The sequence below is a fragment of the Pseudophryne corroboree genome, chromosome 6 (genome assembly GCF_028390025.1).
Source record: "Pseudophryne corroboree isolate aPseCor3 chromosome 6, aPseCor3.hap2, whole genome shotgun sequence".
Classification (NCBI taxonomy): Eukaryota; Metazoa; Chordata; class Amphibia; order Anura; family Myobatrachidae; genus Pseudophryne; species Pseudophryne corroboree.
This window is the reverse complement of record NC_086449.1, coordinates 97,473,089-97,534,036: the sequence shown is the minus strand read 5'-3', so window position 1 is coordinate 97,534,036 and position 60,948 is coordinate 97,473,089. Positions and strand designations below refer to the sequence as shown.

At 40.2% G+C, this 60,948-nt stretch overlaps 19 non-coding genes across 19 annotated transcripts; all 19 read right to left on the bottom strand.

The window, feature by feature from the left end:
- Positions 1-6,983: 6,983 nt before the first annotated feature.
- On the bottom strand, positions 6,984-7,056 carry TRNAC-ACA (transfer RNA cysteine (anticodon ACA)). The gene has a single exon. It is a non-coding gene; the product is annotated as a tRNA-Cys (tRNA).
- A 2,263-nt stretch (positions 7,057-9,319) lies between these two features.
- TRNAR-ACG (transfer RNA arginine (anticodon ACG)) lies at positions 9,320-9,392 on the bottom strand. The gene has a single exon. It is a non-coding gene; the product is annotated as a tRNA-Arg (tRNA).
- A 2,263-nt stretch (positions 9,393-11,655) lies between these two features.
- TRNAR-ACG (transfer RNA arginine (anticodon ACG)) lies at positions 11,656-11,728 on the bottom strand. Its single transcript has one exon. It is a non-coding gene; the product is annotated as a tRNA-Arg (tRNA).
- Positions 11,729-12,239: 511 nt separating this feature from the next.
- TRNAC-ACA (transfer RNA cysteine (anticodon ACA)) lies at positions 12,240-12,312 on the bottom strand. Its single transcript has one exon. It is a non-coding gene; the product is annotated as a tRNA-Cys (tRNA).
- Positions 12,313-15,158: 2,846 nt separating this feature from the next.
- Positions 15,159-15,231, bottom strand: TRNAR-ACG (transfer RNA arginine (anticodon ACG)). Its single transcript has one exon. It is a non-coding gene; the product is annotated as a tRNA-Arg (tRNA).
- A 511-nt stretch (positions 15,232-15,742) lies between these two features.
- Positions 15,743-15,815, bottom strand: TRNAC-ACA (transfer RNA cysteine (anticodon ACA)). Its single transcript has one exon. It is a non-coding gene; the product is annotated as a tRNA-Cys (tRNA).
- A 1,678-nt stretch (positions 15,816-17,493) lies between these two features.
- On the bottom strand, positions 17,494-17,566 carry TRNAC-ACA (transfer RNA cysteine (anticodon ACA)). Its single transcript has one exon. It is a non-coding gene; the product is annotated as a tRNA-Cys (tRNA).
- Positions 17,567-18,661: 1,095 nt separating this feature from the next.
- On the bottom strand, positions 18,662-18,734 carry TRNAR-ACG (transfer RNA arginine (anticodon ACG)). The gene has a single exon. It is a non-coding gene; the product is annotated as a tRNA-Arg (tRNA).
- Positions 18,735-19,245: 511 nt separating this feature from the next.
- On the bottom strand, positions 19,246-19,318 carry TRNAR-ACG (transfer RNA arginine (anticodon ACG)). The gene has a single exon. It is a non-coding gene; the product is annotated as a tRNA-Arg (tRNA).
- A 10,746-nt stretch (positions 19,319-30,064) lies between these two features.
- Positions 30,065-30,137, bottom strand: TRNAR-ACG (transfer RNA arginine (anticodon ACG)). Its single transcript has one exon. It is a non-coding gene; the product is annotated as a tRNA-Arg (tRNA).
- Positions 30,138-34,290: 4,153 nt separating this feature from the next.
- On the bottom strand, positions 34,291-34,363 carry TRNAR-ACG (transfer RNA arginine (anticodon ACG)). Its single transcript has one exon. It is a non-coding gene; the product is annotated as a tRNA-Arg (tRNA).
- Positions 34,364-41,345: 6,982 nt separating this feature from the next.
- On the bottom strand, positions 41,346-41,418 carry TRNAR-ACG (transfer RNA arginine (anticodon ACG)). Its single transcript has one exon. It is a non-coding gene; the product is annotated as a tRNA-Arg (tRNA).
- Positions 41,419-41,929: 511 nt separating this feature from the next.
- On the bottom strand, positions 41,930-42,002 carry TRNAC-ACA (transfer RNA cysteine (anticodon ACA)). Its single transcript has one exon. It is a non-coding gene; the product is annotated as a tRNA-Cys (tRNA).
- Positions 42,003-42,513: 511 nt separating this feature from the next.
- TRNAR-ACG (transfer RNA arginine (anticodon ACG)) lies at positions 42,514-42,586 on the bottom strand. The gene has a single exon. It is a non-coding gene; the product is annotated as a tRNA-Arg (tRNA).
- Positions 42,587-46,109: 3,523 nt separating this feature from the next.
- Positions 46,110-46,182, bottom strand: TRNAH-AUG (transfer RNA histidin (anticodon AUG)). Its single transcript has one exon. It is a non-coding gene; the product is annotated as a tRNA-His (tRNA).
- A 6,024-nt stretch (positions 46,183-52,206) lies between these two features.
- Positions 52,207-52,279, bottom strand: TRNAR-ACG (transfer RNA arginine (anticodon ACG)). Its single transcript has one exon. It is a non-coding gene; the product is annotated as a tRNA-Arg (tRNA).
- A 511-nt stretch (positions 52,280-52,790) lies between these two features.
- On the bottom strand, positions 52,791-52,863 carry TRNAR-ACG (transfer RNA arginine (anticodon ACG)). Its single transcript has one exon. It is a non-coding gene; the product is annotated as a tRNA-Arg (tRNA).
- Positions 52,864-56,467: 3,604 nt separating this feature from the next.
- TRNAR-ACG (transfer RNA arginine (anticodon ACG)) lies at positions 56,468-56,540 on the bottom strand. Its single transcript has one exon. It is a non-coding gene; the product is annotated as a tRNA-Arg (tRNA).
- Positions 56,541-60,811: 4,271 nt separating this feature from the next.
- On the bottom strand, positions 60,812-60,884 carry TRNAR-ACG (transfer RNA arginine (anticodon ACG)). Its single transcript has one exon. It is a non-coding gene; the product is annotated as a tRNA-Arg (tRNA).
- Positions 60,885-60,948: the final 64 nt, after the last annotated feature.

Below are 60,948 nucleotides of genomic sequence, written 5' to 3'. Positions count from 1 at the left end.
AAGTTTCCTTTATACCCTTCCTGGGGTATATAATTTCTGGATCGGATCTCCAGATGGACCCGACAAAGTTGGAGGCCATTGCCAATTGGTCCATTCCAAATTCTCTCAAGTCTATTCAGCGATTCCTGGGATTCGCCAATTACTATAGGAAGTTTATTCGAGGATTCTCAACTCTCATCGCTCCTATTACCAACTTAACTCGGAAAGGGGCAGATCATTCCAACTGGTCAGAAGAAGCTTTAGCGGCATTCCAAAAGATCAAGCTGGCCTTTATGTCTGCTCCAGTTCTGTCTCAACCAGATGTAAACAAGCCGTTCGAGTTGGAGGTGGATGCCTCTACGGTAGGAGTTGGAGCTGTTCTCTCCCAGAAGGGAACTGATGGGAAGATTCACCCTTGTGGATTTTATTCTCGTAAATTCCTCTCTGCAGAAGCTAACTATTCCATTGGAGATCGAGAACTACTGGCGATCAAGCTGGCCCTTGAGGAATGGAGGTATCTCTTGGAAGGGGCCAAATATCCGTTCAATATCTATACGGATCATAAGAATCTGCTTTATTTAAAGGCAGCCCAGTGCCTTAATCCACGCCAGTCCCGGTGGGCTATGTTTTTCTCTCGTTTTAACTTTAAGCTTCATTTCCGCCCAGGTTCTCAGAATATAAAAGCTGACGCCTTATCCCGATCTATGGAGTCCGAAGAGGAAACGTCTGACTCAGTTCCGCATTCCATCCTGAGTCCAGTGGTGTTTGCCGCATCTCAAGTTTCTCCTGCTCCTCCTCCTGGTAAGACTTTTGTTTCCCCAGAACTCCGTCCCAAGTTGTTGTCTTGGGCTCATCAGTCCAAGTTCACTGGACATCCTGGTATCCTGAAAACCTTCAAATTCCTCTCTGAGACGTACTGGTGGCCGAAGATGAAAGCTGACATCAAGGATTTCGTGGCATCCTGTCCTAAGTGTGCGCAGCACAAGACACCTCGTCAGTCTCCAGCAGGTCAGTTACAACCATTATCTGTTCCCAGTCGCCCCTGGTCACATCTGTCCATGGATTTTATCTCCGACCTGCCCCCTTCTCAAGGATATAATACCATCTGGGTTGTGGTGGATAGATTTACCAAAATGGCCCATTTCGTTCCTCTCCAGGGTCTCCCTTCTGCCCCAAAACTCGCCCAAATCTTCCTACGGGAGATTTTCCGTCTACATGGACTACCCTCGGAAATAATATCCGACCGAGGTGTTCAGTTTGTAGCGAGGTTTTGGAGAGCTCTCTGTTCTGCCATGCAAGGTAAACTGAAGTTCTCGTCAGCTTACCACCCTCAGACGAATGGGCAGACAGAGAGGGTAAACCAGGAATTGGAAAAATTTTTAAGACTTTATGTTTCATCTTCTCAAGATGACTGGTTGGATCTGCTCCCGTGGGCCGAATTTGCCCACAACTTCCGTTACCACACCGCTACTGAGACAACTCCGTTCTTTGCTGTATATGGACAACATCCTCGTGTTCCAGATTTCCAAGAACTCCCTCACATTGATGTTCCTGCTGCCACTGCTGTCCTGAGTCAGTTTTCTTCAATCTGGAGGAAGATTCATGCTTCTCTCAAGAAGGCCTCCAGCCGGTATAAATTCTTTGCTGACCGCAAAAGACGTGCAGTCCCTAGCCTGAAACCTGGTGACAAGGTTTGGCTTTCTACTCGGAACCTCCGTCTTAGAGTCCCGTCAATGAAATTCGCACCACGTTTCATCGGTCCCTTTTCTATTGACAGAGTCATCAGTCATGTGGCCTACAAGCTTAAGTTACCACCTTCGCTACGAATACCTAATGCCTTTCATGTCTCTCTCCTCAGACCATTAGTCCTGAATCGCTTCCAAAGAGCTCTTCCAGTCGGCCCCAAAATTCGAACTCAGCGGGGCGTGGAGTTTGAGATAGAAAAGATTCTGGATTCCCGTTGCCGGTACGGTCGTCTACAATATCTTATCGACTGGTCCGGTTATGGTCCGGAGGAGAGAAGTTGGGTGAATTCATCAGATGTCCATGCTCCAAGGTTGGTCCGTGTCTTCCACAGCACTCATCCTTCCAAGCCACGTGGGTGTTCAGTGCCCACCCATAAAGGAGGGGGTACTGTCAGGAATCGACTCACCACAGTGACATCTGTCCGTCGGTGCGGACTCCGTCCGGGGGTCCTACGTTCTGCTGTCATCCGCACCTCTGCTGCCAGACGTCATCCTGGTCCTAGGAACGCTCCTGTGACAGCGGGTGTGTGAGCACGCCGCGTTCCCGCCGGGCCGCGGCATGGGCGCCGCCATGACAGTCTCCATCGGTCAGAGTACGGCGGCCAATCCGGTGCTTGGCCGCACCTGCTTTTCCCACTCCAACCAATGCCTGCACACCAGGGGGTATATCAGGAGCTGCAGGGTGAGCCTGTGGTTATCCTGAACTTTGTGTCTGGATCTGGTACCTGTTCCTCCGTGTTCCTGGTTACCTGCCTATACCTCCGTGTTCCTGGTTACCTACCTGTGACTTTGTGCTCCAGGTTATCCTCTACAGCTCCGTGGAACTACAAGCCTCAGCAACACCTGCTTCTGTTTACAGGCTTCACACTAATCACCAACTCAGTGTGCTTCAGCCTAGCAGTAGAGACTCGCTCCAGGTGCATTCCATCTCCTCACCTGTGATGCAGCTTGCTTGCTGCTTGTGCCTCATCACCTGCACTGTGAACATTGCCAGTCTCCTGCCTCTGCTACCAGGTTTGCTGTATGTTACCATCTCTGCTGGTTCCATGTTTTAAACTGCTCTGGTTCCCATACCAGTTTATCATCTATCAAGTTATCATTCACCAGTTATCATTCATCAGTTATCATTCATCCATTGTCATATCTCTGTTGCCATAGACTTTCAGCTTCCACGCTGTACCATTGACATTGAATTCCTTATTGTTTATTTCTGCTGCCTTTTTGTGAACTTTGTGTTTAATAAACATCATTGCGCCCATGCGCAGAAACTTAATCCAGCCTCCTCACTTTCTCCCTCCTACCTCCACTGACCCACTAGCGCCCCCTCCGGGGACACAGACAAAACCAAGTCTGACATTATCATATGATCACTGTTTATGTAATTTTTCATTCATTTGTGGTTCGTTTAGCTTAGGGTGACGCTTCTGGTAGGCGGAGTGGCATGATGACGTCATCTGTGGGCGTCTGAACCCCGGATCCATGCCGGAGCTCACCGCACATGGGGAAGGGATATAAAGTATGTGAATCTTTGCATTGTTTGTAACCTGAGGACGAAGTTAATAAACTTCGAAACGTTGTTGCTATAGACCTGCTGTTTCATGTATCATTTACCGGAGTGCCGCCTATCGGACTGTATATATATATATATATATATATATATATATATCTATGTATATATATATATATATGTATATCCTCCCGGTATTCGGCACTCGTCACTCCAAATAGCAACATGCTGAGTGCCCTCCTAAATGTATCATAGAAGATGCAAGGGATCGGCGGCACTCACAGCAATCAGTCCGAGACAAAGAAGGACAACGACCTGTCTCAAAGTTTCAATTTCATTAATTTTTTTTTGTCAAATTTCGTAATGAACTTCTGACAAAAGCTTCTTAATGAAATTGCAATGTTGAGACAGGTTGTTGTCCTTCTTTGTATCTGACTGATTGCTGTGAGTGCCTCCGATCCCATGCTTTATATAAATATATATAAATATATATATATAAAAACTGTGGTCCCTCACGCACAGAGCGAGAGACATCAGGTGTACTGATAGACATGGAATAAATAGCAGCCATCTTTTGGCAGAGTCACCAGAGAGTCCAGTATGTGAGGAAAGGGGCTGCCGCTGCGCAGACTTACTACGTCAACACAGCCATCCTTGAAGTGGAGGGAACCAAACAGCCAGGAGGCTACAGTGTAGAAGCTGGCCCTGTGTGAATGAAGACAACGCCAACTTAGTAAAGCTGCCACCGGACGGAGTAAAGAGGGACTGAGGGGAGACATCAGCCAGCCCCATAGGTAGTGCTTGAATGAAGAGGGGCTGTGGCTGTGAATTAAAGTCTGCAGCCTGTAAAAAGGATTGGATGGAGGTGAGGAGAGATCATGAGGTGGAGTTGCAGGCATCACTGACAGGAGAGATGGCCCTGGAGAGCGGAGCGGGTGGAGCTGAGGCAGGCTTAGGTCTGCTGGGTCCTGGCATTGGTTGCTTACCAAGTTGCTGCAATACTCAGTGGGTGCATGCTGAGGTGATACCACTGGCATATATATAATAGGTGCTGGTCCAGGGGGGCACGTACCACACACCCTGCACCCATTATTTTGTAATACTTACCCTCAGGAGTCCTGCAGCACAGCAGCATCCCATCGCTAATTTCCCGGAGTTTTGCACATGTGCAGTAGGAAAATCACTGAGAATATGGTCACCACGCCATTCTCCCAGAGATATGCACATGCTGTCTAGACTCCGGGACAGTGGTACAGTCCCGTAAGGGCCCTAGTGCCCAGAGTCACATCACTGCTGCCGGCAAAGGAGGAGGGGGGCCCTGCCAGATATGGCCCCCTCCTCTTTTAGGGAGGGGGCCCTCTCTAGATATGCCCCTGGGTGATACAGTGCATCTGGAAAGGTTGGTGCCACAGTAACATAAAGCATACAGAGCATCAATGATACTGTTCCTCATCCCTGAATAGTCTACATTTCCAAACTCCACACTTTCATCAAGCCAGCTCAGATATGCAAGTTAAACATCTTCAGGAGCATGCAAATTGGAGATGGTTGCAGTAACAAACCAAGACCAGCAATTGTCAGCACAATTACATACATTAACTGCACACCCTGCACCCATTATTTTTAATACTTACCTCCGGAGTCCTGCTGCGCAGCTGCGGAACTGCAGGAATCACTAGGAAATGGTACCATTTTCCCGGTGTTTTGAGCATGTGCAGTAGAAAAATCACTGGGAAATGGCCAACGCACCATTTCTCTGGAGACCTGCACATGCGCACTAGACTCTGGACAGTGGAAGAGTCTAGGGGAGGGGCTGGACTGCACACCCTATTACTAAAGATATTAAAAGATGCTATCATGCTGAGGCATCTAATACTATGCTGCAGATGCACACTCCTAGCACCTAGACCACTGTTAGAAAGAATAATTTAGATAAACCATCACAAATAACATGGAGTATAAGTGGATAAAGTTCTTACATGGAGAAGTTCTTAGCATACATTTATGCAAACATGTGGGCCCATGTACCAGGTCACCAGGTGACTTTATAACATGGGTCCCTAACATCTCTAATATTATCACATTATAAAGTACATTTTTCCACTATATTTATGTATATATTGTACACAGGAAGGCAAGGCTCCTTTTCTCTGTTATTGTCAACACTCCCATTTACCCTCAGGCATATTAATTAGCAAGGTTCTTCTATTCTCAGATCACACATAGATAATGTGATAGTATAACAGATCTTAGGGAACCATATTAAGAAGTCACTTTGTTGAAGTACATGGGCCCACACATTTGCACAAATGTGTGCTAAGAATTTAACTTATACTCCATGTTAATTGTGAGGGATTATCTAAATAATTCATACTATCAGTGTTCTTAGTGCAAGGAGTGAGCAAATGCATTTCTTTTCCACCTAGGGTCCCCCAATGGGAGCTTGCTGTACTCGCCTTGCAGTGGGTGCTATGGCTAGCTGTGCATACCACAGGTAATATTCTCCATCAATGGGTGCCAGGGAGTGTCCTTCCTGTTTTTGAACCTGTTTCAAGCTTTGATGGTTATTGAAGTGAATAAAGAATCACATTTTGAAAGTTGACTGTACACTTGCTGCAGAGCGAATTTCCAATAAATATCTCAAGTACAATTTTCTTTGTGACTGCAAAATGATATTTCCAGCTTGAGATGAACTTACTCATAGTCTAGAATTTGTTTTAAGCTTTGATGGTATTTGAAGTATATACACAATCAAATATTGAGAGTTGACTGTACACTTGCTGCAGGGCTAAGTTCCCATAAACATCTCACAAACAATTTTCTATGATCTTTTCAGCCTGTGATGAACTTGCTCAGAGTCCATTCATTTGAGTTTCCTGTATTCAGGAATTTATGTCAGCTTTCCAGATTTCAAGAAAATAATTAAAAAAGAAATGATCAAGAAATGATTCAAAGTATGGAAAGATAGCTTCACAATAAGCAGTAAAGACAAATTGTGCAAGCACATTCAAAGAATCTGCTTAGATTCTTCAATTGTCCTTACCTTCAATATTGTAAAGAAATGGATGTGTGAGAAATAAAATGAAAATGCCAAGACCCAGATTCGAACCGGGGTTGCTGCGGCCACAACGCAGAGTATTAACCACTATACGATAACGGCAACTTAAACGAGCCAGGTAGGAATTGAACCTACAATCTTCTGACCTGTAGTCAGACACGTTATCCATTGCACCACTGGCCCAGCCATCTTATGCTACTTGGAGTGTTCATCATGTTTTTGAACCTGTTTCAAGCTTTGATGGTTATTGAAGTATATACAGAATCAAATTTTGAGAGTTGACTGTACACTTGCTGCAGGGCTTATTTCCCATAAACATCTCACAAACAATTTTCTTTGTGACTGCAAAATGATCTTTTCAGCCTGTGATGAACTTGCTCAAAGTCCATTCATTTGAGTTTCCTGTATTCAGGAATTTATGTCAGCTTTACAGATTTCAAGAAAATGATTCACAAAGAAATGATCAAGAAATGATTCAAAGTATGGAAAGATAGCTTCACAATAAGCAGTAAAGACAAATTGTGCAAGCACATTCAAAGAATCTGCTTAGTTTCTTCAATTGTCCTTACCTTCAATATTGTAAAGAAATGGATGTGTGAGAAATAAAATGAAAATGTCATGACCAGGCTTCGAACTGGGGTTGCTGCGGCCACAACACAGAGTACTAACCACTATACGATCACGGCAACTTAAACGAGCCAGGTAGGAGTCGAACCTACAATCTTCTGATCTGTAGTCAGACACGTTATCCATTGCACCACTGGCCCAGCTGTCTTATGCCATTTGGCGTGTTCATCATGTTTTTGAACCTGTTTCAAGCTTTGATGGTTATTGAAGTATATACAGAATCAAATTTTGAGAGTTGACTGTACACTTGCTGCAGGGCTTATTTCCCATAAACATCTCACAAACAGTTTTCTTTGTGACTGCAAAATGATCTTTTCAGCCTGTGATGAACTTGCTCAGAGTCCATTCATTTGAGTTTCCTGTATTCAGGAATTTATGTCAGCCTTCCAGATTTCAAGGAAATGATGCACAAAGAAATGATCAAGAAATGATTCAAAGTATGGAAAGATAGCTTCAAAATAAGCAGTCAAGACAAATTTTGCAAGCACATTCAAAGAATCTGCTTAGTTTCTTCAATTGTCCTTACCTTCAATATTGTAAAGAAATGGATGTGTGAGAAATAAAATGAAAATGTTGTGACCAGGGTTCGAACTGGGGTTGCTGCGGCCACAACGCAGAGTACTAACCACTGTACGATCACGGCAACTTAAGCGATCCAGGTAGTAGTTGAACCTACAATCTTCTGATACGTAGTGAGATGCATTATCCATTGCAACACTGGCCCAGCTGTCTTATGTCACTTGGAGTGTTCATCATGTTTTTGAACCAGTTTCAAGCTTTGATGGTTATTGAAGTATATACAGAATCAAATTTTGAGAGTTGACTGTACACTTGCTGCAGGGCTTATTTCCCATAAACATCTCACAAACAATTTTCTTTGTAACTGCAAAATTATCTTTTAAGCCTGTGATGAACTTGCTCAGAGTCCGTTCATTTGTGTTTCCTGTATTCAGGAATTTATGTCAGCTTTCCAGATTTCAAGAAAATGATTCACAAAGAAATGATCAAGAAATGATTCAAAGTATGAAAAGAATGCTTCACAATAAGCAGTAAAGACAAATTGTGCAAGCACATTCAAAGAATCTGCTTAGTTTCTTCAATTGTCCTTACTTTCAATACTGTAAAGAAATGGATGTGTGAGAAATAACATGAAAATGCCTTGACCCGGATTTGAACTGGGGTAGCTGCTGCCACAACGCAGAGTACTAACCACTATACGATCACGGCAACTTAAACAAGCCAGGTAGAAGTCAAACCTACAGTCTTCTGATCCGTAGTCAGACGCGTTATCTATTGCACCACTGGCCCAGCTGTCTTATGTCATTTGGAGTGTTCATCATGTTTTTGAACCTGTTTCAAGCTTTGATGGTTATTGAAGTATATACAGAATCAAATTTTGAGAGTTGACTGTACACTTGCTGCAGGGCTTATTTCCCATAAACATCTCACAAACAATTTTCTTTGTGACTGCAAAATGATCTTTTCAGCTTGTGATGAACTTGCTCAGAGTTCATTCATTTGAGTTTCCTGTATTCAGGAATTTATGTCAGCTTTACAGATTTCAAGAAAATGATTCACAAAGAAATGATCAAGAAATTATTCAAAGTATGGAAAGATAGCTTCACAGTAAGCAGTAAAGACAAATTGTGCAAGCACATTCAAAGAATCTGCTTAGTTTCTTCAATTGTTCTTACCTTCAATATTGTAAAGAAATGGATGTGTGAGAAATAAAATGAAAATTCCATGATCTGGATACAAACCAGGGTTGCTGCGGCCACAATGCAGAGTACTAACCACTATATGACACCGGCAACTTAAACGAGACAGGTGGGAGTCGAACCTACAATCTTCTGATCTGTAGTCATACATGTTATCCATTGCGCCACTGGCCCAGCTGTGTTATACCATTTGGAGTGTTCATCATGTTTTTGAACCTGTTTCAAGCTATGATGGTTATTGAAGTATATACAGAATCAAATTTTGAGAGTTGACTGTACACTTGCTGCAGGGCTTATTTCCCATAAACATCTCACAAACAATTTTCTTTGTGACTGCAAAATGATCTTTTCAGCCTGTGATGAACTTGCTCAAAGTCCATTCATTTGAGTTTCCTGTATTCAGGAATTTATGTCAGCTTTCCAGAGTTCAAGAAAATGATTCACAAAGAAATGATCAATAAATGATTCAAAGTATGGAAAGATAGCTTCACAATAAGCAGTAAAGACAAATTGTGCAAGCACATTCAAAGAATCTGCTTAGTTTCTTCAATTGTCCTTACCTTCAATATTGTAAAGAAATGGATGTGTGAGAAATAAAATGAAAATGCCGTGACCCAGATTCGAACCGGGGTTGCTGCAGCCACAACGCTGAGTACTAACCACTAAACGATCACGGCAACTTAAACGAGCCAGGTAGGAGTCAAACCTACAATCTTCTGATCCGTAGTCAGACGCGTTATCCATTGCACCACTGGCCCAGGTGTCTTATGCCATTTGGAGTGTTCATCATGTTTTTGAACCTGTTTCAAGCTATGATGGTTATTGAAGTATATACAGAATCAAATTTTGAGAGTTGACTGTACATTTGCTGCAGGGCTTATTTCCCATAAACATCTCACTAACAATTTTCTTTGTGACTGCAAAATGATCTTTTCAGCCTGTGATGAACTTGCTCAAAGTCCATTCATTTGAGTTTCCTGTATTCAGGAATTTATGTCAGCTTTCCAGATTTCAAGAAAATGATTCACAAAGAAATGATCAAGAAATGATTCAAAGTATGGAAAGATAGCTTCACAATAAGCAGTAAAGACAAATTGTGCAAGCACATTCAAAGAATCTGCTTAGTTTCTTCAATTTTCCTTACCTTCAATATTGTAAAGAAATGGATGTGTGAGAAATAAAATGAAAATGCCATGACCCAGATTCGAACCGGGGCTGCTGCGGCCACAACGCAACGTACTAACCACTATAGATTCACGGCAACTTAAACAAGCCAGGTAGTAGTCGAACCTACAATCTTCTGATCCGTAGTCAGACGTGTTATCCATTGCGCCACTGGCCCTGCCGCCTTATGCCACTTGGAGTGTTCATCATGTTTTTGAACCTGTTTCAAGCTTTGATGGTTATTGAAGTATATACAGAATCAAATTTTGAGAGTTGACTGTACACTTGCTGCAGGGCTTATTTCCCATAAACATCTCACAAACAATTTTCTTTGTGACTGCAAAATGATCTTTTCAGCCTGTGATGAACTTGCTCAAAGTCCATTCATTTGAGTTTCCTGTATTCAGGAATTTATGTCAGCTTTCCAGATTTCAAGAAAATGATTCACAAAGAAATGATCAAGAAATGATTCAAAGTGTGGAAAGATAGCTTCACAATAAGCAGTAAAGACAAATTGTGCAAGCACGTTCAAAGAATCTGCTTAGTTTCTTCAATTGTCCTTACCTTCAAAATTGTAAAGAAATAGATGTGTGAGAAATAACATGAAAATGCCATGACCCAGATTCAAACCAGGGTTGCTGCGGCCACAACGCAGAGTACTAACCACTATAGATTCATGGCAACTTAAAGAAGCCAGGTAGGAGTCCAACCTACAATCTTCTGATCCGTAGTCAGACGCGTTATCCATTGCGCCACTGGCCCAGCCGCCTTATGCCACTTGGAGTGTTCATCATGTTTTTGAACCTGTTTCAAGCTTTGATGGTTATTGAAGTATATACAGAATCAAATTTTGAGAGTTGACTGTACACTTGCTGCAGGGCTTATTTCCCATAAACATCTCACAAACAATTTTCTTTGTGACTGCAAAATGATCTTTTCAGCCTGTGATGAACTTGCTCAAAGTCCATTCATTTGAGTTTCCTGTATTCAGGAATTTATGTCAGCTTTCCAGATTTCAAGAAAATGATTCACAAAGAAATGATCAAGAAATGATTCAAAGTATGGAAAGATAGCTTCACAATAAGCAGTAAAGACAAATTGTGCAAGCACATTCAAAGAATCTGCTTAGTTTCTTCAATTTTCCTTACCTTCAATATTGTAAAGAAACGGATGTGTGAGAAATAAAATGAGAATTCCGTGATCTGGATACAAACCAGGGTTGCTGCGGCCTCAATGCAGAGTACTAACCACTGTACGACCATGACAACTTAAACGAGACAGGTGGGAGTCGAACCTACAATCTTCTGATCTGTAGTTATACATGTTATCCATTGCGCCACTGGCCCAGCTGTTTTATACCATTTGGAGTGTTCATCATGTTTTTGAACCTGTTTCAAGCTATGATGGTTATTGAAGTATATGCAGAATAAAATTTTGAGAGTTGACTGTACACTTGCTGCAGGGCTTATTTCCCATAAACATCTCACAAACAATTTTCTTTGTGACTGCAAAATGATCTTTTCAGCCTGTGATGAACTTGCTCAAAGTCCATTCATTTGAGTTTCCTGTATTCAGGAATTTTTTTCAGCTTTCCAGATTTCAAGAAAATGATTCACAAAGAAATGATCAAGAAATGATTCAAAGTATGGAAAGATAGCTTCACAATAAGCAGTAAAGACAAATTGTGCAAGCACATTCAAAGAATCTGCTTAGTTTCTTCAATTGTCCTTACCTTCAATATTGTAAAGAAATGGATGTGTGAGAAATAAAATGAAAATGCCGTGACCCAGATTCGAACTTGGGTTGCTGCGGCCACAACGCAGAGTACTAACCACTATAGATTCACGGCAACTTAAACAAGCCAGGTAGGAGTCGAACCTACAATCTTCTGATCCGTAGTCAGATGCGTTATCCATTGCGCCACTGGCCCAGCCACCTTATGCCACTTGGAGTGTTCATCATGTTTTTGAACCTGTTTCAAGCTTTGATGGTTATTGAAGTATATACAGAATCAAATTTTGAGAGTTGACTGTACACTTGCTGCAGGGCTTATTTCCCATAAACATCTCACAAACAATTTTCTTTGGGACTGCAAAATGATCTTTTCAGCCTGTGATGAACTTGCTCAGAGTCCATTCATTTGAGTTTCCTGTATTCAGGAATTTATGTCAGCTTTTCAGATTTCAAGGAAATGATGCACAAAGAAATGATCAAGAAATGATTCAAAGTATGGAAAGATAGCTTCAAAATAAGCAGAAAAGACAAATTTTGCAAGCACATTCAAAGAATCTGCTTAGTTTCTTCAATTGTCCTTACCTTCAATATTGTAAAGAAATGGATGTGTGAGAAATAAAAAAAAAATGTCACGACCAGGCTTCGAACTGGGGTTGCTGTGGCCACAACACAGAGTACTAACCACTATACGATCACGGCAACTTAAACGAGCCAGGTAGGAGTCGAACCTACAATCTTCTGATCTGTAGCCAGACGCATTATCCATTGCGCCACTGGCCCAGCCGCCTTATGCCACTTGGAATGTTCATCATGTTTTTGAACCTGTTTCAAGCTTTGATGGTTATTGAAGTATATACATAATCAAATTTTGAGAGTTGACTGTACACTTGCTGCAGGGCTTATTTCCCATAAACATCTCACAAACAATTTTCTTTGTGACTGCAAAATGATCTTTTCAGCCTGTGATGAACTTGCTGAGAGTCCATTCATTTGAGTTTCCTGTATTCAGGAATTTATGTCAGCTTTCTAGATTTCATGAAAATGATTCACAAAGAAATGACCAAGAAATGATTTAAAGTATGGAAAGATAGCTTTACAAAAAGCAGTAAAGACAAATTGTGCAAGCACATTCAAAGAATCTGCTTAGTTTCTTCAATTGTCCTTACCTTCAATATTGTAAAGAAATGGATGTGTGAGAAATAAAATGAAAATGCCGTGACCCAGATTCGAACCAAGGTTGCTGCGGCCACAATACAGAGTACTAACCACTATACGATCACGGCAACTTAAATGAGCCAGCTAGGAGTCGAACCTACAATCTTCCGCTCCTTAGTCAGACGCGTTATCCATTGCACCACTAGCCCAGCTGTCTTATGCCACTTGGAGTGTTCATCATGTTTTTGAACCTGTTTCAAGCTTTGATGGTTATTGAAGTATATACAGAATCAAATTTTGAGAGTTGACTGTACACTTGCTGCAGGGCTTATTTCCCATAACATCTCACAAACAATTTTCTTTGTGACTGCAAAATGATCTTTTCAGCCTGTGATGAACTTGCTGAGAGTCCATTCATTTGAGTTTCCTGTATTCAGGAATTTATGTCAGCTTTCCAGATTTCAAGAAAATGATTCACAAAGAAATGATCAAGAAATGATTAGAAGTATGGAAAGATAGCTTTACAATAAGCAGTAAAGACAAATTGTGCAAGCACATTCAAAGAATCTGCTTAGTTTCTTCAATTGTCCTTACCTTCAATATTGTAAAGAAATGGATGTGTGAGAAATAAAATGAAAATGTCGTGACCGGGCTTTGAACTGGGGTTGCTGCGGCCACAACGCAGAGTACTAACCACTATACGATCACGGCAACTTAAACGAGCCAGGTAGGAGTCGAACCTACTATCTTCTGATCTGTAGTCAGACGCATTATCCATTGCACCACTAGCCCAGCTGTCTTATGCCATTTGGAGTGTTCATCATGTTTTTGAACCTGTTTCAAGCTTTGATGGTTATTGAAGTATATACAGAATCAAATTTTGAGAGTTGACTGTACACTTGCTGCAGGGCTTATTTCCCATAAACATCTCACAAACAATTTTCTTTGTGACTGCAAAATGATCTTTTCAGCCTGTGATGAACTTGCTCAGAGTCCATTCATTTGAGTTTCCTGTATTCAGGAATTTATGTCAGCTTTCCAGATTTCAAGAAAATGATTCACAAAGAAATGATCAAGAAATGATTCAAAGTATGGAAAGATAGCTTCACAATAAGCAGTAAAGACAAATTGTGCAAGCACATTCAAAGAATCTGCTTAGTTTCTTCAATTGTCCTTACCTTCAAAATTGTAAAGAAATGGATGTGTGAGAAATAACATGAAAATGCCATGACCCAGATTCAAACCAGGGTTGCTGCGGCCACAACGCAGAGTACTAACCACTATAGATTCATGGCAACTTAAAGAAGCCAGGTAGGAGTCCAACCTACAATCTTCTGATCCGTAGTCAGACGCGTTATCCATTGCGCCACTGGCCCAGCCGCCTTATGCCACTTGGAGTGTTCATCATGTTTTTGAACCTGTTTCAAGCTTTGATGGTTATTGAAGTATATACAGAATCAAATTTTGAGAGTTGACTGTACACTTGCTGCAGGGCTTATTTCCCATAAACATCTCACAAACAATTTTCTTTGTGACTGCAAAATGATCTTTTCAGCCTGTGATGAACTTGCTCAAAGTCCATTCATTTGAGTTTCCTGTATTCAGGAATTTATGTCAGCTTTCCAGATTTCAAGAAAATGATTCACAAAGAAATGATCAAGAAATGATTCAAAGTATGGAAAGATAGCTTCACAATAAGCAGTAAAGACAAATTGTGCAAGCACATTCAAAGAATCTGCTTAGTTTCTTCAATTTTCCTTACCTTCAATATTGTAAAGAAACGGATGTGTGAGAAATAAAATGAGAATTCCGTGATCTGGATACAAACCAGGGTTGCTGCGGCCTCAATGCAGAGTACTAACCACTGTACGACCATGACAACTTAAACGAGACAGGTGGGAGTCGAACCTACAATCTTCTGATCTGTAGTTATACATGTTATCCATTGCGCCACTGGCCCAGCTGTTTTATACCATTTGGAGTGTTCATCATGTTTTTGAACCTGTTTCAAGCTATGATGGTTATTGAAGTATATGCAGAATAAAATTTTGAGAGTTGACTGTACACTTGCTGCAGGGCTTATTTCCCATAAACATCTCACAAACAATTTTCTTTGTGACTGCAAAATGATCTTTTCAGCCTGTGATGAACTTGCTCAAAGTCCATTCATTTGAGTTTCCTGTATTCAGGAATTTTTTTCAGCTTTCCAGATTTCAAGAAAATGATTCACAAAGAAATGATCAAGAAATGATTCAAAGTATGGAAAGATAGCTTCACAATAAGCAGTAAAGACAAATTGTGCAAGCACATTCAAAGAATCTGCTTAGTTTCTTCAATTGTCCTTACCTTCAATATTGTAAAGAAATGGATGTGTGAGAAATAAAATGAAAATGCCGTGACCCAGATTCGAACTTGGGTTGCTGCGGCCACAACGCAGAGTACTAACCACTATAGATTCACGGCAACTTAAACAAGCCAGGTAGGAGTCGAACCTACAATCTTCTGATCCGTAGTCAGATGCGTTATCCATTGCGCCACTGGCCCAGCCACCTTATGCCACTTGGAGTGTTCATCATGTTTTTGAACCTGTTTCAAGCTTTGATGGTTATTGAAGTATATACAGAATCAAATTTTGAGAGTTGACTGTACACTTGCTGCAGGGCTTATTTCCCATAAACATCTCACAAACAATTTTCTTTGGGACTGCAAAATGATCTTTTCAGCCTGTGATGAACTTGCTCAGAGTCCATTCATTTGAGTTTCCTGTATTCAGGAATTTATGTCAGCTTTTCAGATTTCAAGGAAATGATGCACAAAGAAATGATCAAGAAATGATTCAAAGTATGGAAAGATAGCTTCAAAATAAGCAGAAAAGACAAATTTTGCAAGCACATTCAAAGAATCTGCTTAGTTTCTTCAATTGTCCTTACCTTCAATATTGTAAAGAAATGGATGTGTGAGAAATAAAAAAAAAATGTCACGACCAGGCTTCGAACTGGGGTTGCTGTGGCCACAACACAGAGTACTAACCACTATACGATCACGGCAACTTAAACGAGCCAGGTAGGAGTCGAACCTACAATCTTCTGATCTGTAGCCAGACGCATTATCCATTGCGCCACTGGCCCAGCCGCCTTATGCCACTTGGAATGTTCATCATGTTTTTGAACCTGTTTCAAGCTTTGATGGTTATTGAAGTATATACATAATCAAATTTTGAGAGTTGACTGTACACTTGCTGCAGGGCTTATTTCCCATAAACATCTCACAAACAATTTTCTTTGTGACTGCAAAATGATCTTTTCAGCCTGTGATGAACTTGCTGAGAGTCCATTCATTTGAGTTTCCTGTATTCAGGAATTTATGTCAGCTTTCTAGATTTCATGAAAATGATTCACAAAGAAATGACCAAGAAATGATTTAAAGTATGGAAAGATAGCTTTACAAAAAGCAGTAAAGACAAATTGTGCAAGCACATTCAAAGAATCTGCTTAGTTTCTTCAATTGTCCTTACCTTCAATATTGTAAAGAAATGGATGTGTGAGAAATAAAATGAAAATGCCGTGACCCAGATTCGAACCAAGGTTGCTGCGGCCACAATACAGAGTACTAACCACTATACGATCACGGCAACTTAAATGAGCCAGCTAGGAGTCGAACCTACAATCTTCCGCTCCTTAGTCAGACGCGTTATCCATTGCACCACTAGCCCAGCTGTCTTATGCCACTTGGAGTGTTCATCATGTTTTTGAACCTGTTTCAAGCTTTGATGGTTATTGAAGTATATACAGAATCAAATTTTGAGAGTTGACTGTACACTTGCTGCAGGGCTTATTTCCCATAACATCTCACAAACAATTTTCTTTGTGACTGCAAAATGATCTTTTCAGCCTGTGATGAACTTGCTGAGAGTCCATTCATTTGAGTTTCCTGTATTCAGGAATTTATGTCAGCTTTCCAGATTTCAAGAAAATGATTCACAAAGAAATGATCAAGAAATGATTAGAAGTATGGAAAGATAGCTTTACAATAAGCAGTAAAGACAAATTGTGCAAGCACATTCAAAGAATCTGCTTAGTTTCTTCAATTGTCCTTACCTTCAATATTGTAAAGAAATGGATGTGTGAGAAATAAAATGAAAATGTCGTGACCGGGCTTTGAACTGGGGTTGCTGCGGCCACAACGCAGAGTACTAACCACTATACGATCACGGCAACTTAAACGAGCCAGGTAGGAGTCGAACCTACTATCTTCTGATCTGTAGTCAGACGCATTATCCATTGCACCACTAGCCCAGCTGTCTTATGCCATTTGGAGTGTTCATCATGTTTTTGAACCTGTTTCAAGCTTTGATGGTTATTGAAGTATATACAGAATCAAATTTTGAGAGTTGACTGTACACTTGCTGCAGGGCTTATTTCCCATAAACATCTCACAAACAATTTTCTTTGTGACTGCAAAATGATCTTTTCAGCCTGTGATGAACTTGCTCAGAGTCCATTCATTTGAGTTTCCTGTATTCAGGAATTTATGTCAGCTTTCCAGATTTCAAGGAAATGATGCACAAAGAAATGATCAAGAAATGATTCAAAGTATGGAAAGATAGCTTCAAAATAAGCAGAAAAGACAAATTTTGCAAGCACAGTCAAAGAATCTGCTTAGTTTCTTCAATTGTCCTTACCTTCAATATTGTAAAGAAATGGATGTGTGAGAAATAAAATAAAAATGTCGCGACCAGGCTTCGAACTGGGGTTGCTGTGGCCACAACGCAGAGTACTAACCACTATACGATCACGGCAACTTAAACGAGCCAGGTAGGAGTCGAACCTACAATCTTCTGATCTGTAGCCAGACGCATTATCCATTGCGCCACTGGCCCAGCCGCCTTATGCCACTTGGAATGTTCATCATGTTTTTGAACCTGTTTCAAGCTTTGATGGTTATTGAAGTATATACAGAATCAAATTTTGAGAGTTGACTGTACACTTGCTGCAGGGCTTATTTCCCATAAACATCTCACAAACAATTTTCTTTGTGACTGCAAAATGATCTTTTCAGCCTGTGATGAACTTGCTGAGAGTCCATTCATTTGAGTTTCCTGTATTCAGGAATTTATGTCAGCTTTCTAGATTTCATGAAAATGATTCACAAAGAAATGACCAAGAAATGATTTAAAGTATGGAAAGATAGCTTTACAAAAAGCAGTAAAGACAAATTGTGCAAGCACATTCAAAGAATCTGCTTAGTTTCTTCAATTGTCCTTACCTTCAATATTGTAAAGAAATGGATGTGTGAGAAATAAAATGAAAATGTCGTGACCAGGCTTTGAACTGAGGTTGCTGCGGCCACAACGCAGAGTACTAACCACTATACGATCACGGCAACTTAAACAAGCCAGGTAGGAGTCGAACCTACAATCTTCTGATCTGTAGTCAGACGCATTATCCATTGCACCACTAGCCCAGCTGTCTTATGCCATTTGGAGTGTTCATCATGTTTTTGAACCTGTTTCAAGCTTTGATGGTTATTGAAGTATATACAGAATCAAATTTTGAGAGTTGACTGTACACTTGCTGCAGGGCTTATTTCCCATAAACATCTCACAAACAATTTTCTTTGTGACTGCAAAATGATCTTTTCAGCCTGTGATGAACTTGCTCAGAGTCCATTCATTTGAGTTTCCTGTATTCAGGAATTTATGTCAGCTTTCCAGATTTCAAGGAATTGATGCACAAAGAAATGATCAAGAAATGATTCAAAGTATGGAAAGATAGCTTCAAAAAAAGCAGTAAAGACAAATTTTGCAAGCACATTCAAGGAATCTGCTTAGTTTCTTCAATTTTCCTTACCTTCAATATTGTAAAGAAATGGATGTGTGAGAAATAACATGAAAATGCCATGACCCAGATTCGAACCAGGGTTGCTGCGGCCACAACGCAGAGTACTAACCACTATAGATTCACGGCAACTTAAAGAAGCCAGGTAGGAGTCGAACCTACAATCTTCTGATCCGTAGTCAGACGCGTTATCCATTGCGCCACTGGCCCAGCCGCCTTATGCCACTTAGAGTGTTCATCATGTTTTTGAACCTGTTTCAAGCTTTGATGGTTATTGAAGTATATACAGAATCAAATTTTGAGAGTTGACTGTACACTTGCTGCAGGGCTTATTTCCCATAAACATCTCACAAACAATTTTCTTTGTGACTGCAAAATGATCTTTTCAGCCTGTGATGAACTTGCTCAAAGTCCATTCATTTGAGTTTCCTGTATTCAGGAATTTATGTCAGCTTTCCAGATTTCAAGAAAATGATTCACAAAGAAATGATCAAGAAATGATTCAAAGTATGGAAAGATAGCTTCACAATAAGCAGTAAAGACAAATTGTGCAAGCACATTCAAAGAATCTGCTTAGTTTCTTCAATTTTCCTTACCTTCAATATTGTAAAGAAATGGATGTGTGAGAAATAAAATGAAAATGCCATGACCCAGATTCGAACCGGGGTTGCTGCGGCCACAACGCAGAGTACTAACCACTATAGATTCACAGCAACTTAAACAAGTCAGGTAGGAGTCGAACCTACAATCTTCTGATCCGTAGTCAGACGCGTTATCCATTGCGCCACTGGCCCAGCCGCCTTATGCCACTTGGAGTGTTCATCATGTTTTTGAACCTGTTTCAAGCTTTGATGGTTATTGAAGTATATACAGAATCAAATTTTGAGAGTTGACTGTACACTTGCTGCAGGGCTTATTTCCCATAAACATCTCACAAACAATTTTCTTTGTGACTGCAAAATGATCTTTTCAGCCTGTGATGAACTTGCTCAAAGTCCATTCATTTGAGTTTCCTGTATTCAGGAATTTATGTCAGCTTTACAGATTTCAAGAAAATGATTCACAAAGAAATGATCAAGAAATGATTCAAAGTATGGAAAGAATGCTTCACAATAAGCAGTAAAGACAAATTGTGCAAGCACATTCAAAGAATCTGCTTAGTTTCTTCAATTGTCCTTACTTTCAATACTGTAAAGAAATGGATGTGTGAGAAATAACATGAAAATGCCTTGACCCAGATTTGAACTGGGGTAGCTGCGGCCGCAACGCAGAGTACTAACCACTATACGATCACGGCAACTTAAACAAGCCAGGTAGGAGTCAAACCTACAGTCTTCTGATCCGTAGTCAGACGCGTTATCTATTGCACCACTGGCCCAGCTGTCTTATGCCATTTGGAGTGTTCATCATGTTTTTGAACCTGTTTCAAGCTTTGATGGTTATTGAAGTATATACAGAATCAAATTTTGAGAGTTGACTGTACACTTGCTGCAGGGCTTATTTCCCATAACATCTCACAAACAATTTTCTTTGTGACTGCAAAATGATCTTTTCAGCCTGTGATGAACTTGCTGAGAGTCCATTCATTTGAGTTTCCTGTATTCAGGAATTTATGTCAGCTTTACAGATTTCAAGAAAATTATTCACAAAGAAATGATCAAGAAATGATTCAAAGTATGGAAAGAATGCTTCACAATAAGCAGTAAAGACAAATTGTGCAAGCACATTCAAAGAATCTGCTTAGTTTCTTCAATTGTCCTTACCTTCAATATTGTAAAGAAATGGATGTGTGAGAAATAAAATGAAAATACCATGATCCAGATACAAACCAGGGTTGCTGCGGCCACAATGCAGAGTACTAACCACTATACGACCACAGCAACTTAAACGAGACAGGTGGGAGTCGAACCTACAATCTTCTGATCTGTAGTCATACATGTTATCCATTGCGCCACTGGCCCAGCTGTTTTATACCATTTGGAGTGTTCATCATGTTTTTGAACCTGTTTCAAGCTATGATGGTTATTGAAGTATATACAGAATCAAATTTTGAGAGTTGACTGTACACTTGCTGCAGGGCTTATTTCCCATAAACATCTCACAAACAATTTTCTTTGTGACTGCAAAATGATCTTTTCAGCCTGTGATGAACTTGCTCAGAGTCCATTCATTTGAGTTTCCTGTATTCAGGAATTTATGTCAGCTTTCCAGATTTCAAGGAAATGATGCACAAAGAAATGATCAAGAAATGATTCAAAGTATGGAAAGATAGCTTCAAAATAAGCAGTAAAGACAAATTTTGCAAGCACATTCAAAGAATCTGCTTAGTTTCTTCAATTGTCCTTACCTTCAATATTGTAAAGAAATGGATGTGTGAGAAATAAAATTAAAATGTTGTGAGCAGGCTTCGAACTGGGGTTGCTGCGGCCACAACGCAGAGTACTAACCACTATACGATCACGGCAACTTAAACGAGCCAGGTAGGAGTCGAACCTACAATCTTCTGATCTGTAGTCAGACGCATTATCCATTGCACCACTAGCCCAGCTGTCTTATGCCATTTGGAGTGTTCATCATGTTTTTGAACCTGTTTCAAGCTTTGATGGTTATTGAAGTATATAGAGAATCAAATTTTGAGAGTTGACTGTACACTTGCTGCAGGGCTTATTTCCCATAAACATCTCACAAACAATTTTCTTTGTGACTGCAAAATGATCTTTTCAGCCTGTGATGAACTTGCTCAAAGTCCATTCATTTGAGTTTCCTGTATTCAGGAATTTATGTCAGCTTTCCAGATTTCAAGAAAATGATTCACAAAGAAATGATCAAGAAATTATTCAAAGTGTGGAAAGATAGCTTCACAATAAGCAGTAAAGACAAATTGTGCAAGCACGTTCAAAGAATCTGCTTAGTTTCTTCAATTGTCCTTACCTTCAATATTGTAAAGAAATGGATGTGTGAGAAATAACATGAAAATGCCGTGACCCAGATTCGAACCGGGGTTGCTGCGGCCACAACGCAGAGTACTAACCACTATAGATTCACGGCAACTTAAAAAAGCCAGGTAGGAGTCGAACCTACAATCTTCTGATCTGTAGTTAGACGCATTATCCATTGCGCCACTGGCCCTGCCGCCTTATGCCACTTGGAGTGTTCATCATGTTTTTGAACCTGTTTCAAGCTTTGATGGTTATTGAAGTATATACTAGAGATGAGCGCCTGAAATTTTTCAGGTTTTGTGTTTTGGTTTTGGGTTCGGTTCCGCGGCCGTGTTTTGGGTTCGAACGCGTTTTGGCAAAACCTCACCAAATTTTTTTTGTCGGATTCGGGTGTGTTTTGGATTCGGGTGTTTTTTTCAAAAAACACTAAAAAACAGCTTAAATCATAGAATTTGGGGGTCATTTTGATCCCAAAGTATTATTAACCTCAAAAACCATAATTTACACTCATTTTCAGTCTATTCTGAATACCTCACACCTCACAATATTATTTTTAGTCCTAAAATTTGCACCGAGGTCGCTGTGTGAGTAAGATAAGCGACCCTAGTGGCCGACACAAACACCGGGCCCATCTAGGAGTGGCACTGCAGTGTCACGCAGGATGTCCCTTCCAAAAAACCCTCCCCAAACAGCACATGACGCAAAGAAAAAAAGAGGCGCAATGAGGTAGCTGTGTGAGTAAGATTAGCGACCCTAGTGGCCGACACAAACGCCGGGCCCATCTAGGAGTGGCACTGCAGTGTCACGCAGGATGTCCCTTCCAAAAAACCCTCCCCAATCAGCACATGATGCAAAGAAAAAGAAAAGAAAAAAGAGGTGCAAGATGGAATTGTCCTTGGGCCCTCCCACCCACCCTTATGTTGTATAAACAAAACAGGACATGCACACTTTAACCAACCCATCATTTCAGTGACAGGGTCTGCCACACGACTGTGACTGATATGACGGGTTGGTTTGGACCCCCCCCAAAAAAGAAGCAATTAATCTCTCCTTGCACAAACTGGCTCTACAGAGGCAAGATGTCCACCTCATCTTCACCCTCCGATATATCACCGTGTACATCCCCCTCCTCACAGATTATCAATTCGTCCCCACTGGAATCCACCATCTCAGCTCCCTGTGTACTTTGTGGAGGCAATTGCTGCTGGTCAATGTCTCCGCGGAGGAATTGATTATAATTCATTTTAATGAACATCATCTTCTCCACATTTTCTGGATGTAACCTCGTACGCCGATTGCTGACAAGGTGAGCGGCGGCACTAAACACTCTTTCGGAGTACACACTTGTGGGAGGGCAACTTAGGTAGAATAAAGCCAGTTTGTGCAAGGGCCTCCAAATTGCCTCTTTTTCCTGCCAGTATAAGTACGGACTGTGTGACGTGCCTACTTGGATGCGGTCACTCATATAATCCTCCACCATTCTATCAATGTTGAGAGAATCATATGCAGTGACAGTAGACGACATGTCCGTAATCGTTGTCAGGTCCTTCAGTCCGGACCAGATGTCAGCATCAGCAGTCGCTCCAGACTGCCCTGCATCACCGCCAGCGGGTGGGCTCGGAATTCTGAGCCTTTTCCTCGCACCCCCAGTTGCGGGAGAATGTGAAGGAGGAGATGTTGACAGGTCGCGTTCCGCTTGACTTGACAATTTTGTCACCAGCAGGTCTTTCAACCCCAGCAGACCTGTGTCTGCCGGAAAGAGAGATCCAAGGTAGGCTTTAAATCTAGGATCGAGCACGGTGGCCAAAATGTAGTGCTCTGATTTCAACAGATTGACCACCCGTGAATCCTTGTTAAGCGAATTAAGGGCTGCATCCACAAGTCCCACATGCCTAGCGGAATCGCTCCCTTTTAGCTCCTTCTTCAATGCCTCCAGCTTCTTCTGCAAAAGCCTGATGAGGGGAATGACCTGACGCAGGCTGGCAGTGTCTGAACTGACTTCACGTGTGGCAAGTTCAAAGGGCATCAGAACCTTGCACAACGTTGAAATCATTCTCCACTGCACTTGAGACAGGTGCATTCCACCTCCTATATCGTGCTCAATTGTATAGGCTTGAATGGCCTTTTGCTGCTCCTCCAACCTCTGAAGCATATAGAGGGTTGAATTCCACCTCGTTACCACTTCTTGCTTCAGATGATGGCAGGGCAGGTTCAGTAGTTTTTGGTGGTGCTCCAGTCTTCTGTACGTGGTGCCTGTACGCCGAAAGTGTCCCGCAATTTTTCTGGCCACCGACAGCATCTCTTGCACGCCCCTGTCGTTTTTAAAAAAATTCTGCACCACCAAATTCAAGGTATGTGCAAAACATGGGACGTGCTGGAATTTGCCCATATTTAATGCACACACAATATTGCTGGCGTTGTCCGATGCCACAAATCCACAGGAGAGTCCAATTGGGGTAAGCCATTCCGCGATGATCTTCCTCAGTTGCCGTAAGAGGTTTTCAGCTGTGTGCGTATTCTGGAAAGCGGTGATACAAAGCGTAGCCTGCCTAGGAAAGAGTTGGCGTTTGCGAGATGCTGCTACTGGTGCCGCCGCTGCTGTTCTTGCGGCGGGAGTCCATACATCTACCCAGTGGGCTGTCACAGTCATATAGTCCTGACCCTGCCCTGCTCCACTTGTCCACATGTCCGTGGTTAAGTGGACATTGGGTACAACTGCATTTTTTAGGACACTGGTGAGTCTTTTTCTGACGTCCGTGTACATTCTCGGTATCGCCTGCCTAGAGAAGTGGAACCTAGATGGTATTTGGTAACGGGGGCACACTGCCTCAATAAATTGTCTAGTTCCCTGTGAACTAACGGCGGATACCGGACGCACGTCTAACACCAACATAGTTGTCAAGGACTCAGTTATCCGCTTTGCAGTAGGATGACTGCTGTGATATTTCATCTTCCTCGCAAAGGACTGTTGAACAGTCAATTGCTTACTGGAAGTAGTACAAGTGGGCTTACGACTTCCCCTCTGGGATGACCATTGACTCCCAGCGGCAACAACAGCAGCGCCAGCAGCAGTAGGCGTTACACGCAAGGATGCATCGGAGGAATCCCAGGCAGGAGAGGACTCGTCAGAATTGCCAGTGACATGGCCTGCAGGACTATTGGCATTCCTGGGGAAGGAGGAAATTGACACTGAGGGAGTTGGTGGGGTGGTTTGCGTGAGCTTGGTTACAAGAGGAAGGGATTTACTGGTCAGTGGACTGCTTCCGCTGTCACCCAAAGTTTTTGAACTTGTCACTGACTTATTATGAATGCGCTGCAGGTGACGTATAAGGGAGGATGTTCCGAGGTGGTTAACGTCCTTACCCCTACTTATTACAGCTTGACAAAGGGAACACACGGCTTGACACCTGTTGTCCGCATTTCAGGTGAAATACCTCCACACCGAAGAGCTGATTTTTTTGGTATTTTCACCTGGCATGTCAACGGCCATATTCCTCCCACGGACAACAGGTGTCTTCCCGGGTGCCTGACTTAAACAAACCATCTCACCATCAGAATCCTCCTGGTCAATTTCCTCCCCAGCGCCAGCAACACCCATATCCTCCTCATCCTGGTGTACTTCAACACTGACATCTTCAATCTGACTATCAGGAACTGGACTGCGGGTGCTCCTTCCAGCACTTGCAGGGGGCGTGCAAATGGTGGAAGGCGCATGCTCTTCACGTCCAGTGTTGGGAAGGTCAGGCATCGCAACCGACACAATTGGACTCTCCTTGTGGATTTGGGATTTCGAAGAATGCACAGTTCTTTGCTGTGCTGCTTTTGCCAGCTTGAGTCTTTTCATTTTTCTAGCGAGAGGCTGAGTGCTTCCATCCTCATGTGAAGCTGAACCACTAGCCATGAACATAGGCCAGGGCCTCAGCCGTTCCTTGCCACTCCGTGTGGTAAATGGCATATTGGCAAGTTTACGCTTCTCCTCCGACAATTTTATTTTAGGTTTTGGAGTCCTTTTTTTACTGATATTTGGTGTTTTGGATTTGACATGCTCTGTACTATGACATTGGGCATCGGCCTTGGCAGACGACGTTGCTGGCATTTCATCGTCTCGGCCATGACTAGTGGCAGCAGCTTCAGCACGAGGTGGAAGTGGATCTTGATCTTTCCCTAATTTTGGAACCTCAACATTTTTGTTCTCCATATTTTAATAGGCACAACTAAAAGGCACCTCAGGTAAACAATGGAGATGGATGGATTGGATACTAGTATACAATTATGGACGGGCTGCCGAGTGCCGACACAGAGGTAGCCACAGCCGTGAACTACCGCACTGTACTGTGTCTGCTGCTAATATATAGACTGGTTGATAAAGAGATAGTATACTCGTAACTAGTATGTATGTATAAAGAAAGAAAAAAAAACCACGGTTAGGTGGTATATACAATTATGGACGGGCTGCCGAGTGCCGACACAGAGGTAGCCACAGCCGTGAACTACCGCACTGTACTGTGTCTGCTGCTAATATATAGACTGGTTGATAAATAAATAGTATACTCGTAACTAGTATGTATGTATAAAGAAAGAAAAAAAAACCACGGTTAGGTGGTATATACAATTATGGACGGGCTGCCGAGTGCCGACACAGAGGTAGCCACAGCCGTGAACTACCGCACTGTACTGTGTCTGCTGCTAATATATAGACTGGTTGATAAAGAGATAGTATACTCGTAACTAGTATGTATGTATAAAGAAAGAAAAAAAAAACACGGTTAGGTGGTATATACAATTATGGACGGGCTGCCGAGTGCCGACACAGAGGTAGCCACAGCCGTGAACTACCGCACTGTACTGTGTCTGCTGCTAATATATAGACTGGTTGATAAAGAGATAGTATACTCGTAACTAGTATGTATGTATAAAGAAAGAAAAAAAAACCACGGTTAGGTGGTATATACAATTATGGACGGGCTGCCGAGTGCCGACACAGAGGTAGCCACAGCCGTGAACTACCGCACTGTACTGTGTCTGCTGCTAATATATAGACTGGTTGATAAAGAGATAGTATACTCGTAACTAGTATGTATGTATAAAGAAAGAAAAAAAAACCACGGTTAGGTGGTATATACAATTATGGACGGGCTGCCGAGTGCCGACACAGAGGTAGCCACAGCCGTGAACTACCGCACTGTACTGTGTCTGCTGCTAATATATAGACTGGTTGATAAAGAGATAGTATACTCGTAACTAGTATGTATGTATAAAGAAAGAAAAAAAAACCACGGTTAGGTGGTATATACAATTATGGACGGGCTGCCGAGTGCCGACACAGAGGTAGCCACAGCCGTGAACTACCGCACTGTACTGTGTCTGCTGCTAATATATAGACTGGTTGATAAAGAGATAGTATACTCGTAACTAGTATGTATGTATAAAGAAAGAAAAAAAAAACACGGTTAGGTGGTATATACAATTATGGACGGGCTGCCGAGTGCCGACACAGAGGTAGCCACAGCCGTGAACTACCGCACTGTACTGTGTCTGCTGCTAATATATAGACTGGTTGATAAAGAGATAGTATACTCGTAACTAGTATGTATGTATAAAGAAAGAAAAAAAAACCACGGTTAGGTGGTATATACAATTATGGACGGGCTGCCGAGTGCCGACACAGAGGTAGCCACAGCCGTGAACTACCGCACTGTACTGTGTCTGCTGCTAATATAGACTGGTTGATAAAGAGATAGTATACTACTAATATTATATATACTGGTGGTCAGGTCACTGGTCACTAGTCACACTGGCAGTGGCACTCCTGCAGCAAAAGTGTGCACTGTTTAATTTTAATATAATATTATGTACTCCTGGCTCCTGCTATAACCTATAACTGGCACTGCAGTAGTGCTCCCCAGTCTCCCCCACAATTATAAGCTGTGTGAGCTGAGCAGTCAGACAGATATATAATATATATAGATGATGCAGCACACTGGCCTGAGCCTGAGCAGTGCACACAGATATGGTATGTGACTGACTGAGTCACTGTGTGTATCGCTTTTTTCAGGCAGAGAACGGATATATTAAATAAACTGCACTGTGTGTCTGGTGGTCACTCACTATATAATATATTATGTACTCCTGGCTCCTGCTATAACCTATAACTGGCACTGCAGTAGTGCTCCCCAGTCTCCCCCACAATTATAAGCTGTGTGAGCTGAGCAGTCAGACAGATATATATAATATTATATATAGATAATAGATGATGCAGCACACTGGCCTGAGCCTGAGCAGTGCACACAGATATGGTATGTGACTGAGTCACTGTGTGCTGTGTATCGCTTTTTTCAGGCAGAGAACGGATTATAAAGTAAACTGCACTGTCCTCACTAGTAAACTCTCTCCACTCAGTCTCTACACTTCTACAGTAACAGTACTCCTCCTAGTCAGCTCCAGTAAATCTCTCTCAGTCTCTTATAATCTAAATGGAGAGGACGCCAGCCACGTCCTCTCCCTATCAATCTCAATGCACGTGTGAAAATGGCGGCGACGCGCGGCTCCTTATATAGAATCCGAGTCTCGCGATAGAATCCGAGCCTCGCGAGAATCCGACAGCGTCATGATGACGTTCGGGCGCGCTCGGGTTAACCGAGCAAGGCGGGAAGATCCGAGTCGCTCGGACCCGTGAAAAAAAACATGAAGTTCTGGCGGGTTCGGATTCAGAGAAACCGAACCCGCTCATCTCTAGTATATACAGAATCAAATTTTGAGAGTTGACTGTACACTTGCTGCAGGGCTTATTTCCCATAAACATCTCACAAACAATTTTCTTTGTAACTGCAAAATGATCTTTTCAGCCTGTGATGAACTTGCTCAAAGTCCATTCATTTGAGTTTCCTGTATTCAGGAATTTATGTCAGCTTTACAGATTTCAAGAAAATGATTCACAAAGAAATGATCAAGAAATGATTCAAAGTATGGAAAGAATGCTTCACAATAATCAGTAAAGACAAATTGTGCAAGCACATTCAAAGAATCTGCTTAGTTTCTTCAATTGTCCTTACTTTCAATACTGTAAAGAAATGGATGTGTGAGAAATAACATGAAAATGCCTTGACCCGGATTTGAACTGGGGTAGCTGCAGCCACAACGCAGAGTACTAACCACTATACGATCACGCAACTTAAACAAGCCAGGTAGGAGTCGAACCTACAGTCTTCTGATCCGTAGTCAGACGCGTTATCTATTGCACCACTGGCCCAGCTGTCTTATGCCATTTGGAGTGTTCATCATGTTTTTGAACCTGTTTCAAGCTTTGATGGTTATTGAAGTATATACAGAATCAAATTTTGAGAGTTGACACCTTTAAAAAGACTTTATGTTGAAACGCGTTGGTGGATCAAGGCAGAGACTGATACAGCGTGGAACCTTGAAGGGCAGAACAGCTGGACCGTGGAGGAGTTACACCCGGGATTAACCCTTTCATGTGCAACACATGCCTTGTATAGGCCCACTCTGGTACGCAGTTACTCTGTATGGTGGTGGATAACTTGTTGATTGTTATCTTATGAATTTTAAAAGTTTTAGAATAAATGGAAAAAATTGTTTTACGCTATGAGAGGCGTCTTTTCTAATCTCATTTGAGGTATCTTGGACGTCTATGTGAGAAGATATCAGAACGCGAATTATTGTCATCATTATTCCTTGCAAGAATCTGATGGACATTACGCTTTGGTGATATATATCCCAATTGGGGAGCGCTATTCATATTTTTTTGTTTCATATATGCATATAGGTTTGTGGTAACCTGTTGAGTAGCTGCACCCCTTGCATTTCAGCGCAGTTGATATATTTCTCTGTTTGGAACATTCAAAGAATCTGCTTAGTTTCTTCAATTGTCCTTAACTTCAATATTGTAAAGAAATGGATGTGTGAGAAATAAAATGAGAATTCCGTGATCTGGATACAAACCAGGGTTGCTGCGGCCACAATGCAGAGTACTAACCACTATACGACCATGGCAACTTAAACGAGACAGGTGTGAGTCGAACCTACAATCTTCTGATCTGTAGTTATACATGTAATCCATTGCGCCACTGGCCCAGCTGTTTTATACCATTTGGAGTGTTCATCATAGTTTTGAACCTGTTTCAAGCTATGATGGTTATTGAAGTATATACAGAATAAAATTTTGACAGTTGACTGTACACTTGCTGCAGGGCTTATTTCCCATAAACATCTCACAAACAATTTTCTTTGTGACTGCAAAATGATCTTTTCAGCCTGTGATGAATTGCTCAAAGTCCATTCATTTGAGTTTCCTGTATTCAGGAATTTTTGTCAGCTTTCCAGATTTCAAGAAAATGATTCACAAAGAAATGATCAAGAAATGATTCAAAGTATAAAAAGATAGCTTCACAATAAGAAGTAAAGACAAATTGTGCAAGCACATTCAAAGAATCTGCTTAGTTTCTTCAATTGTCCTTACCTTCAATATTGTAAAGAAATGGATGTGTGAGAAATAAAATGAAAATGCCGTGACCCAGATTCGAACTTGGGTTGCTGCGGCCACAACGCAGAGTACTAACCACTATAGATTCACGGCAACTTAAACAAGCCAGGTAGGAGTCGAACCTACAATCTTCTGATCCGTAGTCAGACGCGTTATCCATTGCGCCACTGGCCCAGCCGCCTTATGCCACTTGGAGTGTTCATCATGTTTTTGAACCTGTTTCAAGCTTTGATGGTTATTGAAGTATATACAGAATCAAATTTTGAGAGTTGACTGTACACTTGCTGCAGGGCTTATTTCCCATAAACATCTCACAAACAATTTTCTTTGGGACTGCAAAATGATCTTTTCAGCCTGTGATGAACTTGCTCAGAGTCCATTCATTTGAGTTTCCTGTATTCAGGAATTTATGTCAGCTTTTCAGATTTCAAGGAAATGATGCACAAAGAAATGATCAAGAAATGATTCAAAGTATGGAAAGATAGCTTCAAAATAAGCAGTAAAGACAAATTTTGCAAGCACATTCAAAGAATCTGCTTAGTTTCTTCAATTGTCCTTACCTTCAATATTGTAAAGAAATGGATGTGTGAGAAATAAAATCAAAATGTCGTGACCAGGCTTCGAACTGGGGTTGCTGTGGCCACAACACAGAGTACTAACCACTATACGATCACGGCAACTTAAACGAGCCAGGTAGGAGTCGAACATACAATCTTCCGCTCCGTAGTCAGACGCGTTATCCATTGCACCAATGGCCCAGCTGTCTTATGCCACTTGGAGTGTTCATCATGTTTTTGAACCTGTTTCAAGCTTTGATGGTTATTGAAGTATATACAGAATCAAATTTTGAGAGTTGACTGTACACTTGCTGCAGGGCTTATTTCCCATAAACATCTCACAAACAATTTTCTTTGTGACTGCAAAATGATCTTTTCAGCCTGTGATGAACTTGCTGAGAGTCCATTCATTTGAGTTTCCTGTATTCAGGAATTTATGTCAGCTTTCCAGATTTCAAGAGAATGATTCACAAAGAAATGATCAAGAAATGATTAGAAGTATGGAAAGATAGCTTTACAATAAGCAGTAAAGACAAATTGTGCAAGCACATTCAAAGAATCTGCTTAGTTTCTTCAATTGTCCTTACCTTCAATATTGTAAAGAAATGGATGTGTGAGAAATAACATGAAAATGACTTGATCTAGATTCAAACTGGGGTTGCTGCAGCCACAACGCGGAGTACTAACCACTATATGATCACGGTTTGCTGCTGCCACAACGCAGAGCACTAACAACTATACGATCACGGCAACTTAAATGAGCCAGCTAGGAGTCAAACCTACGATCTTCCGCTCCGTAGTCAGACGCGTTATCCATTGCGCCACTGGCACAGCTGTCTTATGCCACTTGGAGTGTTCATCATGTTTTTGAACGTGTTTCAAGCTTTGATGGTTATTGAAGTATATGCAAAATCAAATTTTGAGAGTTGACTGTTCACTTGCTGCAGGGCTTATTTCCCATAAACATCTCACAAACAATTTTCTTTGTGACTGCAAAATGATCTTTTCAGCCAATAATGAACTTGCTCAGAGTCCATTCATTTGCGTTTCCTGTATTCAGGAATTTATGTCAGCTTTCCAGATTTCATGAAAATGATTCACAAAGAAATGATCAAGAAATGATTCAAAGTATGGAAAGATAGCTTTACAAAAAGCAGTAAAGACAAATTGTGCAAGCACATTCAAAGAATCTGCTTAGTTTCTTCAATTGTCCTTACCTTCAATATTGCAAAGAAATGGATGTGTGAGAAATAACATGAAAATGACTTGACCTGGATTCAAACTGGGGTTACTGCTGCCACAACGCAGAGTACTAACCACTATACGATCACGGGTTGCTGCTGCCACAACGCAGAGTACTAACCACTATACGATCACGGCAACTTAAACAAGCCAGGTAGGAGTCGAACCTACAATCTTCCGATCCGTAGTCAGACTCGTTATCCATTGCGCCACTGGCCCAGCTGTCTCATGCCATTTGGAGTGTTCATCATGTATTTTAACCTGTTTCAAGCTTTGATGGTTATTGAAGTATATACAGAATCAAATTTTGAGAGTTGACTGTACACTTGCTGCAGGGCTTATTTCCCATAAACATCTCACAAACAATTTTCTTTGTGACTGCAAAATGATCTTTTCAGCCTGTCATGAACTTGCTCAGAGTCCATTCATTTGAGTTTCCTGTATTCAGGAATTTATGTCAGCTTTCCAGATTTCAAGAAAATGATTCACAAAGAAATGATCATGAAATGATTCAAAGTATGGAAAGATAGCTTTACAATAAGCAGTAAAGACAAATTGTGCAAGCACATTCAAAGAATCTGCTCAGTTTCTTCAATTGTCCTTACCTTGATTATTGTAAAGAAATGGATGTGTGAGAAAAAAAATGAAAATGCCATGACCCAGATTCGAACCAAGGTTGCTGCGGCCACAATACAGAATACTAACCACTATACGATCATGGCAACTTAAATGAGCCAGGTAGGAGTCGAACCTACAATCTTCCTCTCCGTAGTCAGACGCATTATCCATTGCGCCACTGGCCCAGCTGTCTTATGCCACTTGGAGTGTTCATCATGTTTTTGAACGTGTTTCAAGCTTTGATGGTTATTGAAGTATATGCAAAATCAAATTTTGAGAGTTGACTGTACACTTGCTGCAGGGCTTATTTCCCATAAACATCTCACAAACAATTTTCTTTGTGACTGCAAAATTATCTTTTCAGCCAATAATGAACTTGCTCAGAGTCCATTCATTTGCGTTTCCTGTATTCAGGAATTTATGTCAGCTTTCCAGATTTCATGAAAATGATTCACAAAGAAATGATCAAGAAATGATTCAAAGTATGGAAAGATAGCTTTACAAAAAGCAGTAAAGACAAATTGTGCAAGCACATTCAAAGAATCTGCTTAGTTTCTTCAATTGTCCTTACCTTCAATATTGTAAAGAAATGGATGTGTGAGAAATAACATGAAAATGACTTGACCTGGATTCAAACTGGGGTTGCTGCTGCCACAACGCAGAGTACTAACCACTATACAATCACGGCAACTTAAAGAAGCCAGGTAGGAGTCGAATCTACAATCTTCTGATCCGTAGTCAGACGCGTTATCCATTGCGCCACTGGCCCAGCTGCCTTATGTCACTTGGAGTGTTCATCATGTTTTTGAACCTGTTTCAAGCTTTGATGGTTATTGAAGTATACGCAAAATCAAATTTTGAGAGTTGACTATACACTTGCTGCAGGGCTTATTTCCCATAAACATCTCACAAACAATTTTCTTTGTGACTGCAAAATGATCTTTTCAGCCAATAATGAACTTGCTCAGAGTCCATTCATTTGCGTTTCCTGTATTCAGGAATTTATGTCAGCTTTCCAGATTTCATGAAAATGATTCACAAAGAAATGATCAAGAAATGATTTAAAGTATTGAAAGATAGCTTTACAAAAAGCAGTAAAGACAAATTGTGCAAGCACATTCAAAGAATCTGCTTAGTTTCTTCAATTTTCCTTACCTTCAATATTGTAATGAAATGGATGTGTGAGAAATAAAATGAAAATGCCATGACCCAGATTCGAACCGGGGCTGCTGCGGCCGCAACGCAGAGTACTAACCACTATAGATTCACGGCAACTTAAACAAGCCAGGTAGTAGTCGAACCTACAATATTCTGATCCGTAGTCAGACGCGTTATCCATTGCGCCACTGGCCCAGCCGCCTTATGCCACTTGGAGTGTTCATCATGTTTTTGAACCTGTTTCAAGCTTTGATGGTTATTGAAGTATATACAGAATCATATTTTGAGAGTTGACTGTACACTTGCTGCAGGGCTTATTTCCCATAAACATCTCACAAACAATTTTCTTTGTGACTGCAAAATGATCTTTTCAGCCTGTGATGAACTTGCTCAGAGTCCATTCATTTGCGTTTCCTGTATTCAGGAATTTATGTCAGCTTTCCAGATTTCATGAAAATGATTCACAAAGAAATGATCAAGAAATGATACGAAGTATGGAAAGATAGCTTTACAAAAAGCAGTAAAGACAAATTGTGCAAGCACATTCAAAGAATCTGCTTAGTTTCTTCAATTGTCCTTACCTTCAATATTGTAAAGAAATGGATGTGTGAGAAATAACATGAAAATGACTTGACCTGGATTCAAACTGGGGTTGCTGCTGCCACAACGCAGAGTACTAACCACTATACGATCACGGGTTGCTGCTGCCACAACGCAGAGTACTAACCACTATACGATCACGGCAACTTAAACAAGCCAGGTAGGAGTCGAACCTACAATCTTCTGATCCGTAGTCAGACGCGTTATCCATTGCGCCACTGGCCCAGCTGTCTGAAGCCATTTGGAGTGTTCATCATGTTTTTTAACCTGTTTCAAGCTTTGATGGTTATTGAAGTATATACAGAATCAAATTTTGAGAGTTGACTGTACACTTGCTGCAGGGCTTATTTCCCATAAACATCTCCCAAACAATTTTCTTTGTGACTGCAAAATGATCTTTTCAGCCTGTGATGAACTTGCTCAGAGTCCATTTATTTGAGTTTCCTGTATTCAGGAATTTATGTCAGCTTTCCAGATTTCAAGAAAATGATTCACAAAGAAATGATCAAGAAATGATTCAAAGTATGGAAAGATAGCTTCACAATAAGCAGTAAAGACAAATTGTGCAAGCACATTCAAAGAATCTGCTTAGTTTCTTCAATTTTCCTTACCTTCAATATTGTAAAGAAATGGATGTGTAAGAAATAAAATGAAAATGCCATGACCCAGATTCGAACCGGGGTTGCTGCGGCCACAACGCAGAGTACTAACCACTATAGATTCACGGCAACTTAAACAAACCAGGAAGGAGTCGAACCTACAATCTTCTGATCCGTAGTCAGACGCGTTATCCATTGCGCCACTGGCCCAGCCGCCTTATGCCACTTGGAGTGTTCATCATGTTTTTGAACCTATTTCAAGCTTTGATGGTTATTGAAGTATATACAGAATCAAATTTTGAGAGTTGACTGTACACTTGCTGCAGGGCTTATTTCCCATAAACATCTCACAAACAATTTTCTTTGTGACTGCAAAAAGATCTTTTCAGCCTGTGATGAACTTGCTCAGAGTCCATTCATTTGAGTTTCCTGTATTCAGGAATTTATGTCAGCTTTCCAGAATTCAAGAAAATGAATCACAAAGAAATGATCAAGAAATGATTCAAAGTATGGAAAGATAGCTTCAAAATAAGCAGTAAAGACAAATTGTGCAAGCACATTCAAAGAATCTGCTTAGTTTCTTCAATTGTCCTTACCTTCAATATTGTAAAGAAATGGATGTGTGAGAAATAAAATGAAAATGTTGTGACCAGGCTTCGAACTGGGGTTGCTGCGGCCACACCGCAGAGTACTGATCACTATACAATCACGGCAACTTAAACGAGCCAGGTAGGAGTCGAACCTACAATCTTCTGAAACGTAGTGAGATGCATTATCCATTGCACCACTGGCCCAGCTGTCTAATGTCACTTGGAGTGTTCATCCTGTTTTTGAACCTGTTTCAAGCTTTGATGGTTATTGAAGTATATACAGAATCAAATTTTGAGAGTTGACTGTACACTTGCTGCAGGGCTTATTTCCCATAAACATCTCACAAACAATTTTATTTGTGACTGCAAAATGATCTTTTCAGCCTGTGATGAACTTGCTCAAAGTCCATTAATTTGAGTTTCCTGTATTCAGGAATTTATGTCAGCTTTCCAGATTTCAAGAAAATGATTCACAAAGAAATGATCAAGAAATGATTCAAAGTGTGGAAAGATAGCTTCACAATAAGCAGTAAAGACAAATTGTGCAAGCACATTCAAAGAATCTGCTTAGTTTCTTCAATTGTCCTTACCTTCAATATTGTAAAGAAATGGATGTGTGAGAAATAACATGAAAATGCCATGACCCAGATTCGAACTGGGGTTGCTGCGGCCACAACGCAGAGGACTAACCACTATAGATTCACGGCAACTTAAAGAAGCCAGGTAGGAGTCGAATCTACAATCTTCTGATCCGTAGTCAGACGCGTTATCCATTGCGCCACTGGCCCAGCTGCCTTATGCAACTTGGAGTGTTCATCATGTTTTTGAACCTGTTTCAAGCTTTGATGGTTATTGAAGTATATGCAAAATCAAATTTTGAGAGTTGACTGTACACTTGCTGCAGGGCTTATTTCCCATAAACATCTCACAAACAATTTTCTTTGTGACTGCAAAATGATCTTTTCAGCCAATAATGAACTTGCTCAGAGTCCATTCATTTGCGTTTCCTGTATTCAGGAATTTATGTCAGCTTTCCAGATTTCATGAAAATGATTCACAAAGAAATGATCAAGAAATGATTCAAAGTATGGAAAGATAGCTTTACAAAAAGCAGTAAAGACAAATTGTGCAAGCACATTCAAAGAATCTGCTTAGTTTCTTCAATTGTCCTTACCTTCAATATTGTGAAGAAAAGGATGTGTGAGAAATAACATGAAAATGACTTGACCTGGATTCAAACTGGGGTTGCTGCTGCCACAACGCAGAGTACTAACCACTATACAATCACGGGTTGCTGCTACAACAACGCAGAGTACTAACCACTATACGATCACGGCAACTTAAACAAGCCAGGTAGGAGTCGAACCTACAATTTTCCGATCCGTAGTCAGACGTGTTATCCATTGCGCCACTGGCCCAGCTGTCTCATGCCATTTGGAGTGTTCATCATGTTTTTTAACCTGTTTCAAGCTTTGATGGTTATTGAAGTATATACAGAATCAAATTTTGAGAGTTGACTGTACACTTGCTGCAGGGCTTATTTCCCATAAACATCTCACAAACAATTTTCTTTGTGACTGCAAAATGATCTTTTCAGCCTGTCATGAACTTGCTCAGAGTCCATTTATTTGAGTTTCCTGTATTCAGGAATTTATGTCAGCTTTCCAGATTTCAAGAAAATGATTCACAAAGAAATGATCAAGAAATGATTCAAAGTATGGAAAGATAGCTTTACAATAAGCAGTAAAGACAAATTTTGCAAGCACATTCAAAGAATCTGCTCAGTTTCTTCAATTGTCCTTACCTTCATTATTGTAAAGAAATGGATGTGTGAGAAAAAAAATGAAAATGCAATGACCCAGATTCGAACCAAGGTTGCTGCGGCCACAATACAGAGTACTAACCACTATACGATCACGGCAACTTAAACGAGCCAGCTAGGAGTCGAACCTACAATCTTCCGCTCTGTAGTCAGACGCGTTATACATTGCACCACTGGCCCAGCTGTCTTATGCTACTTGGAGTGTTCATCATGTTTTTGAACGTGTTTCAAGCTTTGATGGTTATTGAAGTATATGCAAAATCAAATTTTGAGAGTTGACTGTACACTTGCTGCAGGGCTTATTTCCCATAAACATCTCACAAACAATTTTCTTTGTGACTGCAAAATGATCTTTTCAGCCAATAATGAACTTGCTCAGAGTCCATTCATTTGCGTTTCCTGTATTCAGGAATTTATGTCAGCTTTCCAGATTTCATGAAAATGATTCACAAAGAAATGATCAAGAAATGATTTAAAGTATTGAAAGATAGCTTTACAAAAAGCAGTAAAGACAAATTGTGCAAGCACATTCAAAGAATCTGCTTAGTTTCTTCAATTTTCCTTACCTTCAATATTGTAAAGAAATGGATGTGTGAGAAATAAAATGAAAATGCCATGACCCAGATTCGAACCGGGGCTGCTGCGGACGCAACGCAGAGTACTAACCACTACAGATTCACGGCAACTTAAACAAGCCAGGTAGTAGTCGAACCTACAATATTCTGATCCGTAGTCAGACGCGTTATCCATTGCGCCACTGGCCCAGCCGCCTTATGCCACTTGGAGTGTTCATCATGTTTTTGAACCTGTTTCAAGCTTTGATGGTTATTGAAGTATATACAGAATCAAATTTTGAGAGTTGACTGTACACTTGCTGCAGGGCTTATTTCCCATAAACATCTCACAAACAATTTTCTTTGTGACTGCAAAATGATCTTTTCAGCCTGTGATGAACTTGCTCAAAGTCCATTCATTTGAGTTTCCTGTATTCAGGAATTTATGTCAGCTTTCCAGATTTCAAGAAAATGATTCACAAAGAAATGATCAAGAAATTATTCAAAGTATGGAAAGAATGCTTCACAATAAGCAGTAAAGACAAATTGTGCAAGCACATTCAAAGAATCTGCTTAGTTTCTTCAATTGTTCTTACTTTCAATATTGTAAAGAAATGGATGTGTGAGAAATAAAATGAAAAATCCATGATCTGGATACAAACCAGGGTTGCTGTGGCCACAATGCAGAGTACTAACCACTATACGACCACGGCAACTTAAACGAGACAGGTGGGAGTCGAACCTACAATCTTCTGATCTGTAGTCATACATGTTATCCATTGCGCCACTGGCCCAGCTGTTTTATACAATTTGGAGTGTTCATCATGTTTTTGAACCTGTTTCAAGCTATGATGGTTATTGAAGTATATACAGAATCAAATTTTGAGAGTTGACTGTACACTTGCTGCAGGGCTTATTTCCCATAAACATCTCACAAACAATTTTCTTTGTGACTGCAAAATGATCTTTTCAGCCTGTGATGAACATGCTCAAAGTCCATTCATTTGAGTTTCCTGTATTCAGGAATTTATGTCAGCTTTCCAGATTTCAAGAAAATGATTCACAAAGAAATGATCAAGAAATGATTCAAAGTGTGGAAAGATAGCTTCACAATAAGCAGTAAAGACAAATTGTGCAAGCACGTTCAAAGAATCTGCTCAGTTTCTTCAATTGTCCTTACCTTCAATATTGTAAAGAAATGGATGTGTGAGAAATAACATGAAAATGCCATAACCCAGATTCGAACCGGGGTTGCTGCGGCCACAACGCAGTGTACTAACCACTATAGATTCACGGCAACTTAAAGAAGCCAGGTAGGAGTCAAACCTACAATCTTCTGATCCGTAGTTAGACGCATTATCCATTGCGCCACTGGCCCAGCCGCCTTATGCCACTTGGAGTGTTCATCATGTTTTTGAACCTGTTTCTAACTTTGATGGTTATTGAAGTATATACAGAATCAAATTTTGAGAGTTGACTGTACACTTGCTGCAGGGCTTATTTCCCATAAACATCTCACAAACAATTTTCTTTGTGACTGCAAAATGATCTTTTCAGCCTGTGATGAACTTGCTCAAAGTCCATTCATTTGAGTTTCCTGTATTCAGGAATTTATGTTAGCTTTACAGATTTCAAGAAAATGATTCACAAAGAAATGATCAAGAAATGATTCAAAGTGTGGAAAGATAGCTTCACAATAAGCAGTAAAGACAAATTGTGCAAGCACATTCAAAGAATCTGCTTAGTTTCTTCAATTGTCCTTAACTTCAATATTGTAAAGAAATGGATGTGTGAGAAATAAAATGAGAAATTCCGTGATCTGGATACAAACCAGGGTTGCTGCGGCCACAATGCAGTGTACTAACCACTATACGACCATGGCAACTTAAACGAGACAGGTGGGAGTCGAACCTACAATCTTCTGATCTGTAGTTATACATGTTATCCATTGCGCCACTGGCCCAGCTGTTTTATACAATTTGGAGTGTTCATCATGTTTTTGAACCTGTTTCAAGCTATGATGGTTATTGAAGTATATACAGAATCAAATTTTGAGAGTTGACTGTACACTTGCTGCAGGGCTTATTTCCCATAAACATCTCACAAACAATTTTCTTTGTGACTGCAAAATGATCTTTTCAGCCTGTGATGAACTTGCTCAAAGTCCATTCATTTGAGTTTCCTGTATTCAGGAATTTATGTCAGCTTTCCAGATTTCAAGAAAATGATTCACAAAGAAATGATCAAGAAATGATTCAAAGTGTGGAAAGATAGCTTCACAATAAGCAGTAAAGACAAATTGTGCAAGCACGTTCAAAGAATCTGCTCAGTTTCTTCAATTGTCCTTACCTTCAATATTGTAAAGAAATGGATGTGTGAGAAATAACATGAAAATGCCATGACCCAGATTCGAACCGGGGTTGCTGCGGCCACAACGCAGTGTACTAACCACTATAGATTCACGGCAACTTAAAGAAGCCAGGTAGGAGTCAAACCTACAATCTTCTAATCCGTAGTTAGACGCATTATCCATTGCGCCACTGGCCCAGCCGCCTTATGCCACTTGGAGTGTTCATCATGTTTTTGAACCTGTTTCAAGCTTTGATGGTTATTGAAGTATATACAGAATCAAATTTTGAGAGTTGACTGTACACTTGCTGCAGGGCTTATTTCCCATAAACATCTCACAAACAATTTTCTTTGTGACTGCAAAATGATCTTTTCAGCCTGTGATGAACTTGCTCAAAGTCCATTCATTTGAGTTTCCTGTATTCAGGAATTTATGTTAGCTTTACAGATTTCAAGAAAATGATTCACAAAGAAATGATCAAGAAATGATTCAAAGTATGGAAAGATAGCTTCACAATAAGCAGTAAAGACAAATTGTGCAAGCACATTCAAAGAATCTGCTTAGTTTCTTCAATTGTCCTTAACTTCAATATTGTAAAGAAATGGATGTGTGAGAAATAAAATGAGAATTCTGTGATCTGGATACAAACCAGGGTTGCTGCGGCCACAATGCAGTGTACTAACCACTATACGACCATGGCAACTTAAACGAGACAGGTGGGAGTCGAACATACAATCTTCTGATCTGTAGTTATACATGTTATCCATTGCGCCACTGGCCCAGCTGTTTTATACCATTTGGAGTGTTCATCATGTTTTTGAACCTGTTTCAAGCTATGATGGTTATTGAAGTATATACAGAATAAAATTTTGAGAGTTGACTGTACACTTGCTGCAGGGCTTATTTCCCATAAACATCTCACAAACAATTTTCTTTGTGACTGCAAAATGATCTTTTCAGCCTGTGATGAACTTGCTCAAAGTCCATTCATTTGAGTTTCCTGTATTCAGGAATTTTTGTCAGCTTTCCAGATTTCAAGAAAATGATTCACAAAGAAATGATCAAGAAATGATTCAAAGTATGGAAAGATAGCTTCACAATAAGCAGTAAAGACAAATTGTGCAAGCACATTCAAAGAATCTGCTTAGTTTCTTCAATTGTCCTTACCTTCAATATTGTAAAGAAATGGATGTGTGAGAAATAAAATGAAAATGCCGTGACCCAGATTCGAACTTGGGTTGCTGCGGCCACAACGCAGAGTACTAACCACTATAGATTCACGGCAACTTAAACAAGCCAGGTAGGAGTCGAACCTACAATCTTCTGATCCGTAGTCAGACGCGTTATCCATTGCGCCACTGGCCCAGCCGTCTTATGCCACTTGGAGTGTTCATCATGTTTTTGAACCTGTTTCAAGCTTTGATGGTTATTGAAGTATATACAGAATCAAATTTTGAGAGTTGACTGTACACTTGCTGCAGGGCTTATTTCCCATAAACATCTCACAAACAATTTTCTTTGGGACTGCAAAATGATCTTTTCAGCCTGTGATGAACTTGCTCAGAGTCCATTCATTTGAGTTTCCTGTATTCAGGAATTTATGTCAGCTTTTCAGATTTCAAGGAAATGATGCACAAAGAAATGATCAAGAAATGATTCAAAGTATGGAAAGATAGCTTCAAAATAAGCAGTAAAGACAAATTTTGCAAGCACATTCAAAGAATCTGCTTAGTTTCTTCAATTGTCCTTACCTTCAATATTGTAAAGAAATGGATGTGTGAGAAATAAAATAAAAATGTCGCGACCAGGCTTCGAACTGGGGTTGCTGTGGCCACAACGCAGAGTACTAACCACTATACGATCACGGCAACTTAAACGAGCCAGGTAGGAGTCGAACCTACAATCTTCTGATCTGTAGCCAGACGCATTATCCATTGCGCCACTGGCCCAGCCGCCTTATGCCACTTGGAATGTTCATCATGTTTTTGAACCTGTTTCAAGCTTTGATGGTTATTGAAGTATATACATAATCAAATTTTGAGAGTTGACTGTACACTTGCTGCAGGGCTTATTTCCCATAAACATCTCACAAACAATTTTCTTTGTGACTGCAAAATGATCTTTTCAGCCTGTGATGAACTTGCTGAGAGTCCATTCATTTGAGTTTCCTGTATTCAGGAATTTATGTCAGCTTTCTAGATTTCTTGAAAATGATTCACAAAGAAATGACCAAGAAATGATTTAAAGTATGGAAAGATAGCTTTACAAAAAGCAGTAAAGACAAATTGTGCAAGCACATTCAAAGAATCTGCTTAGTTTCTTCAATTGTCCTTACCTTCAATATTGTAAAGAAATGGATGTGTGAGAAATAAAATGAAAATGCCGTGACCCAGATTCGAACTTGGGTTGCTGCGGCCACAACGCAGAGTACTAACCACTATAGATTCACGGCAACTTAAACAAGCCAGGTAGGAGTCGAACCTACAATCTTCTGATCCGTAGTCAGACGCGTTATCCATTGCGCCACTGGCCCAGCCGCCTTATGCCACTTGGAGTGTTCATCATGTTTTTGAACCTGTTTCAAGCTTTGATGGTTATTGAAGTATATACAGAATCAAATTTTGAGAGTTGACTGTACACTTGCTGCAGGGCTTATTTCCCATAAACATCTCACAAACAATTTTCTTTGGGACTGCAAAATGATCTTTTCAGCCTGTGATGAACTTGCTCAGAGTCCATTCATTTGAGTTTCCTGTATTCAGGAATTTATGTCAGCTTTTCAGATTTCAAGGAAATGATGCACAAAGAAATGATCAAGAAATGATTCAAAGTATGGAAAGATAGATTCAAAATAAGCAGTAAAGACAAATTTTGCAAGCACATTCAAAGAATCTGCTTAGTTTCTTCAATTGTCCTTACCTTCAATATTGTAAAGAAATGGATGTGTGAGAAATAAAATAAAAATGTCGCGACCAGGCTTCGAACTGGGGTTGCTGTGGCCACAACGCAGAGTACTAACCACTATACGATCACGGCAACTTAAACGAGCCAGGTAGGAGTCGAACCTTCAATCTTCTGATCCGTAGTCAGACGCGTTATCCATTGCACCACTGACCCAGCTGTCTTATGCCACTTGGAGTGTTCATCATGTTTTTGAACCTGTTTCAAGCTTTGATGGTCATTGAAGTATATACAGAATCAAATTTTGAGAGTTGACTGTATACTTGCTGCAGGGCTTATTTCCCATAACATCTCACAAACAATTTTCTTTGTGACTGCAAAATGATCTTTTCAGCATGTGATGAACTTGCTGAGAGTCCATTCATTTGAGTTTCCTGTATTCAGGAATTTATAAACCAACAAATTAACAGGTGGCGCTTGACAATCAAATGAAATTAAAAAAACATTTATTTAAATACAATAAATAAGGTTACAACACACTCCCGGGAGAATAAAATAATATGACAATTCACAATAATAAAAATGTGCACTATGGTAAGGCTTCTTATTCAATTCCTCAGGTAACCAATTATAATTAGTAAACTTAAATGCACACAAATAAATAGCTGCGCCTAGAGGATTTTAGCTATCTATGGTACACTTTTGGTGCAAGTAAATTAAAATATGAAATAAATATATAATTGATTGATTAATGTGATTTCATAACATGAGTCACTCACGCCTTGGTATACCAGAAGGTGCTGTATACGTCACAAATCCATTGCAGTAGATAGTTAGTTGTAAGAATGCATAGGTGAATTACCTCCGCTGGGCAGGAGCCTGTTCTGTCCTTGCTCCCTGGTGGCGTCCCGCTATGCTGTCAGTGACACGCACCAGAGCCTCAGCGGGTAAGATGATGCTGCACCGTGCAGTGTGCCTCAACAAGCTGTGCAGGTAAATTACACTGCCTCCGGTACCTCCGTACTTTGCAGACAGGAGGCTGTTAGGGCTGATTTTCCGGAGTACGCCGGTCTGCGCCGGGCTGCAGGGAAACGGCACCCGTGATTACCACTTCCCCAGATGGCGTGGTTGGCCGTAGCAACTGTGATGGGGAATGTAGTGCAGATGCAGGTGCTCCCGGTGGTGGTGCTGTAGAGGTGGATTGCTCTGCACGGACAATGCTATGGTGCAGCGGCTGATGGGAGTGTGAATCCTTGCAAGTAGAACCTGTGTCCTAACGCGTTTCAACGCCAGCAGGGCGTCTTTTTCTAAAGGCCTTACCTGCCTTTAGAAAAAGACGCCCTGCTGGCGTTGAAACGCGTTAGGACACAGGTTCTACTTGCAAGGATTCACACTCCCATCAGCCGCTGCACCATAGCATTGTCCGTGCAGAGCAATCCACCTCTACAGCACCACCACCGGGAGCACCTGCATCTGCACTACATTCCCCATCACAGTTGCTACGGCCAACCACGCCATCTGGGGAAGTGGTAATCACGGGTGCCGTTTCCCTGCAGCCCGGCGCAGACCGGCGTACTCCGGAAAATCAGCCCTAACAGCCTCCTGTCTGCAAAGTACGGAGGTACCGGAGGCAGTGTAATTTACCTGCACAGCTTGTTGAGGCACACTGCACGGTGCAGCATCATCTTACCCGCTGAGGCTCTGGTGCGTGTCACTGACAGCATAGCGGGACGCCACCAGGGAGCAAGGACAGAACAGGCTCCTGCCCAGCGGAGGTAATTCACCTATGCATTCTTACAACTAACTATCTACTGCAATGGATTTGTGACGTATACAGCACCTTCTGGTATACCAAGGCGTGAGTGACTCATGTTATGAAATCACATTAATCAATCAATTATATATTTATTTCATATTTTAATTTACTTGCACCAAAAGTGTACCATAGATAGCTAAAATCCTCTAGGCGCAGCTATTTATTTGTGTGCATTTAAGTTTACTAATTATAATTGGTTACCTGAGGAATTGAATAAGAAGCCTTACCATAGTGCACATTTTTATTATTGTGAATTGTCATATTATTTTATTCTCCCGGGAGTGTGTTGTAACCTTATTTATTGTATTTAAATAAATGTTTTTTTAATTTCATTTGATTGTCAAGCGCCACCTGTTAATTTGTTGGTTTGTGGTTTATGTTAGGGATTGGCAATTCCCTATATCAGGAGGCTGCTGACAATCACAGTGCAGTGTTTCTCACCCAAGCGCGTAGTTTTTTTCCTTTCCATTCAGGAATTTATGTCAGCTTTCCAGATTTCAAGAAAATGATTCACAAAGAAATGATCAAGAAATGATTAGAAGTATGGAAAGATAGCTTTACAATAAGCAGTAAAGACAAATTGTGCAAGCACATTCAAAGAATCTGCTTAGCTTCTTCAATTGTCCTTACCTTCAATATTGTAAAGAAATGGATGTGTGAGAAATAAAATGAAAATGTCGTGACCAGGCTTTGAACTGGGGTTGCTGCGGCCACAACGCAGAGTACTAACCACTATACGATCACGGCAACTTAAACGAGCCAGGTAGGAGTTGAACCTACAATCTTCTGATACGTAGTGAGATGCATTATCCATTGCACCACTGGCCCAGCTGTCTTATGTCACTTGGAGTGTTCATCATGTTTTTGAACCTGTTTCAAGCTTTGATGGTTATTGAAGTATATACAGAATCAAATTTTGAGAGTTGACTGTACACTTGCCGCAGGGCTTATTTCCCATAAACATCTCACAAACAATTTTCTTTGTAACTGCAAAATTATCTTTTAAGCCTGTGATGAATTTGCTCAGAGTCCGTTCATTTGAGTTTCCTGTATTCAGGAATTTATGTCAGCTTTCCAGATTTCAAGAAAATGATTCACAAAGAAATGATCAAGAAATGATTCAAAGTATGGAAATATAGATTCACAATAAGCAGTAAAGACAAATTGTGCAAGCACATTCAAAGAATCTGCTTAGTTTCTTCAATTTTCCTTACCTTCAATATTGTAAAGAAATGGATGTGTGAGAAATAACATGAAAACGCCATTACCCAGATTCGAACCAGGGCTGCTTCGGCCACAACGCAGAGTACTAACCACTATAGATTCACGGCAACTTAGACAAGCCAGGTAGGTGTTGAACCTACAATCTTCTGATCCATAGTCAGACGCGTTATCCATTGCGCCACTAGCCCAGCCGCCTTATGCCACTTGGAGTGTTCATCATGTTTTTGAACCTGTTTCAAGCTTTGATGGTTATTGAAGTATATACAGAATCAAATTTTGAGAGTTGACTGTACACTTGCTGCAGGGCTTATTTCCCATAAACATCTCACAAACAATTTTCTTTGTGACTGCAAAATGATCTTTTCAGCCTGTGATGAACTTGCTCAGAGTCCATTCATTTGAGTTTCCTGTATTCAGGAATTTATGTCAGCCTTCCAGATTTCAAGGAAATGATGCACAAAGAAATGATCAAGAAATGATTCAAAGTATGGAAAGATAGCTTCAAAATAAGCAGTAAAGACAAATTTTGCAAGCACATTCAAAGAATCTACTTAGTTTCTTCAATTGTCCTTACCTTCAATATTGTAAAGAAATGGATGTGTGAGAAATAAAATGAAAATGTTGTGACCAGGCTTCGAACTGGGGTTGCTGCGGCCACAACGCAGAGTACTAACCACTGTACAATCATGGCAACTTAAACGATCCAGATAGGAGTTGAACCTACAATCTTCTGATACGTAGTGAGATGCATTATCCATTGCACCACTGGCCCAGCTGTCTTATGTCACTTGGAGTGTTCATCATGTTTTTGAACCTGTTTCAAGCTTTGATGGTTATTGAAGTATATACAGAATCAAATTTTGAGAGTTGACTGTACACTTGCTGCAGGGCTTATTTCCCATAAACATCTCACAAACAATTTTCTTTGTAACTGCAAAATTATCTTTTAAGCCTGTGATGAACTTGCTCAGAGTCCGTTCATTTGAGTTTCCTGTATTCAGGAATTTATGTCAGCTTTCCAGATTTCAAGAAAATGATTCACAAAGAAATGATCAAGAAATGATTCAAAGTATGGAAAGAATGCTTCACAATAAGCAGTAAAGACAAATTGTGCAAGCACGTTCAAAGAATCTGCTTAGTTTCTTTAATTGTCCTTACTTTCAATACTGTAAAGAAATGGATGTGTGAGAAATAACATGAAAATGCCTTGACCCGGATTTGAACTGGGGTAGCTGCAGCTACAACGCAGAGTACTAACCACTATACGATCACGGCAACTTAAACAAGCCAGGTAGGAGTCGAACCTACAGTCTTCTGATCCGTAGTCAGACACGTTATCTATTGCACCACTGGCCCAGCTGTCTTATGCCATTTGGAGTGTTCATCATGTTTTTGAACCTGTTTCAAGCTTTGATGGTTATTGAAGTATATACAGAATCAAATTTTGAGAGTTGACTGTACACTTGCTGCAGGGCTTATTTCCCATAAACATCTCACAAACAATTTTCTTTGTGACTGCAAAATGATCTTTTCAGCTTGTGATGAACTTGCTCAGAGTCCATTCATTTGAGTTTCCTGTATTCAGGAATTTATGTCAGCTTTACAGATTTCAAGAAAATGATTCACAAAGAAATGATCAAGAAATTATTCAAAGTATGGAAAGATAGCTTCACAGTAAGCAGTAAAGACAAATTGTGCAAGCACATTCAAAGAATCTGCTTAGTTTCTTCAATTGTCCTTACCTTCAATATTGTAAAGAAATGGATGTGTGAGAAATAAAATGAAAATTCCGTGATCCGGATACAAACCAGGGTTGCTGCGGCCACAATGCAGAGTACTAACCACTATACGACCACGGCAACTTAAACGAGACATGTGGGAGTCGAACCTACAATCTTCTGATGTGTAGTCATACATGTTATCCATTGCGCCACTGGCCCAGCTGTTTTATACCATTTGGAGTGTTCATCATGTTTTTGAACCTGTTTCAAGCTATGATGGTTATTGAAGTATATACAGAATAAAATTTTGAGAGTTGACTGTACACTTGCTGCAGGGCTTATTTCCCATAAACATCTCACAAACAATTTTCTTTGTGACTGCAAAATGATCTTTTCAGCCTGTGATGAACTTGCTCAAAGTCCATTCATTTGAGTTACCTGTATTCAGGAATTTATGTCAGCTTTACAGATTTCAAGAAAATGATTCACAAAGAAATGATCAAGAAATGATTCAAAGTATAGAAAGATAGCTTCACAATAAGCAGTAAAGACAAATTGTGCAAGCACATTCAAAGAATCTGCTTAGTTTCTTCAATTGTCCTTACCTTCAATATTGTAAAGAAATGGATGTGTGAGAAATAAAATTAAAATGTTGTGAGCAGGCTTCGAACTGGGGTTGCTGCGGCCACAACGCAGAGTACTAACCACTACACGATCACGGCAACTTAAACGAGCCAGGTAGGAGTCGAACCTACAATCTTCTGATCTGTAGTCAGACGCATTATCCATTGCACCACTAGCCCAGCTGTCTTATGCCATTTGGAGTGTTCATCATGTTTTTGAACCTGTTTCAAGCTTTGATGGTTATTGAAGTATATACAGAATCAAATTTTGAGAGTTGACTGTACACTTGCTGCAGGGCTTATTTCCCATAAACATCTCACAAACAATTTTCTTTGTGACTGCAAAATGATCTTTTCAGCTTGTGATGAACTTGCTCAGAGTCCATTCATTTGAGTTTCCTGTATTCAGGAATTTATGTCAGCTTTACAGATTTCAAGAAAATGATTCACAAAGAAATGATCAAGAAATTATTCAAAGTATGGAAAGATAGCTTCACAGTAAGCAGTAAAGACAAATTGTGCAAGCACATTCAAAGAATCTGCTTAGTTTCTTCAATTGTCCTTACCTTCAATATTGTAAAGAAATGGATGTGTGAGAAATAAAATGAAAATTCCGTGATCCGGATACAAACCAGGGTTGCTGCGGCCACAATGCAGAGTACTAACCACTATACGACCACGGCAACTTAAACGAGACATGTGGGAGTCGAACCTACAATCTTCTGATGTGTAGTCATACATGTTATCCATTGCGCCACTGGCCCAGCTGTTTTATACCATTTGGAGTGTTCATCATGTTTTTGAACCTGTTTCAAGCTATGATGGTTATTGAAGTATATACAGAATAAAATTTTGAGAGTTGACTGTACACTTGCTGCAGGGCTTATTTCCCATAAACATCTCACAAACAATTTTCTTTGTGACTGCAAAATGATCTTTTCAGCCTGTGATGAACTTGCTCAAAGTCCATTCATTTGAGTTACCTGTATTCAGGAATTTATGTCAGCTTTACAGATTTCAAGAAAATGATTCACAAAGAAATGATCAAGAAATGATTCAAAGTATAGAAAGATAGCTTCACAATAAGCAGTAAAGACAAATTGTGCAAGCACATTCAAAGAATCTGCTTAGTTTCTTCAATTGTCCTTACCTTCAATATTGTAAAGAAATGGATGTGTGAGAAATAAAATTAAAATGTTGTGAGCAGGCTTCGAACTGGGGTTGCTGCGGCCACAACGCAGAGTACTAACCACTACACGATCACGGCAACTTAAACGAGCCAGGTAGGAGTCGAACCTACAATCTTCTGATCTGTAGTCAGACGCATTATCCATTGCACCACTAGCCCAGCTGTCTCATGCCATTTGGAGTGTTCATCATGTTTTTGAACCTGTTTCAAGCTTTGATGGTTATTGAAGTATATACAGAATCAAATTTTGAGAGTTGACTGTACACTTGCTGCAGGGCTTATTTCCCATAAACATCTCACAAACAATTTTCTTTGTGACTGCAAAATGATCTTTTCAGCCTGTGATGAACTTGCTCAAAGTCCATTCATTTGAGTTTCCTGTATTCAGGAATTTATGTCAGCTTTCCAGATTTCAAGGAAATGATGCACAAAGAAATGATCAAGAAATGATTCAAAGTGTGGAAAGATAGCTTCACAATAAGCAGTAAAGACAAATTGTGCAAGCACGTTCAAAGAATATGCTTAGTTTCTTCAATTATCCTTACCTTCAATATTGTAAAGAAATGGATGTGTGAGAAATAACATGAAAATGCCGTGACCCAGATTCGAACCGGGGTTGCTGCGGCCACAACGCAGAGTACTAACCACTATAGATTCACGGCAACTTAAAGAAGCCAGGTAGGAGTCGAACCTACAATCTTCTGATCTGTAGTTAGACGCATTATCCATTGCGCCACTGGCCCAGCCGCCTTATGCCACTTGGAGTGTTCATCATGTTTTTGAACCTGTTTCAAGCTTTGATGGTTATTGAAGTATATACAGAATCAAATTTTGAGAGTTGACTGTACACTTGCTGCAGGGCTTATTTCCCATAAACATCTCACAAACAATTTTCTTTGTAACTGCAAAATGATCTTTTCAGCCTGTGATGAACTTGCTCAAAGTCCATTCATTTGAGTTTCCTGTATTCAGGAATTTATGTCAGCTTTACAGATTTCAAGAAAATGATTCACAAAGAAATGATCAAGAAATGATTCAAAGTATGGAAAGAATGCTTCACAATAATCAGTAAAGACAAATTGTGCAAGCACATTCAAAGAATCTGCTTAGTTTCTTCAATTGTCCTTACTTTCAATACTGTAAAGAAATGGATGTGTGAGAAATAACATGAAAATGCCTTGACCCGGATTTGAACTGGGGTAGCTGCAGCCACAACGCAGAGTACTAACCACTATACGATCACGCAACTTAAACAAGCCAGGTAGGAGTCGAACCTACAGTCTTCTGATCTGTAGTCAGACGCGTTATCTATTGCACCACTGGCCCAGCTGTCTTATGCCATTTGGAGTGTTCATCATGTTTTTGAACCTGTTTCAAGCTTTGATGGTTATTGAAGTATATACAGAATCAAATTTTGAGAGTTGACACCTTTAAAAAGACTTTATGTTGAAACGCGTTGGTGGATCAAGGCAGAGACTGATACAGCGTGGAACCTTGAAGGGCAGAACAGCTGGACCGTGGAGGAGTTACACCCGGGATTAACCCTTTCATGTGCAACACATGCCTTGTATAGGCCCACTCTGGTACGCAGTTACTCTGTATGGTGGTGGATAACTTGTTGATTGTTATCTTATGAATTTTAAAAGTTTTAGAATAAATGGAAAAAATTGTTTTACGCTATGAGAGGCGTCTTTTCTAATCTCATTTGAGGTATCTTGGACGTCTATGTGAGAAGATATCAGAACGCGAATTATTGTCATCATTATTCCTTGCAAGAATCTGATGGACATTACGCTTTGGTGATATATATCCCAATTGGGGAGCGCTATTCATATTTTTTTGTTTCATATATGCATATAGGTTTGTGGTAACCTGTTGAGTAGCTGCACCCCTTGCATTTCAGCGCAGTTGATATATTTCTCTGTTTGGAACATTCAAAGAATCTGCTTAGTTTCTTCAATTGTCCTTAACTTCAATATTGTAAAGAAATGGATGTGTGAGAAATAAAATGAGAATTCCGTGATCTGGATACAAACCAGGGTTGCTGCGGCCACAATGCAGAGTACTAACCACTATACGACCATGGCAACTTAAACGAGACAGGTGGGAGTCGAACCTACAATCTTCTGATCTGTAGTTATACATGTTATCCATTGCGCCACTGGCCCAGCTGTTTTATCCCATTTGGAGTGTTCGTCATGTTTTTGAACCTGTTTCAAGCTATGATGGTTATTGAAGTATATACAGAATAAAATTTTGAGAGTTGACTGTACACTTGCTGCAGGGCTTATTTCCCATAAACATCTCACAAACAATTTTCTTTGTGACTGCAAAATGATCTTTTCAGCCTGTGATGAACTTGCTCAAAGTCCATTCATTTGAGTTTCCTGTATTCAGGAATTTTTGTCAGCTTTCCAGATTTCAAGAAAATGATTCACAAAGAAATGATCAAGAAATGTTTCAAAGTATGAAAAGATAGCTTCACAATAAGCAGTAAAGACAAATTGTGCAAGCACATTCAAAGAATCTGCTTAGTTTCTTCAATTGTCCTTACCTTCAATATTGTAAAGAAATGGATGTGTGAGAAATAAAATGAAAATGCCGTGACCCAGATTCGAACTTGGGTTGCTGCGGCCACAACGCAGAGTACTAACCACTATAGATTCACGGCAACTTAAACAAGCCAGGTAGGAGTCGAACCTACAATCTTCTGATCCGTAGTCAGACGCGTTATCCATTGCGCCACTGGCCCAGCCGCCTTATGCCACTTGGAGTGTTCATCATGTTTTTGAACCTGTTTCAAGCTTTGATGGTTATTGAAGTATATACAGAATCAAATTTTGAGAGTTGACTGTACACTTGCTGCAGGGCTTATTTCCCATAAACATCTCACAAACAATTTTCTTTGGGACTGCAAAATGATCTTTTCAGCCTGTGATGAACTTGCTCAGAGTTCATTCATTTGAGTTTCCTGTATTCAGGAATTTATGTCAGCTTTTCAGATTTCAAGGAAATGATGCACAAAGAAATGATCAAGAAATGATTCAAAGTATGGAAAGATAGCTTCAAAATAAGCAGTAAAGACAAATTTTGCAAGCACATTCAAAGAATCTGCTTAGTTTCTTCAATTGTCCTTACCTTCAATATTGTAAAGAAATGGATGTGTGAGAAATAAAATAAAAATGTCGTGACCAGGCTTCGAACTGGGGTTGCTGTGGCCACAACGCAGAGTACTAACCACTATACGATCACGGCAACTTAAACGAGCCAGGTAGGAGTCGAACCTACAATCTTCTGATCCGTAGTCAGACGCATTATCCATTGCGCCACTGGCCCAGCCGCCTTATGGCACTTGGAATGTTCATCATGTTTTTGAACCTGTTTCAAGCTTTGATGGTTATTGAAGTATATACATAATCAAATTTTGAGAGTTGACTGTACACTTGCTGCAGGGCTTATTTCCCATAAACATCTCACAAACAATTTTCTTTGTGACTGCAAAATGATCTTTTCAGCCTGTGATGAACTTGCTGAGAGTCCATTCATTTGAGTTTCCTGTATTCAGGAATTTATGTCAGCTTTCTAGATTTCATGAAAATGATTCACAAAGAAATGACCAAGAAATGATTCAAAGTATGGAAAGATAGCTTTACAAAAAGCAGTAAAGACAAATTGTGCAAGCACATTCAAAGAATCTGCTTAGTTTCTTCAATTGTCCTTACCTTCAATATTGTAAAGAAATGGATGTGTGAGAAATAACATGAAAATGACTTAATCTAGATTCAAACTGGGGTTGTTGCAGCCACAACGCAGAGTACTAACCACTATATGATCACGGTTTGCTGCTGCCACAACGCAGAGCACTAACCACTATACGATCACGGCAACTTAAATGAGCCACCTAGGAGTCAAACCTACAATCTTCCGCTCCGTAGTCAGACGCGTTATCCATTGCGCCACTGGCACAGCTGTCTTATGCCACTTGGAGTGTTCATCATGTTTTTGAACGTGTTTCAAGCTTTGATGGTTATTGAAGTATATGCAAAATCAAATTTTGAGAGTTGACTGTACACTTGCTGCAGAGCTTATTTCCCATAAACATCTCACAAACAATTTTCTTTGTGACTGCAAAATGATCTTTTCAGCCTGTGATGAACTTGCTCAGAGTCCATTCATTTGAGTTTCCTGTATTCAGGAATTTATGTCAGCTTTCCAGATTTCAAGAAAATGATTCACAAAGAAATGATTCAAAGTATGGAAAGATAGCTTCACAATAAGCAGTAAAGACAAATTGTGCAAGCACATTCAAAGAATCTGCTTAGTTTCTTCAATTGTCCTTACCTTCAATATTGCAAAGAAATGGATGTGTGAGAAATAACATGAAAATGACTTGACCTGGATTCAAACTGGGGTTACTGCTGCCACAAAGCAGAGTACTAACCACTATACGATCACAGGTTGCTGCTGCCACAACGCAGAGTACTAACCACTATACGATCACGGCAACTTAAACAAGCCAGGTAGGAGTCGAACCTACAATCTTCCGATCCGTAGCCAGACTCGTTATCCATTGCGCCACTGGCCCAGCTGTCTCATGCCATTTGGAGTGTTCATCATGTATTTTAACCTGTTTCAAGCTTTGATGGTTATTGAAGTATATACAGAATCAAATTTTGAGAGTTGACTGTACACTTGCTGCAGGGCTTATTTCCCATAAACATCTCACAAACAATTTTCTTTGTGACTGCAAAATGATCTTTTCAGCCTGTCATGAACTTGCTCAGAGTCCATTTATTTGAGTTTCCTGTATTCAGGAATTTATGTCAGCTTTCCAGATTTCAAGAAAATGATTCACAAAGAAATGATCATGAAATGATTCAAAGTATGGAAAGATAGCTTTACAATAAGCAGTAAAGACAAATTGTGCAAGCACATTCAAAGAATCTGCTCAATTTCTTCAATTGTCCTTACCTTGATTATTGTAAAGAAATGGATGTGTGAGAAAAAAAATGAAAATGCCATGACCCAGATTCGAACCAAGGTTGCTGCGGCCACAATACAGAGTACTAACCACTAAACGATCATGGCAACTTAAATGAGCCAGGTAGGAGTCGAACCTACAATCTTCCTCTCTGCAGTCAGACGCGTTATCCATTGCGCCACTGGCCCAGCTGTCTTATGCCTCTTGGAGTGTTCATCATGTTTTTGAACGTGTTTCAAGCTTTGATGGTTATTGAAGTATATGCAAAATCAAATTTTGAGAGTTGACTGTACACTTGCTGCAGGGCTTATTTCCCATAAACATCTCACAAACAATTTTCTTTGTGACTGCAAAATGATCTTTTCAGCCAATAATGAACTTGCTCAGAGTCCATTCATTTGCGTTTCCTGTATTCAGGAATTTATGTCAGCTTTCCAGATTTCATGAAAATGATTCACAAAGAAATGATCAAGAAATGATTCAAAGTATGGATAGATAGCTTTACAAAAAGCAGTAAAGACAAATTGTGCAAGCACATTCAAAGAATCTGCTTAGTTTCTTCAATTGTCCTTACCTTCAATATTGTAAAGAAATGGATGTGTGAGAAATAACATGAAAATGACTTGACCTGGATTCAAACTGGGGTTGCTGCTGCCACAACGCAGAGTACTAACCACTATACGATCACGGGTTGCTGCTGCCACAACGCAGAGTACTAACCACTATACGATCACGGCAACTTAAACGAGCCAGGTAGGAGTCGAACCTACAATCTTCTGAAACGTAGTGAGATGCATTATCCATTGCACCACTGGCCCAGCTGTCTAATGTCACTTGGAGTGTTCATCCTGTTTTTGAACCTGTTTCAAGCTTTGATGGTTATTGAAGTATATACAGAATCAAATTTTGAGAGTTGACTGTACACTTGCTGCAGGGCTTATTTCCCATAAACATCTCACAAACAATTTTCTTTGTGACTGCAAAATGATCTTTTCAGCCTGTGATGAACTTGCTCAAAGTCCATTAATTTGAGTTTCCTGTATTCAGGAATTTATGTCAGCTTTCCAGATTTCAAGAAAATGATTCACAAAGAAATGATCAAGAAATGATTCAAAGTGTGGAAAGATAGCTTCACAATAAGCAGTAAAGACAAATTGTGCAAGCACATTCAAAGAATCTGCTTAGTTTCTTCAATTGTCCTTACCTTCAATATTGTAAAGAAATGGATGTGTGAGAAATAACATGAAAATGCCATGACCCAGATTCGAACTGGGGTTGCTGCGGCCACAACGCACGGGACTAACCACTATAGATTCACGGCAACTTAAAGAAGCCAGGTAGGAGTCGAATCTACAATCTTCTGATCCGTAGTCAGACGCGTTATCCATTGCGCCACTGGCCCAGCTGCCTTATGCAACTTGGAGTGTTCATCATGTTTTTGAACCTGTTTCAAGCTTTGATGGTTATTGAAGTATATACAGAATCAAATTTTGAGAGTTGACTGTACACTTGCTGCAGGGCTTATTTCCCATAAACATCTCACAAACAATTTTCTTTGTGACTGCAAAATGATCTTTTCAGCCAATAATGAACTTGCTCAGAGTCCATTCATTTGCGTTTCCTGTATTCAGGAATTTATGTCAGCTTTCCAGATTTCATGAAAATGATTCACAAAGAAATGATCAAGAAATGATTCAAAGTATGGAAAGATAGCTTTACAAAAAGCAGTAAAGACAAATTGTGCAAGCACATTCAAAGAATCTGCTTAGTTTCTTCAATTGTCCTTACCTTCAATATTGTGTAGAAATGGATGTGTGAGAAATAACATGAAAATGACTTGACCTGGATTCAAACTGGGGTTGCTGCTGCCACAACGCAGAGTACTAACCACTATACGATCACGGGTTGCTGCTGCCACAACGCAGAGTACTAACCACTATACGATCACGGCAACTTAAACAAGCCAGGTAGGAGTCGAACCTACAATCTTCCGATCCGTAGTCAGACGCGTTATCCATTGCGCCACTGGCCCAGCTGTCTTATGTCACTTGGAGTGTTCATCATGTTTTTGAACCTGTTTCAAGCTTTGATGGTTATTGAAGTATATACAGAATCAAATTTTGAGAGTTGACTGTACACTTGCTGCAGGGCTTATTTCCCATAAACATCTCACAAACAATTTTCTTTGTAACTGCAAAATTATCTTTTAAGCCTGTGATGAACTTGCTCAGAGTCCGTTCATTTGAGTTTCCTGTATTCAGGAATTTATGTCAGCTTTCCAGATTTCAAGAAAATGATTCACAAAGAAATGATCAAGAAATGATTCAAAGTATGGAAAGAATGCTTCACAATAAGCAGTAAAGACAAATTGTGCAAGCACGTTCAAAGAATCTGCTTAGTTTCTTTAATTGTCCTTACTTTCAATACTGTAAAGAAATGGATGTGTGAGAAATAACATGAAAATGCCTTGACCCGGATTTGAACTGGGGTAGCTGCAGCTACAACGCAGAGTACTAACCACTATACGATCACGGCAACTTAAACAAGCCAGGTAGGAGTCGAACCTACAGTCTTCTGATCCGTAGTCAGACACGTTATCTATTGCACCACTGGCCCAGCTGTCTTATGCCATTTGGAGTGTTCATCATGTTTTTGAACCTGTTTCAAGCTTTGATGGTTATTGAAGTATATACAGAATCAAATTTTGAGAGTTGACTGTACACTTGCTGCAGGGCTTATTTCCCATAAACATCTCACAAACAATTTTCTTTGTGACTGCAAAATGATCTTTTCAGCTTGTGATGAACTTGCTCAGAGTCCATTCATTTGAGTTTCCTGTATTCAGGAATTTATGTCAGCTTTACAGATTTCAAGAAAATGATTCACAAAGAAATGATCAAGAAATTATTCAAAGTATGGAAAGATAGCTTCACAGTAAGCAGTAAAGACAAATTGTGCAAGCACATTCAAAGAATCTGCTTAGTTTCTTCAATTGTCCTTACCTTCAATATTGTAAAGAAATGGATGTGTGAGAAATAAAATGAAAATTCCGTGATCCGGATACAAACCAGGGTTGCTGCGGCCACAATGCAGAGTACTAACCACTATACGACCACGGCAACTTAAACGAGACATGTGGGAGTCGAACCTACAATCTTCTGATGTGTAGTCATACATGTTATCCATTGCGCCACTGGCCCAGCTGTTTTATACCATTTGGAGTGTTCATCATGTTTTTGAACCTGTTTCAAGCTATGATGGTTATTGAAGTATATACAGAATAAAATTTTGAGAGTTGACTGTACACTTGCTGCAGGGCTTATTTCCCATAAACATCTCACAAACAATTTTCTTTGTGACTGCAAAATGATCTTTTCAGCCTGTGATGAACTTGCTCAAAGTCCATTCATTTGAGTTACCTGTATTCAGGAATTTATGTCAGCTTTACAGATTTCAAGAAAATGATTCACAAAGAAATGATCAAGAAATGATTCAAAGTATAGAAAGATAGCTTCACAATAAGCAGTAAAGACAAATTGTGCAAGCACATTCAAAGAATCTGCTTAGTTTCTTCAATTGTCCTTACCTTCAATATTGTAAAGAAATGGATGTGTGAGAAATAAAATTAAAATGTTGTGAGCAGGCTTCGAACTGGGGTTGCTGCGGCCACAACGCAGAGTACTAACCACTACACGATCACGGCAACTTAAACGAGCCAGGTAGGAGTCGAACCTACAATCTTCTGATCTGTAGTCAGACGCATTATCATTGCACCACTAGCCCAGCTGTCTTATGCCATTTGGAGTGTTCATCATGTTTTTGAACCTGTTTCAAGCTTTGATGGTTATTGAAGTATATACAGAATCAAATTTTGAGAGTTGACTGTACACTTGCTGCAGGGCTTATTTCCCATAAACATCTCACAAACAATTTTCTTTGTGACTGCAAAATGATCTTTTCAGCCTGTGATGAACTTGCTCAAAGTCCATTCATTTGAGTTTCCTGTATTCAGGAATTTATGTCAGCTTTCCAGATTTCAAGGAAATGATGCACAAAGAAATGATCAAGAAATGATTCAAAGTGTGGAAAGATAGCTTCACAATAAGCAGTAAAGACAAATTGTGCAAGCACGTTCAAAGAATATGCTTAGTTTCTTCAATTATCCTTACCTTCAATATTGTAAAGAAATGGATGTGTGAGAAATAACATGAAAATGCCGTGACCCAGATTCGAACCGGGGTTGCTGCGGCCACAACGCAGAGTACTAACCACTATAGATTCACGGCAACTTAAAGAAGCCAGGTAGGAGTCGAACCTACAATCTTCTGATCTGTAGTTAGACGCATTATCCATTGCGCCACTGGCCCAGCCGCCTTATGCCACTTGGAGTGTTCATCATGTTTTTGAACCTGTTTCAAGCTTTGATGGTTATTGAAGTATATACAGAATCAAATTTTGAGAGTTGACTGTACACTTGCTGCAGGGCTTATTTCCCATAAACATCTCACAAACAATTTTCTTTGTAACTGCAAAATGATCTTTTCAGCCTGTGATGAACTTGCTCAAAGTCCATTCATTTGAGTTTCCTGTATTCAGGAATTTATGTCAGCTTTACAGATTTCAAGAAAATGATTCACAAAGAAATGATCAAGAAATGATTCAAAGTATGGAAAGAATGCTTCACAATAATCAGTAAAGACAAATTGTGCAAGCACATTCAAAGAATCTGCTTAGTTTCTTCAATTGTCCTTACTTTCAATACTGTAAAGAAATGGATGTGTGAGAAATAACATGAAAATGCCTTGACCCGGATTTGAACTGGGGTAGCTGCAGCCACAACGCAGAGTACTAACCACTATACGATCACGCAACTTAAACAAGCCAGGTAGGAGTCGAACCTACAGTCTTCTGATCTGTAGTCAGACGCGTTATCTATTGCACCACTGGCCCAGCTGTCTTATGCCATTTGGAGTGTTCATCATGTTTTTGAACCTGTTTCAAGCTTTGATGGTTATTGAAGTATATACAGAATCAAATTTTGAGAGTTGACACCTTTAAAAAGACTTTATGTTGAAACGCGTTGGTGGATCAAGGCAGAGACTGATACAGCGTGGAACCTTGAAGGGCAGAACAGCTGGACCGTGGAGGAGTTACACCCGGGATTAACCCTTTCATGTGCAACACATGCCTTGTATAGGCCCACTCTGGTACGCAGTTACTCTGTATGGTGGTGGATAACTTGTTGATTGTTATCTTATGAATTTTAAAAGTTTTAGAATAAATGGAAAAAATTGTTTTACGCTATGAGAGGCGTCTTTTCTAATCTCATTTGAGGTATCTTGGACGTCTATGTGAGAAGATATCAGAACGCGAATTATTGTCATCATTATTCCTTGCAAGAATCTGATGGACATTACGCTTTGGTGATATATATCCCAATTGGGGAGCGCTATTCATATTTTTTTGTTTCATATATGCATATAGGTTTGTGGTAACCTGTTGAGTAGCTGCACCCCTTGCATTTCAGCGCAGTTGATATATTTCTCTGTTTGGAACATTCAAAGAATCTGCTTAGTTTCTTCAATTGTCCTTAACTTCAATATTGTAAAGAAATGGATGTGTGAGAAATAAAATGAGAATTCCGTGATCTGGATACAAACCAGGGTTGCTGCGGCCACAATGCAGAGTACTAACCACTATACGACCATGGCAACTTAAACGAGACAGGTGGGAGTCGAACCTACAATCTTCTGATCTGTAGTTATACATGTTATCCATTGCGCCACTGGCCCAGCTGTTTTATACCATTTGGAGTGTTCGTCATGTTTTTGAACCTGTTTCAAGCTATGATGGTTATTGAAGTATATACAGAATAAAATTTTGAGAGTTGACTGTACACTTGCTGCAGGGCTTATTTCCCATAAACATCTCACAAACAATTTTCTTTGTGACTGCAAAATGATCTTTTCAGCCTGTGATGAACTTGCTCAAAGTCCATTCATTTGAGTTTCCTGCATTCAGGAATTTTTGTCAGCTTTCCAGATTTCAAGAAAATGATTCACAAAGAAATGATCAAGAAATGTTTCAAAGTATGAAAAGATAGCTTCACAATAAGCAGTAAAGACAAATTGTGCAAGCACATTCAAAGAATCTGCTTAGTTTCTTCAATTGTCCTTACCTTCAATATTGTAAAGAAATGGATGTGTGAGAAATAAAATGAAAATGCCGTGACCCAGATTCGAACTTGGGTTGCTGCGGCCACAACGCAGAGTACTAACCACTATAGATTCACGGCAACTTAAACAAGCCAGGTAGGAGTCGAACCTACAATCTTCTGATCCGTAGTCAGACGCGTTATCCATTGCGCCACTGGCCCAGCCGCCTTATGCCACTTGGAGTGTTCATCATGTTTTTGAACCTGTTTCAAGCTTTGATGGTTA